General features: G+C 45.6%; 1 protein-coding gene across 2 annotated transcripts; it reads left to right on the top strand.

Annotated features, from left to right (window-relative positions):
* The first annotated feature begins 3,361 nt into the window (after positions 1-3,361).
* pxdn (peroxidasin) lies at positions 3,362-51,634 on the top strand. 2 transcript variants are annotated; one of them, XM_079286380.1, is made up of 23 exons: positions 3,362-3,555; positions 12,389-12,460; positions 13,471-13,542; positions 16,774-16,845; positions 20,784-20,855; positions 22,632-22,703; positions 23,637-23,806; positions 26,343-26,460; positions 27,046-27,215; positions 28,243-28,515; positions 28,786-29,061; positions 30,695-30,807; positions 31,083-31,239; positions 32,690-32,798; positions 34,550-34,707; positions 40,752-41,758; positions 41,960-42,456; positions 42,714-42,848; positions 43,013-43,221; positions 46,890-47,001; positions 47,200-47,332; positions 48,166-48,279; positions 49,168-51,634. In XM_079286380.1, exons 1-23 carry the CDS (start codon positions 3,371-3,373, stop codon positions 49,309-49,311), a joined length of 4,440 nt encoding a protein of 1,479 aa, XP_079142506.1. In that variant the 5' UTR covers positions 3,362-3,370; the 3' UTR covers positions 49,312-51,634. The 2 variants fall into 2 exon arrangements, with proteins under 2 accessions (XP_079142506.1, XP_079142507.1); XM_079286381.1 differs by lacking the exon at positions 16,774-16,845.
* Positions 51,635-72,089: the final 20,455 nt, after the last annotated feature.

The raw sequence follows: 72,089 nt of genomic DNA on the forward strand, positions 1-72,089 counted from the left end.
GAGTCCCACATCAAGTCCGTCACCAAAACTGCCTTTTTCCATCTCCGGAACATTGCCAGACTCCGACCGTCACTCTCGGAGTCTGTTGCTGAAACCCTGGTCCATGCATTTGTCACCTCCCGCTTGGACTACTGCAATGGTGTCCTGTTCGGGGTACCCAACAAAACCCTGGACAGGCTCCAGTATGTACAAAACTCTGCCGCCAGGGTTCTCACGCACACAAAGCCCTGGCAGCACATCACCCCCACCCTCATCAACCTCCACTGGCTCCCGGTCAAGTCCCGCATCTCATACAAGATCCTCCTCCTCACCTACAAGTCCCTCCATGCCCATGCCCCCCAGTACCTATCGGACCTCCTCCGCCCACATGCCCCTCCCCGGAACCTGCGGTCTTCAGACTCTGGCCTGCTTGCCACCACCCGCACCAAACTGCGAACCTTCGGGGACAGAGCTTTCAGTGTGGCAGCCCCCACCCTCTGGAACTCTCTCCCTGCGGTGATCCGCAACATCTCCACTCTGGACGCCTTCAAAAGGGCCCTCAAGTCCCATCTGTTCGCCAAGGCTTTCGGCCCCTAGTTTACTTGTTCTGTTTTTCTGACTGTTTGTCTAAACTGTTTTTGTCTAAACTGTTACTCTTGTAAAGCGGCCTTGGGTCCCCTGAAAGGCGCTATATAAATTAAAGTTATTATTATTATTATTATTATTATATTGACTGATTAGTTTCAAATCCACTGGAGTTGTGTAAATAAGCAAAATTTGAAAACTTGTGTCACAGTCCAAATACTAATGCCCTGACTGTAACTCTGTGCTATGTTGTTTTTTAAACAAATTGATTGTCAGTGGTTATTTGGAGATAAAACTTAGCTGAATTTCAGGAGCAGGACCACACCTCAGCCACTCGCCCACTTCCGGCCACACTCCTATAAATACCTACCCACTCTAAGCCTCGGCACACTCGCGTTTTCTGCACTCGAAGCCGGGACACCACGCACGTACGCCGCGCACCCCGCACGTACACCACGGACGCCGCCAACCGCCATCGACAGGGTCCGGGCAGCCAAACCCGCGATCTCCACCTCGCCGACCAGCTGCATCCACCCGCCAGAATCTGACAATACGAAGAGTCGGACTCACGGCCGTCCTCCTGTTACTCACATCTCGGCGGCAGAGGGAGACCCGCTACCGCCTGACGTAGACAACAGAAACGTAAATCCAGCTCGCAACCGGGACACCACGCTGGACCCACACAATTGGCCAACAACGATGCCGCTCCCTCTGCCGTCTTTGGGGGGTTTTCCACGACGGCCGACGTTTGCCGTAGACCAGCCTCGGACCTTGCAAGCAGATGCCAAGTCGTTTCCCCCCCCCATGCTATGAAATCGGACCAATAGTAGCCACAGCATCACGTGGGGCCGCGGATGGCCCAGCAGTCCTCCCTTAAACTCCTGACAACCTAGCAGTCGGTTACCCAATCATCAAATGACGCTGCGACACCCGTTCACCAAGGGCGCGTCCTCGATGCAGCTCACGTCTGGGCCACCGCAACGCCATGGCTTTCTCGTTTCCCATTCCAGGAGTTCAGCCCTCCTGCAGACACCCGTCCAACATCGGTTCGGCCATATCCAACGCCGTCTTTAGACCCACAAATCCTCACTCGTTCTTGCCGACCAGCACACAGGCTTATTTTGGGAGTTCTGTAAGGCCCGGGAGCCGCAGTGGATCCTCAGCTAAGCCTCTCCCAAACCGCATCAGGCCAAATCTCCACCAACCATTCCTCACACTCCAAACAACCGACGAAGGCTCGCTCCGGCCGAGGTGGGGGCCTAAGCTAGTGAATATGTATTATTGAAGCCCATCTAAGAGAATTCGTTGTAATACTTTCGTAAGTACGCTAGTAATGCTGGATATTTGACCGGTTTGATCTTTGATTACTGGCACTAATAAAACAGCATAGAGTCAGGAAGTACGCCAACAATCCAGAAAAACACATCAAGTAACACTGGAATGTTGTGGCTAGCATGCTTCAGATGTTCTGCTGCTATTTGGTCAAGGCCACATGCTTTGTTCACTGCCAATTTCTCAATGGCATACAACACGTCATCATCAGGTCTAATAAACACACCAGCATCATTAGGAACATCACCAATATTAAATTCATCACTCTTAACACTGTTGAAAATATTCCTATAATGTTTACTCCACAGATCTGCAATACTGTGCGAACCAGTGGCCCATCACGATGGCCGGGCATCTTATTGTTACGGCAATTGTTCTCTCCAGAAATCATAGACATGATTGCTGAAGCTTTTTGGCCATGGAGTTTGTCCTCATGGCCTGTTCATGTATTCTAATAAAGCGCACAGCATATGTAAATCTAGCATGTGCGTGTTTCTTGTGTTCACACTCCATGTCTTGCTTTTCCTGATAAAACCCAGTTATTAAAAGCTTCTTTAGCCTCTATATGGAGTTCAGACACATTCATTCCATCCTGGCCTATGATTATGCTGTGTAGCCCTTTTTTGCAGAATGATTCACTGCCATTATTTCGACAATTCATAATTGTATCATACATTATGCATAGATCATATTGTGGTTTTGACCAAAAAACTTTGTTGATGATCATCATAACTGATCAACTCAGGTCGACTCTCAACATTGAATCTCATAGAGACAGGTATGTGATCTGTGGTAGCCGCTCATACAGGATTGCATCGTCATGAGCCTCAGCTGTACAGTGATCCGTACAGTACCATGCTTCACTGCTGTATGTGTGGCTCTACTGGCAACAGCACCTTGCTGGAAAGAACCAACTTGCTATCTTGACAAAATTGCATGAGGTGTTGATCAAACAGGGAGTTATTATCTGAGATATCAGCGTTCATATCCCCCACAACAAATATACATGTATATGCACTTTCTTTGACAAAGGAACTTATAAAAGCGAGCCTATGAAGGTATTCATCCTCGTTTAGTTTACTTTCATAAGGAGTGTAAACATTTAAAATTAGAAAAACATTCATATTATGTACAACTTGAATTGGTATGCACCAGTCCACCTCTAGCCTAATCTCACTGATCAGTGGATCCTATTTCTCAGTGTCCCAGGCGCAACCACGCGAGTTATAGGACACAACTGTGATGTCTCATGTCTCACGAGCCTATCTGCATGGCAGCAGATGTTCCAGCCTCAGGCATGTTCCTTTACGACAACTGAACATCGTCAATTTCTTCCTCTCAGTTTTCCACACACTCTCTCTCGCTCTCTCTCTCCCTCTCTCCCCCTTCCTCCCTCCCTGCCTGTCTCCCTCTCCCCCCGGTGAGCCAACTCTCCGTTAGTGTGTGAGAGGCTCGGCTCGGCTCACTGCTAGCAATGGCGCTGCGGGCTGGCCAGCTCTTTTCTCCGTGTCTACTCGCGGTGTCTTTGTTACTGCTCGCCAGCGGACCGCAGTTTGCGCTTTGTTGTCCGAGTCGCTGTTTATGCTTCCGAACCACTGTGAGATGTATGCATCTAAACCTGGAAACCGTGCCGGCAGTTTCTCTTCAGACTACCATTCTGTAAGTAGCTTTTCCCCTCAAATCTAACGGGAACCCACCCACCCACCGGGCACACCGGACACACTGGACCGGACTGCAATGAATGCTTAACGCCTGTGCATTTCATTACTTCTACATTTGTGGCCTGTGGTGAAGCTATAACGGCTGATATCCTTTGCGTTCATTATTCACAGTGTTAAAACACACTTTTTGTAACTGCTTAAAGTAGTAGTGTGGGTCCTGTGGCAGTGCAGAGGTTATTACCACGTCTGGGAACCTTTCCACCCACTTGTGACACCTGCCAGTGAGTTGAGCTGCTGGCTGTAAGGGTTAATGAACGGGCTTCAGGGTCACACAGCTGCTGAAGTCGGCCTCCAGCAATGTGGAGGGCCAGGCTCCTCGCCAGAGTCCCCCGACATGAAAGAGCTCGTATGGAGAGCTATGAAGTGTAACATCTCCTTCATGGAGACATGCGTTGATGAATTCTATTGAAATCTATACAGTGAGACAATAAGTGTGAGATCAGAGCCTCAGTCCCCTTCGTCAGTCTTCATTTGCCGTGTTGACATGCTTTGGGGAAATGTGTACCGTCTTAGTGTCCTGGAAACATCCTAGTTCAAGGACCGGCTTGACCAATGGGCCAATGGCTCCTGACACACAGAGACACGATGTGGAGCAGCTCCCAAAGCTGCTTCCTCCTCTGTAGGCAGAGAAGCCATCATTGTGCTTGGATGGGTTTGGTTGCACAGGTTAAACTCCATGTTTGACTTCCCCCCTCTGAGATGAAAGGAAGGAAATACTTCTCAGTTGACAAGCACTTGTGAACGTGGTCCTGGTTGTCAGGAGCTCTCTGCTGCAGTCACCCAACTCAACAAGTTCATGTCGCTGGCCACAGATCTGTCTAATCTCCCAAATATGTGGCACCCATTGTCTTTAATTGGCTCTGCGATCTTGTTGTGCATTTGGTTCATACTGCATGGACCTATTAATAGCTTTATTCAGCCTGTGCACAGTGGGACAAAGAGCCACTCAGCCAGCCTGTAGCACAGCAGCATGAATTAGCCTCCTCTTGTTATTTGGGGTCAGCCCACAGCCTTGAAGGAGCCCATGGGGCAGCCCTGCCCAGATACCCCCAAAGGAAAGATAAAAAGCCTCCACGTCAATGAAAGGCTTGTTCAGGTCTTGTGTCGTCTAAATCAGGAGAGCATGCTGTGGTTTCCCAGAAGCCTTCATGCTACTGAGCTTTGAAGCAGCAGCCACCTGTCGCTTGACGTTTGAGCGATACTGTTGCAACAAAGGTCCTGAGGTTTGAAGAGTTTAGCAGGATGAAGTCATCGTGGTAGAGCTGCTAGAGACTCTTGACCTGTAGCTATGTGCTGCATATGTATAGGCACTGCATTCCTCCTCCAACCTGGCAGCATGCCATCTAGGAATTTCCAATGACGCTATCGTAAGAGTATGAGATGATCCACCATACAACCCTTCAGAACACGGGTAGTGTAATCTGATGGACAGGTAAAAACATAGTTTAAACATTACACATATATACTCCTACTTACTTATTTTCGACATTTTTCTTTATTGGTATATTTTTAAAGCTGTTTTCTCGCTGGCATGATTTCAAGTAGTTCTGTTGCTCATTGAATGTCCTTCATCATTATGATGCTTTAGTCGCTGACGTCCGTGTGAGATCCACATCGATTCCAGGCCCACATCTGCACCAGGGTGAACATGCTGCTTATTATCTTTGTTGTGTCTTTAGCTTCAGTACACGTGGGCGACTCACTTTAGCTCTCAGTAGACTGGGACACTCTGTATTAGGGGTGGGGGAAAAATCGATACAGCATAGTATCGCAATATTTTGCGTGGCGATGTTGTATCGATACATGGACGCCAAGTATCGATCTTTTATTGTATAAACTATTTAAAAAAAATAAAAGTCTTCTTTTTTTTTAAATCAAATCAATTACTTTTTCAGTCCACTAGATGGTGCTGAGTTATTTTCTGGTGAGGTCAGCAAAGGTCCTGGGTCAGCGTGATTGGTAGGAAGTTGGTCAAAACAAAGAGACATCTGGCCTCACAACGGGGTTAAATCTGCCAACAGCAGCCGGCTCATGGGGAGAGTGCAGCGCATCACTGTCTCTGCCCTCCACGTCCACGCATCAATAAAAATGATTGAAGTGAGATGAACAGACTGAAAACTTTATCTTATTAGATAGAACATGTTGACACAGTTTTCCTTTGGGGACATCATTTGAAGTTGAAAAAAGTAATAAATTGCAAAATATGTTATCGCAATACTCAGAAGATCGCAGTATCATGATAATATCGTATCGTGATAATATCGTATCGTGATAATATCTTAGTATCGTGATAATATCGTATCGTGACCTAAGTATCGTGATAATATCGTATCACGGGACCTCTGGTGATTCCCACCCCTACTCTGTATGCATCTACACAGTATCATGTTTAGGATGAGAGCATATGTTAGTGTCTTCTTCAGCTTCTTGAAACTCAAAACATATCTTTGTGTTTCCTGTGGGCCACGGCAGTAGAGAATTCAAAGTGTTGGCCCAGAAGTACTGCTGCATGTGGGCTTTGTGCCAACAGCTTTTCTCCATGACACTTGGAACGAGGAACATGGACGTTCTTCCCCACATTCGTTAGGTTATGTGCGGCCTAAATGGTTTTTCAGCTGTTCTCTCTCAGGACCTTCTGTTTGAGGCATGACGGTGGATTGCGTTTCCTCTCTGTAATGACACTGCTGCATATCTTCCCGGGGACTTTTACATCAGCACAATCAAATATGAAGTGTTTTTTACTGGTATTACCTCAACAGCTCAAGAAGAAGGTAATCCGTCCCAAAACCAAAATGTTGTTTCTTTACTTTATTATCATCTATAGTTGTAAGTCGTTAGTGGCTCAATAAAAACACCGTTCAAATACCCATATTTTTAGGCACACTAAAATATTCAGATTTCTTATTATTTAATATGTCTAAAGCACTTTGTAATCATTAGGGCTACATACACTTTGTTGTTATCAAAGTACAAGTACCTCAGCAGTGTACTTCAGGACAGAATAGCAGTAAATGTATCTGGTTACTTTCATCTCTGACAGAAATTTGGTAAAATGTAAACAGTGATGTAAACTGGCTGTAACTCTAATCTCAAAGTACTTTCCCCTCCAATCTGTACTCCGTTAAAGTACTTCAATACAGTTATGTACTGTTAACTTGTAGCGTTGTCACATTAAACTGCAGTTTACTGTCTCTGTGTGTTTAGCTCCGTTCGCTGTTAGCTCTGTTTTGACCCACTGGGAGCTAACGGCTAACGGCTAACTAGATCAGTGATAGTAACTATAGTAAGAGGATGAGAAGACGCGCTCCAGAGTCAGTGCTCAGTTCATGAGTCATGTGCTCAGTGATGGTTATACGTACTCCCTTTTGTCTGGGGGGAGATCTCCCTCACATGTTCTCTCTCGGCTCCTCTGTGCCTCCTCTTTGGACGACGTGCAGCATCACAGTTAGGTAGAGTAACAGATGATTTTATTTCACAAGTCAGTAGCTCTGTGTTCCATGTTCGGACATCTTGGCTGCTTGCTTGTACTCTTGAAATATATTTGTATCTTGGTTTTATGGTGCTTTAAGTGTGATGTAACAAGAACAACTACTTTCACCACTGTGACCCCGGGGCCGTTCTGCACCCGTGTGGACAGTTTGTGAATCTGTCAACGCACTAGTTTGTCCTTTGTAACTGTGTGATTCCAGCACAGGGACGTATTCCAATGGACACTGGCATTGATCAGGACTCTGTATCAGCTGATACCCAAAGCCCAGGTATCGGTAATCAGGACTGAAGTTTCTAGTGTACTGTGATGAATGAGGTTCTTCAACACAGTTACTGTACAAACTGCATACTTCACAGAAGTAGTAGGAAGTTCAAAGTTATGTTCAGTGTTCAGTGCTAGCTTTCTGTGTGTGTGTGTGTGTGTGTGTTCTGCAAGGTGATGGCTGTGATAAGCAGACACATCTGTGAGCTCTGCATGGAGAACTACCTGGTGGTCAGCGGCCATTGTTCTCTGTCTACAGGTCCTTTACCCCTCACCCGGCTCATGGCCCAAAGCAGTGGCTGGTCTCACTGAGAGGAGCGTTGGTGAGTCAGGGAGGGAAAGTGGAGTTCAATTGTGTGGAATTTGCTGCAGTCAGGCTTTGTGAGGCCCTCGGTCTCTGCAGCATTATGGAATGCACAGCCAGAAATCCCCAAAGCTTCACTCATTTGCACAGCGAGATCGGGCCCAATATAGTTGTTGACAGGACCTCCACTGGCCCCTTCCTTTGCCCATCACCAGCACTCCCTTGACAAGAAGCAAATCCATGTCGTTTTTACACAGATGTGCTCTGCAGAGAACCGTCGCAGCCATGTTTGGAGATCCTGGTTCACTGTTCCTCCAACCGAGCGAGGAGCCGGCCATGTTCTTGTTTCAGAATGACTCATGCATGCCCAAGAGTCCTTGGCAAGCCCACTTGGGCATGTGTCACAAAGCCAAACGACTCCCCTGACTAGAGGGGGAGAGAATGAGAGGAGAGGTGCACACATGGAACTCAGATGCTGGCTGAGTTGGGCAGCAGCCAGGTTCACGCGTCGTCCTGGCTCAGACAAGAATTTAGAGAAACCTCTTCTGGAACTTTTCCTTGCAGCTATAGTCACCATTTGAACAGTTGGGCATCATGACTTTAGTTTGCTTTGTTAATACACAGAACGGTTTAAACCTACCGTGGTGAATGCCGTGGTTGCAGATATTTCCTGTTGCTAGTGCTATGAGGGGTTGTTTTCTTAGCAAATGCTCTCCAGCTGTCCTCTCACGTCCAGTCATTGCTGAGCGGTAACATAACTCAGGCTGTACATCATGCCAGTGGTCTGACCGTTCAGCTACAAACATGGATGCAGGACAATCATTTGCCACACACACAAACACGGTGAATGCTGTGTCATTGTTGGTGCTGCCTGCTGTTTGTGATGCTGAGGTTTGATATTCGTCTGATCCTCACCATTATGAGCAGGAGTGTGAGGACATGTATTGCTGTGGTACAGAGGAGCTATCAGCGTGTGGTGGCTCAGCTGCTCACCTGTGCACTGGTTTCTGCAGGTTTTCCACATATTTCATATAGAGCGACGCATAATGAAATCCTCTAGATATCCTGTCTGCGTTAGTTTAGCGCTAGTTGTTCAGAGCATTATTGAACAGCCGTCGAGGCTTTAGTACCCTGTATCCTGGTAGTGAATCACTTCACTGTGAGCACATGGTTGTTATCAGTGTCACTGACGGACATGATCATTTACTTCCATCAATCCCTTTTTGATTTGACAGCTGTCTGTTGCTATGGTTACCATCACCAACTGATGGGGGTGTGTGGCCACATCCGGGCCCACCACAGGGATGTGTTCCATTTAGAATCCACTGATGGGAATCCTTTGTTGACGTATTAAGTTACACGAGGACTCACATAGAGGATTGTAGTACATGTGTCGCCCCCTGAGACCACGCCCACATGGATCTGGTTACACATGTAAATGCGGATGCAGCTGATCGTGCAGCAAAGGTGTTGTTAATAAAGTGTGTGGATGTTGATTTTGTCAGACGACATAATTCAACAATGAAATAATGATGAAGTCAGTCCTTACCAGATGTTGGCTGTGATTCATAGTTTGGTTGTCTGCCAAGTGAAAAGACGACAAAGAAGAAGAAGAGACTTAGACGCAAAGTGTTTCCACACGGTACTGCCTGTGGACGTAGTGTGACTAGAGCTGCTGCTGTGTGAAAGCTGTTGCCCAGTAAACAGTGTAATTGTCCTGTGTGAGTTACTCTGTCCCTACATCACCTCAGTGCACTCACTGCACTTCTACCTCACACACAGCGGGTCCCAAACACTGTCTAAACAGCTCATTCTAATGATCTGTGAGATGTAAGCCTTGACTTTAGTTCATGCCAAAAGGCTGCAGTGCAAACAACAGAATGTGATGATAAGATGAGGCTTTCAGTCTCTTGTACAGTAGAAAACTCTCACTAGGAGTTCATTACATCTTCATTACATCTTTTACTTCAAAATCATTTTCCTGTAGTCGCTGGGCTCCGCTCTTATCACCGCGGCAACTTGAATGATGAGCCTAAGTGTGTGTAAGTGAGACATGCTCTTTAGCTTTGCCCTCACTGTATTAATGCTGTAACTGTCGCGTTCCCATGGCTCCGTCATTACTGGGCCAGCTTTGTGATTTGTCAACACCCAGAATAGTGTGTGAGCCTCTGCTGCTTCCAGCTGCCGGCACAGTGCCATCGATACACATCCATGGGAACAAATATCATAAAAACGCTCATTTTTTGTGGACACTCAATGAACGATTTCTTGAAGACAAATGCTTTGTTTACTAAATGTGCTCCATACATACCGCTGCCTTTCAGTACAGCGTCACGAAGCAGCCTGATGGATCCTCTTGTTCCTCTGACTAAGTATAGTCCTTACTTCCTGTTTATTTGTTGTTGTTGCTGTCATGCTTGCCACAGGAGCATTTGTATTCGTGTTACTGTTATGAATTTGCATCGTAAAAGAGGAGCCTTGTTGCTGATTTTGTTGTAGATGTGGTTGTCTCTGGGCAGACCATTATTAACAGATCCACAGACAATACAATCACTCAAACACACGGCACAGTTCAGAGTCAAAAGCCACCTTTCCGTCTCACTCACTGCTAGCCTGAGAGCTCTTGTGGGATCGATCGGTGCTGATACTTCCACACACCTTCCATCTGCAGCTGGTGCTGTAAACACAGCCTGCTGCCACAGAGAACATCAACCAGTGAGACACACGTACACACGGCCAAAATAATAACCACCAACCAGGACAAATGCTTCAGTTAACAAACTCACATTGACCCTCAGCAATCACCAGTGAGAGAAGTCAGGGCAGTAGGGCTTGAAGGGGTTTGGACGTGCTGACAGTATAGAGGGCAGCACTGTGTGAGCCACTTCAAGGTAAAGCTTTGAATGAATGCTGTGAGCCTTCCATTGACTAGACTGACCCCAGCAGAGATCACAAGCAGTGCCTTCATGTATGCACTTGTGATGGCTGCTGCTTGAACCAGCACGTAGCGCTGCTCCCCTCCTCCTCACCTTATCTCTCTTAGCTGGAGGCACATAGGCAGCACAGCCCTGCCTCAGCATGTCGGGGGAGCACTCTGCACCCTGGGCCCGTTGCTTGGGAGGTGAGGGAGGTGCTGTACCTGTTCACCCAGCAGTGAAAATCCTTGCACTCGCTCACAGTCTGTGGAACGAAGTCAGCATGTGAAGAAGTGGGGCTCCCTCTGATTGCATCCACATGTGAAGGCTGTTCCAGAGCCAATGACCGAACAGTTCACCCACAATGAAGTCAGTCGATAGCAAATCATTTGGCCCTCATGTGCACAGAAATATGAGGAACCAGAAGCTCAGGAATGTATAGCTTCGTGGGTCTTACTTTGCCCAATGTGCACAAAGGGAAATAGATTAGATGCTAAATAATGGATAAATACGGCACGTAAGATAAATATGTAAACCTGGTAGGGCTGCACCGAAAGTCATATTTTTACACACAACGCTTCTATTGAGGCTTTCCAATGACTTGTATCTTTAATCAGTCGACTTTACTGGAACGTACTGGAGTTATTGGATCACAAGAGTCAGAAGCAATCCCACTTAGAACCGCTGGAGTTTAATTCTTTATGTCAGACTAATGTCAGTGTCGTCTGGTCTTTATCTGCAACTGTGCTGAAATACCAGCTTTGAACGCAATGAATAGAAGTGCAAATGTTGATTCAGAATTGGAAGGTCAACGTTCTGAGTGGAGTTTGGAAGTATTTGCCACAGCCCTAAAGCTTGGGATGGAGTTCATAGCAGGACAGGTTGTGTCCTTAAAACTGAGCAAAGACTGATCGCTACATTCTCATCACCCTGGCGTCTGGGCCGTTCTGCATAATGATTGGAGAAGGTTGTGTCTGTGTGACCCAGTCTCAGAGTATCTGCTTTGTCAGCTCGTTGGCTGACTGAATGCTGGGAGACAGTTGAGCTCTTACTGGGGGAGTTGGGAGTGTAGGAGGAAGGATGTAGTCCTCCCTTTCCTCACTGCTGCGATACATCTGCTGTGTGGTTCCTCTCTTTGCCTGGGAGTGTTTTCAGTAGACTCTTTTCTCAGGATGCCATGCTGGGTCAAATAATGCAACAGTGTAGTGTGGTAGCTGTAGCTGTGGGACAAAGCAGCCCGTACATTGGTAGGGTGTGAATGCTGTTAGGAATGATGTAAACTCTTTCTAAATGCTCCTCGTGTGAATGCCTGCTTCCACTTACACATCTCATCTTGTGAAAATACATTTAGCAAATGGCTTAGCTGAAGATCAGATGGCTTACAGCCTAAGTTCCACAAACATAACCTCAGTGTTCCACTTTCACATCGCCTGTCATGCTGTGGCTGGTAACGCCACATGGCTGAAGGAATGACTTCACCTTCACAGGGCGCTGAGTCATTCTTTGTAAGACCAAGAGGGATTAGTGCCATTATGTCAAAGCATATTGTTGTCATGACACAGCCTCTGTAGATGAGGAAGTTGAAGGAGAACGATACTGAGACCTGCTGATGGTTTTCTTCCTCTAAATCTGCCCTCATGATTAAAGCTGGACAAAGGCATTCTCCTGAAATGAGTAACGTTTCCAATCATCCTTCAGGATTATTCTGTGAGGCTCTGCTGTGGACTCCAGTTCATGCTGATGTGTATTGCCTTCCAAGTCTACAACATACTTGATAAATATGATTTCTTCTGCTCTACAGAGACCTGAGGTTCAATAAAATCAAGGATTTACAACCAGCTTCCTTCAGACGATTGAAGAACCTCAACACACTGTAAGTCTTTGTGCCTGCTCTGGTTACATGATACATGATGGTGAACTGCTGTAGGCATGTATTACCTTCTCTCTGGTATGTTTTCTAAATGATGTTTAATCATAATAACATCCTGTTGCTATGAACTCAAGAAGGCTAATACTGAAAATGAACCGAGTACATTTCCTTAAAACAACACTCGGAGCAATCGTCACTTCCCAAGGAAGTCCTGTTTGTATCACACACACACACACACACAAGTACATTCTTGCTCTGTTCTGCTTTGGTTTCACACATGTAGGTCAGCTCGTAATCTATGACGAATTTATTTTTCCACTTCCTCCCAGAGAGCTATTTATCATATGTCCAGCCTGCTAGATGGCGCGTTGCTGCTGAGGTAAAGTAGAAATGTGCACTAAATGCAGCAGTGAAAGCACTTTCATAGCATGACGCTAAAGGTGAAGATGTGTAGCTCCAGTTCTGGATCCATAGTTGATGAATACGTGCAGGCATGGAGCGAGTGCTTCATTTGGTTTCAAGGCAAGAGAAAGGCCTGTTGAGGGCTTTACATCCTGAACAGCTCTTCATGGTTTCTGGCTGCACGTCCACACACTGAACAACAACACACCCTGAAGTCTATCAGGCTTTGAGCTGCAGCCTAATATTACTGTCATACAGACAGAAATATGTCTGCAATGTCCGTTGACGGGGAGAGCCTTTTGTCTTCTCTCAAGTTAGTGAACATTTGAAGTCAGAAACTTTATTTCCTGTTGTTCGAAGAAGAAATGCATCTAATAATGCAGCACTACACAAGAAGAGGGAGCAAGTGATCACTAACCATTTCAATCATGGCGCTTTCCAACTGCAGAGCAAAGCTGAAGACAATAAGAACCTCCTCCATATGTTGACAATATGAATATTATGACTGAGGTTATACTGCATCTTGTGTTGAAGCGGCAGGCTGACAGTGAGCCCAGGACAAACCTGCTGTCCATCCTGTAACTATGAACCCTGCTTCCTGTCCTTCACAGCCTCCTCAACAACAATCATATACGAAGGATCCCCAGGGGGGCGTTTGAAGACCTGGAAAACCTCAAATATCTGTAAGTTGCCCTCGTGTCAATTCAGTTTTGCATTTGCTGTTGAAGCAGTTCAATCTACAGAAGATGAAGCATGACGAAACACGGCTCTAAAAACACATGCTCGTTGAGTGGAAGTGTGGAAGACGGCTGATGTTGCTCGACTGCTCAGTCAGTGAACATGTGTCAGCAACAGCATCAATGAGAAGTCTCCCTTTGTCTGTTCTTCTGTACTTATGTGTGTGAAAGAGTCGAGCTGGAGGCAGAGTGGAGAACAGATCGTTGAGGTGTGTGTAGCCTCGAGCTTTCTGAGGGATTGCTAGTTTGCACCCTTTGTTAGTCACTTACATTCTCATCCCACTGGCCTACGTTGTGCTGAGAGCAGGCTGGGCTCAGGTATGAGGACCTACACACAGGACTCTCTGACGTTGTGCTGAGAGCAGGCTGGGCTCAGGTATGAGGACCTACACACAGGACTCTCTGACATGGGGAAGGGTATGTTTGATTCGCTTGATATACTTTAGTTTGGTGAGCTGTATTGTACATTTTAAGACTGAAGACAACGTTATGTGATGTGCTCTCTGATTAGGCAAAGCTAGGAGTCTGCATGTTAGCTGGTGAAGTAAAAATATGAATATAGATGTAATTTATTAGCAGGAACTACTGATAAAGGCCTGTAAAGGAGTAGCGAGACATACTGTTACATCACTGTCCAGCTGACATCTTGGACAAGCACTGCCCACTTGAGACAAGATCATGAACATCAGCTCAAAGAGAGAGCAGGAAGAGGGGGCGAGTAGAAGGGATGTGGGCTTTCCTTCTGTTTCTCTCCTCAGCTCACTCACACATATCCTCACATGTCCTCTCTGTGCTGTAATAAAGTCCTGTGGCTCTTTAGTAGCTCTTTTAATTACAGTGCCCCTCTCACTCAAAAGCAGAGTTGATCTAAAGCCTTTGTGCCGAGGGTAAGTTTCCTCCACCTGGTCAGTGGTCTATAGCTGGGGGCTAGATTGTATCTCCCTCCTCACCTCCTCACCTCCTCACCTCCTCACCTCCTTTGGACCCCAGTGAGGTCCACTCCCTGTCATCTTTCACGTCGCTCTCCCTCGACCACCTCCACAACCAAGTCAAACAGAGGTCAACGGTCCTGTTCGTGGGAACTCGCCACTGTTTATTTGATCTTTCTCTAATCACTCAGTTGCATTACATCCATCTGCCATCGTCCATCAGTGTGTTATTGGAGCAACACAGATGCTGTTCACTGGCTTCAGAGTAAATGAATGTAAGCTACATACTGTCTCTTACTTTGTTTGTACGTATAGATTCTGTTTCTGTGAATGTTAATGTAGATCATTTAATGAAGTGATCAGCAGCGGTCATGGAAGAAGGTGAGGGATGTTTAAAGTCAGGATGTTAAAATGCATTCTGGCTACTTCTTGATGAGGAGTACCACTCAAGGATATCTGCCAAGTGAGGCCCCTTGAGATCTATGCCCACAACTTCCAAATCCAGTTTCCCTCCCACACACACACACACGCACGCACACACGCACGCACGCACGCACACACAGAAGATGCAGTCCACTGTTTCACATTCAATCACAGGCTCCTGCAGCAGTAAGCCGTTTACATGGTGTCACCACAATACGTCTGCTTCCTCCAGTGTTCCTAAAGTAAACTCATTAAACCTAATGGTCTGTTTGCCATAATCTGTTTGTACAGAATAGCTCTGCATGGAAATGGAGTACTAATAGTGTTGGTGTGGTCATTAGGGTTGGGTACCGAAACTCGGTGCTAATATGGCACCGGTTCCTATACGTCCGGTATCTACCGGACCGAAACGCAACGCAGATTTCGGTGCTTCCTTTCGGTGCCTGAGCCGATTGAAATACTTTTTTTACACTACTCTGATGACTCCGTCCTGGCAGCAGGACTCGGTCCTCCGCTCCTCACTCACAGTATTATTACAACGTACTTAGCGCTGTCGCTCATAAGCACAACAACACAGGCACGCGAAAGCTTCTTCAGGAGCGGTTGGCAAACGACGAATTGGCGCATTACCGCCACGAACTGGTAAAATAAAATAAGTCATGAGACGTGTCGTATTTATATTTATAGTATACTTTAAACAGTTAATATATTGTTCAATTTGAAGAAAAAAGTATCGGTTCAGGCACCGTTTAGGCACCAGTATCGTCTTCTAAGTATCGTTTTAGCACCGGTATCGAAAAAACCCAAACGATACCAAACCCTAGTGGTCATGCATCGCCTCTTAGCAGAGTAGTATGTATGAAGGCAGTGTCCTTTATCAATGCCACTTTCTTTAATAGCGACTTTTAGCTCCATTTGTTTTGACTATTTATCTGGCTACGTCTGATCAAGTTGTTTATTTTTGTATAAAGCTTCCATCGGCCATAGTAAGACACCTGATAGCGTCCACACAGAGGTTATTGCATGTTTATTGTTCCATACATTGCGTCACTGGTGAGCAGATCTGTATCTGTCGTCAGGTCCCGTCCTGAGTGGAGGGTGGAAGAGAGAACAGCTTGAAGCCATTGCTTTCCTGGTATCACATTTCTTTAACATGGATGACGGAGGGAACACATGCACACGTATTACTGCAAGTCCCTGACACAAGAGGAGACACGGAGAAGAGATTAGACACAAGGAATCTGTGATGTCATACTGATTATTTGTCCATTGATGACTGATTGTTATTTGATGCACATGTATATTTTTCCTGAGCTGTGCACATATCTAGTCTTTGATTCTATAATGTGAATGTTTGTCTATTAGCAGTCATTGACTGAATGTCATACATTCCACGAGTGGTTTATAGTCATTGAATGTTCTGCTAACAGTCTTAGTGAGTGTAGAATAGCTTTGTTTACCTATATTGACTTGATTAGTGTAATAATAATTGTAATGATCTATAAAATATTCCTTGTTACTTAAGTCAAGCACATCTGGGTGAAGATACTGTACTTGTAATGTAAAACTGTTGCAAAGATCCCCCCCCCCCCCCCCCACAGCTACATCTACCGATGTCAATGAAGCGGGCCAGTGTAGTGAGTTCTTAGATAATAGAAGTCAGTCTGCAGTAAAGACTGTATGCGTTTCATTTAAACAGCATCTAAACAATGGTTATTTGATCCGATCCTCTACTTTCTCTCACAATAACTAGGCAGAAGTCAGATGATGCTGTGTGAGTGTGTGTGTGTGTGTTACTAATGTTACTGATTATCTCTCCTTTCAGCTATTTGTACAAGAATGAAATCCAATCAATTGACAGACAAGCATTTAAGGGGCTTGCCTCTCTTGAGCAACTGTAAGTGACCAACTTCGTCTTCCACCTTTTCCTTCTGCTCGACCAGCTGCTCCTCCTCCCACCTGCTGCCCCCCCCCCCCCCCCTGAGAGATCCATGGCACCTGGTAATGTCTACATGGTCTCATGTGATTTATAAACCCCTTTACAGTTACTAAACAACAATGGCGTACAGAAGTGTCCCTACACAGTTTGGCAACAGAAGTGCAGCGGAGTCCAAAAGCTTGTCAAGCTGTGCCGGGTAATGACCACCAAAGATGGAGAATATAACCTGAATAGATTCACTTTACAGATCCGTGTCATATTAGTGAGAAGTAGAATACATCAATAGGTGACCTGATATTTAGTGGCCAGATTTATACATGTATTTGATGGAGAAACCTGTAACGCTCCACCAGAGAGCGATCACCAGCACACGTCACTCGATGCTCCCAGCTGTCTGTGCTCATGTACAGACATAGACTTATATTGAGTTTTGAAATGGACACTAAAGACAGTGCAGTGGTAGTCAACACGTTTAACAGCTCGCAGCCAGTGCTTCAGTTTAACCAGTGACCGTGTTAACTGGAGACTCTCAGCCGAATGCACCATCAGCACCAACAGCAACAGAACACGTAGGTGTCCTTTCAACAGGCTTCAATCCATTCTAAACACAGACTGACCCGTGTTTATTATCTCCCGTCCCTTTACCTAAGCTACTACAAGCAACCATGGACGCAATGGGTTGAAAGTCACCAGTTAACGCTGAAACACCTGTTTCTCCGAAGCGGTCGTGATTTTGTAGGAATTCTATAGAACTTGAGTTTGCTGTTGGAACATCAAGTCTGAGCACCAAACATGTGCAACGAGCAGACGTTTTGATGCTGGTGACAGTTTTGATGCTACTTTGACGCTCACTGACTCGTCTGGATGAAAGGAGCAAAACTCCACGTCCGTCTCCAACATGCGCACGCATAGTGTTGATGACGTCTGCTATAAAAGGGTCTATAAATGAGGGCGTGTTTCGACCGGTTCAACTGAAATGCATTGCAAGGGAACAGCTTGGGTCACTGTTTACTTGCTGTCACTCACAGACACTGCAACAGGAAATAAACTGTGAACTGTTTTAACGGAATAACATTCCAAACGTGCCCCAGTTTATTTCCTGTTGCAGTGTCTGTGAAGAACATCAGGAAGTTTCAGGAAGTAACCAGACCCAAGCTGTTGGTCCTTAGTGACAGAGATGTCACAGATGTTGACATCATGTGTTTTGGTCTGTTATGAATGCTGCATGACATGACTGTGTAGGCCTTACACAGGTGTCATGGGATCTCTGTTAGTTACTTGTCACTGCTGTGATCCCCCCCCATGCGCCCCTCTACCACTTTTCCACCGCCACCATGCATGCCGTGTGTGCACCCCCCCCCCCCCCCCCCCCCTGTATGCTGCGCTGACCCTCTCTGACCCCTTTGCATGAGTCGCATGTGTTGTGGTCAGGAACACAGATACCCCCCCCCCCCCCCCCCCAATGCAAGGCTCACAGCATGTTATCCAGCCGTGTGCTGCTGGTGGTGCTCGCAGTGTGCTGCTGGACTCAGAGCTTGTGCTTGGGAGCAAAGCTTGACTCTTCTGCTCCGTGCTGCTGTAACCTGCTCTCAGTGTTTATTTGCCAGCAGGCATCCTCTACGTTCAGTCTGTGTGATCACACCAAGCTGCTTCCTGTGAGTCTCGACTCTCAGAAACTTCTGTGCTGCTTTTAAAAAAACTAAAAAGAATACTAAAGTTGTATTGTTCTATACGTGCATGTTTGAAAAGAAAAAACACACACGAGCTACTGTTGATTGATGTTAATAATACCAATTGTGTTTTCAGAGTTGTAATGAACTTGTGTGACCACTGTGTGCAGAAATGATCCCTGTAGTCCATCGATAAGCCAGTGAGTCATTATCACAACCAGTATGGCTGACCTTTCCTTTAGCACGGAGGAGTCCATGACTTACTGCACTCCACAGGGAACAAATGGCCGATTCACCGCGTCAAACCAATCCCAACATCAGGCTCCCTGCCTGGCAGCTGTTATGAGTTTCGCTGCAGCAATGAAGGATTTTATATGTGGGTGGCAAGTTCTGAGCCAGATTGCATATACTTTAGTAGCTCTTCTTCCACTGCGCAACAGGAGCCTGAAGTCACATGCTTCTTTTTGAGGCCATATGCGCTTCCTTCATATATCAGCCACCACCACTCGTCTGTAGATGTTATCAGCATGCCAGTGGGGTTCACACAGGGACAGAGCAACCTGCATGCAAAGTAGGACATCTTCTAGTTAGGGCTGCACAATTATGGCCAAAATGATAATCGCGATTATACATCCATCATCTTGAACCGCTTATCCTGGTCAGGGTCGCAGGCGGGACTGGAGCCGATCCTAGCCGACAGCGTTCACCCGGGACAGGTCTCCACACTATCACAGGGCTGACACATAGAGACAGACAACCATTCACGCTCACACCTACGGGCCATTTAGAGTCAGCACAGGAGGCCTGAGAACCCAGAGAAGAAGCCACGCTGACATGGGGAGAACATGCAAACAGAAGGGCCGTCCAGCCCGGGACCCCAACCCAGGCCCTCTCGCTGTGAGGCAACAGTGCAGCCCTACTCACCATTGGTTTTGATCGATATTGAGATCACTAGTATCCATTCATTTTTAGGGACAAAATGTTTTTTCGCACTTTTACATTTTAATTAACAGAGCACTGCTTTCACTTCCATGTTGTCTGACATTCCTGCAAACGTACAAATTCTTTGCATCAAAATAAGACTTCCATGTGTTGAGTGCAGTTTTGTAGTATACAGTATTTTACTCTTCTACTCTTTCAGGGACGTTGATTACGGGCTGCATGCGGCAGCATGACAGCTCCACAAAAGTGAAGCCAAAAACATCTGGCTGGCCTCCTGGCAGCTGCTTGTTTTAGAAAGCGCTTGATTTCATATCCTGCAAAGTTTTCTGTAAGAGGAGCACACATTCTAATATCAATATCACGGCCCACCATGTTCACTTGGTTGTGTGAAGCCAAAATGGTGGTTGTGATTAATAGTCTGTCTGTTGTGCAGCCCAACTTCTAGTCCTCTTATCACAGATGAAAGCACAGCTCAGTGATTTGATGTTGTAACAGCTACACTGGATCACACAGAGCATTAAAGTGTCATGAAAGTACTGTCGTGGGATGCTGATTGATCCGAGAGGGAAATGAAGGACTCCAAACTCATCTTGCTGCTGTCTTCATCAAACCGCTCTGTCTGTCACTTGTACTGCGTTCTGACTCCTCCACAACACCCAAAGACATGCTGTTGGGTGTCCAGTACAGCTCGTAACAATACAACGAATCAGCAGTTGAGATTTGTATGTGTGGAGACATCTAGAGGAATATTGTATTTGAGTCTGTTTTGCTGCTCTGACTGTCTAAACAAGCAGACACGCAACTGAACCTGAAGTCACAGTTACCATTCAGTTGGATCTCATTTCCATAACCTTTTATTTGTCAGCCTGTGGTTTGATTTATCGTTTCTCAGCTCAAAGGCGTTTGGGGGCATCAATTATCTTTGCATTCCATGAGATAATGGCCGTGCTTGCGTTTCACCTGTGGGCAATCTCATTTCAAACCTACAACTTCAGCCAAAGACTGTCAGACCCTGTACATCACCCGTCTAAGATGAATGCCTGATGTACGAGTTCCTCCCGTCTGGCTGCATTCACCCAGAGCTAGATCTTTTCTGAGGCGGTTATTTTCAGTAATATGACGTGTCGGGGGTGGACAGGTGAACAGGGACGACTGGAGGACACGTCCGTGTTCTCATTTACCCCCGCCTCTTTGGGCCTACTAGGACCATGCACTTCTCTTTGGTCAGACAGGGAGCCCTAACCCACTTGCACTGTGCTTTGTCTACACTTTGTTCTTCTCCAGGTACCTGCACTTCAACAACATTGAGTCTTTGGAACCAGAATCATTCACTCACCTACCAAAGCTGGAACGACTGTAAGTTCATCCTGCCTGAGCATTCGCTTAAGATTCCTACAAAATGTACTGTACGCACTTCACACACCAACCTAGAAACAAAAGCGTTCTCAGGAGGAAGAAGCAGATTCCGAGTGAAATGCTGACATCAATCAATGGACTAATAGATCCAACAGCGCCGCTGGATTCACCAGTGCAGTTGATGGAAGCCTGAGAGCAGTAACTAACATGGTGTACTGTACAGCCAAAGGCCTCCTAGCAAGCATCTCAGGCTCCCTGTATAGTACAGAGATTAGTTTGTCGTTGCTTCAGACAATAATACGATAATGATAGCAGATTCTGGGGGTTGATTCCTGACTTATATTTCGTTCCCATGAAGCTGTGAGCTGATGCAAGTGTTCCCTACTCTGTAGTTTGTCTGTTGAACAGATAACTCAGACCTCTGTCTGTAAATGCATTGGGTTTGCATGTCTTTGCTTATTGTACTGCTTCCAGAGACTCACATGGGACGATTGGTCAGAGAGAAAGAAACCATGTGGAACTGAATGAGGTCACAACTTTAAGAGCCGTGGATTGGATTGAGGATTGAGAACACATCTTGGCCTCATTAAACAAAGCGCTGAACTAACTGCAAGCACAGATAGGAATGTCCCACTGAACATGATGTTCATCAGATCCCTGATTATATCCTGCCATTATGTTTATCGGTTATATTGTCAACTTCAATCGTCCTTAAGTACCAAGTGTAGAGTTGTCCTGTGGAATCTGAATACGGTTTAAATGTGTCAACTTCATATTCAATTCGTCAGTGATATTAATATTGCTGAGCCCGATCACACTAGTAATATCTCCGTTAACATGCTTTTATCCTTTGTCAATCAGCTGCTTCTGTAAATGATTGAAAGCTGTGGCTCTCTTGCGTACAGACTGACATAATGTCTCGTGGTCATAAAACGGATCATAAAGCTTACGGTTGAGATCGTATCAGCTGCTCTACGAGGCGCCAGACTATTTATTGTTTTTGCCGCTGTCCCAATAATCATTTCAATGGGGTCAGTACGGATCAATGGTCCGTTACAACCCTAATAATGTCTTATATGTAGTCCGTTAGCTGCCTACGAAAGCTCTGGATATAAACTTTCTTGACAACGTGCACATGTACTGTCGCCTCTGCTTCTAAAACGCTCCACCAGATGTGTAAGGGTTGAAGAAAGTCCTTAAATTCCTGTTTCATTGTCCCTGTTTATGGGACATGCCCAGTCATGCCCAGTATATCCATACTTCCCAGTCACTGGAGAGTAAGAGAAGAAGGAGGGACACCTGCCAGTCATGGCGGAATGGGGAGGGAAAGAAGCCCCAGATGCACACTCTGAGTGGCTTGTTGGGGAATATCTCCATGGTCACGGTCAAAGTGTCCAGAGAGCATATCTGTAGATCGGTTCCTACAGGTTGGGATAGAAGACGAAGAGCTGCATCAAAGATGATCTGGATTTAGTTATTTAAAGTCACAGTGCATAGGATTTAGTGGCATGAGTCTCATCTAGTGATGAGGTTGGCGATTGTAACCGACCCAATACCCCTCTGCTCACTCCTCCGTGTCGGAGAACTACGGTGGCCTTCAGGTAACGTAAAGAATGAAAGGCTTTCTAGAGCCAGTGTCTGGTTCATCTGTTCTGGGCTACTGTAGAAACATGGACACCCTTTGATATGAAGGGCTCATTCTCAGCTGATCAAAACAAAAGAGCTGTATTATGAACATTGATAAATCATTTTACAGTTTTTCTCTCTCTCACTCAGGTTTTTGCACAACAACAGAATCTCCCAGCTCGTCCCGGGAACGTTCTCTCATCTTCAGGCCATGAAGCGACTGTAAGTGGGAATCTCCCCAACAAACCCCTGAACAGCTGTGTTAGAATGCATGTCTCTATCAATTCCTGTGTCTCACTCCCATGACACTCAGTATCAACAGGGGCCTGTTGTCAGTTACATGCCATGGAACCACACTACGGTTCTCAGGCTTCCTTGGCTGCGAGGTGCTTTCTATCAGCGCAGTCCTTCCCATATTGTTAGTATTCTCTGTTAGAGTCAGCTTCAGTGGAGAATGGAAGGGACTGTGCAGGGCAGGATGTGATGACAAAAGCAAAGAAGATGCTTCATTCCCCCTGATATATGAGAATCCAGGGGTCTTACAACACGAGGCCAACTATCTCTAACACCGCTTTAAACCCCGACCTCCTCCAGCCAACAGGTAGCGAAGAACAATCAGCAGTTTGGCCCCATTGTTTTCCACCCTCTTGTGTTTACACAAATGACTTTTTCAGAATGCGTTGGATCGTAGGCCAGTGCTTAGAAAGACGAAGAGAAGCTGCAGTGGACTCATGGCAGTAGTGTTGGAGGGTATATATATATATATATATATATATATATATATGTATATATATATATATTATCACATAGACCCTGAAGGGATAAGTGTGACTAAAAATCTAATTTGTTCACAACACACTTGAATGAGGGTCACATTGTGGTAGTACTGAAAGCTGGATCAGTTGCCAGAGGAGGAGGCCAAGCAGAGAGATAGTTTCCCACGGCAGCAGCAGAGAGTCTTCCAACATGGCCCTGCTGAGCCTCATGTTTGGACTGAGCTGGGCCTGGCTATGCCAGACCAGTTTGAGTTCATTAACTGCCAGAGAGGGTTTACACAGCACCGCTTCATGCACAGCTCCACAGCTACAAGTCGTATATATGCTTTATTGATGGACTGCATCTCCTGCTGTGTGTCTGTGTTGTCTGTGTGTTCAGGCGACTGGATTCCAATGCGTTAAACTGTGACTGTGAGCTGCTGTGGCTGGCTGACCTTCTGAAGCATTACGCTGAGTCGGGCAATGCTCAAGCTGCTGCCACCTGCGACTACCCCAGCCGCCTACAGGGCAGATCGGTGGCAACGCTCACCGCAGAGGAGCTCAACTGTGGTACGGAGAACATAACCGGGGGGGGGGGTCTGAGAATAGCAGAGTCCTCATAAATCGATCGCTTTTAGGGATAATGTCAAATATAATTAAGAAGTTGTTTTCAGCTGTTCCATTGCATTGCCACCTCCCCCCTCAGGCCCAGCAGTACAAGCTGCACCATGTAAAGAAAGCACTCTGACTGGTAAACCTCCTTTAGTTTTACAATGGATGCATGTGGTTTCCATGTTTCTATTCCCATACATGCTCTCCTAACTTAAACCACAACTCAGTCCACATACAAAACCTACAGCCCTCCTGCCAGCAAATAACACAAAGCAGGTATGCGTAGTCACCCTGTCTCACCCGGACAGACACAGCTGTATCCTCTCTTTGTGTCTGAGATCTGCAGCCACCCAGCTGGTTCACTCTTCATACACCACCAGATGTGTCTCTAGTCTTGGTAGAAGTCAGTCAGGACCCCCTTTGGCCTCTGGTCTCTCCAGTATCAGTCCACCAGCAGCTGCTGAGTGTTGGGATTAGGCAGTATATGATATGTATGCACACGTGCATGGGTGGGGTGTTGTGATGGGGGCATCCACAGCCTTGTCATGTCATTGTTTTTAGTCCATTTCGTCATCTATACAGGGTGTAGTTACAGAACAAAACACTGTACAACACTGACACATAGCATGAGGGTAATTATCTGTATTGGTGGTCATTTGTATGTATTGGTACCTGCTTGACCACAACCTTGCCAGCAGAGCTTAGATCAGCTTGTTAAGTCTGGAGGGAGGGATTTAAGCTCTGTGTAGGTTTTGAAATGGGATCATTCTGTATCTTACTTACTCATATTACTAAAGACTCCCTTAATATTCTGCCCAATCTGCAGAGGGGAATGAAACCTCTACTTCCTATTCTCATTGGGCCCGAATGTTGAAATTAGAGGAGAAGTAAATCATCAACCTATACAGGCTTGAGACGACCTTTGTCTGAGTTTAAAGTGTCTCTAATTATAGTCTTACGCTTTTTATTGTTTTTATTGTATATCATGTTGAATATGTATCTCCCTCTGAGCTCATCAAATGATAACATCTCTTCACTCTCAGTGATTCGTGAGATTTCTGTAATATTGTGCTGACAGGGATGCTGATTGGGAGGGATGCTTAGCTGTTCTTGTGTTTTATATTTTTGGAAAACAAACAACATGACAAAAACAAAAAACAACGACCCACCGCAATGCAGGATAACATGTAGGATTAATAGGATGAATAAATTGATTATATGTTTTAAAGATAAACTTTTGCTGGAGTATCACTTGCAAGCTTTACAAGCCAAACGTAAGTCTGACAGGTTTAAGTGCACTGATGCTGCTTAACTGCAAGTAGAAAGGAAAGTCTGTCTGGCACATGTTGGCTTGGTGTCTGTAACAGGCGGTTAGCTCCTGCAGTAAATCCAACCGTCTAAGCTCTGCGCTTCCTCCAGCTCCCACTCAATGCTTTAGTCTGGGCCAGGCAAGGCGGGCCAGTTGGCAGCCGACTGTAACCCAACACATTTAATTCTCAGCAGCTAATTTGATGGCACCAACTTGCCCATTCCTGCTCAAACTTACCCCCTCCACTTCATCCGTCCGCATAGCAAGACGGATGAAGTTCCCCCTGTGAACGATGCACGGCGGGTGGAACAGCTGTCAAAACAGCCGCCCTTCTTCAGATGAAGTGCCCCCTCTCTGCACAAGTGGTATCTGATGAGCCTGGCTTGACTGCTCATTGGACCACGATGGAGGTTGGGTTACCGCAATTACAATCCCCAGTGTCAATGTGGAACAATATGGTGGTAAGAGAAGAGATGGGTTGATATTCCAGAAGCTGTTTATGAGTTTGCGTTTGGTTTACCTGCAGGTGTACACAGATTCACCCCCGTCCCGTGGACTGTTGGTGTTTGAAAGAGTCGTTCTGAAATTGTTCTACCATATGTAGAGTGAGTGCTGCATGTTGACTTTCTATTGGGGCATATTCCTCGCCTCAGCGTCTGTGTGTTAGTACGGACATGCTTGTAAGGTCTTGTGGAAGAACAATATGTGGCCAACGAAGATAACTCAAGACACTCAATCGTCAAGGTCTGGGTCTAACACTGGAGACAGTTTCCATGATTCCCTCAGGAGTGATTTGTACTGCAGTGACACACCCTGATCTTAACTTAAGAGAACTTCTAATAGCGCCTTCGGGCAACGCCTGCACACGCAGTGGTTAGTTGAGGTAGTTGAGGTAGACTATTCTAACCCTCAGGCTGAGGAACTGACCGTGTCAGTAATCTTTGGATGTGGCGGCTCAGGACGTATAGCCAGAGGATAGTCTCCTATTGGTCTCAACTGCTTGTGAAGATCTGCCTCGACATGATGACTGGCTTCAGACTTGGAAAGACACATTCACTCGAGGCTTGGTTCAACAGACAGACTGGGTGGCTCGCCATACAGTACAGGCACATACAAATGAATGGACATGAATTTAACCATGTCTACAATTACCTTCCCATCGTTCTATCTTTCCTTCTCCTGCAGAGGTACCTAGGATCACCTCAGAGCCCCAGGATGTCGATGTGACATCGGGGAACACGGTGTACTTCACCTGTCGGGCTGAAGGCAACCCCAAACCACAGATCATCTGGCTCAGGAACAAGTAAGGCACTCAATGTTATGGCCATGTTAAGTAACCAAAGACTCCCTTCTCTGACTGTTTTGATGCTTTTTGGTTATTCTGGTGAATGCGATATCTCAGGAATGCCTCGAGGAGGAACTGACTAGAATCCTGGTCAAAAGGTCACTGTGACCTCAGCAAACACATTCTTGATCACAAACCAAGGATTGATATGTTAATTAAGACATTTTGCTCAAATGTCAAATAGGATAAAATAATGAAGTGTTGACATTTTGTGACAGACATGGATAATAACTGATACTGGACAGGTTGGCGAAGCCATAGAACCGTGAGGCGGTAATTCTAGTTTGAATCAGAATCAGCTTCATTCAGCTAGTTTCATTTGAAAAATTGATTTGATGTGTTTAAGTCCCATAAATTGTTGACTTTTGAAATGAATTAAACAGAAGTTGCCAAGTTCTGACACTGCATTTCCCATTGTAGAAATGTTGGGATTACGCCAATAATTACGAGAGCGTGTGAGTATGTGTGTGAATAGACTGCATAATACACATACTGATTTCTGTTTAATCGGTTGTGATGTGCATCTCTGTGCGCTCCTGACAGCAATGCTCTGAACATGCGTGACGACAGTCGTCTGAACCTACTGGAAGACGGGACGCTGATGATTCAGGACACCAGGGAGACGGACCAGGGAGTCTACCAGTGCATGGCCAAAAACGTGGCCGGCGAGGTCAAGACGTCACAGGTCACGCTGCGATACTTTGGAGCCCCCTGTAAGTGTTTGCTTTTAATCTCAACCTCTGCACACCACAGGCAACCTACTAACTGCTAACGCTGCATCGCGCACGCAGAAATCTCAATTATGTCGATGTCCAGGCTAATCACTTTGGATCACGCTCACATCACACTGGCAAAAACAAGTCTTTCACAACAGAATTTGTCCAATCCAACTTAAATCTACTGCATTTGTTAACTTTTGTATTCTCATGTGTGTTGGGGTTGGAACAGACATGATGAGACTTCCTGAATGACTTCTGCTGGTCAGACTTGACAAACATGATTTGACCTCTTTGTGTTATGAGAATATAGCACGGTGTCCGCACTGTGAGGAGCACCTATGTTACCCTTAGAGTTCAAGAGGTTAAATATCTAGGATGTCTCACTGAGCAGTGAGCAAAGCCCGCTGGCTTTCATATCGAATCTATCTCCCACACACACACACACACACACACACACACACACACACACACACACACACACACACACACACACACACACACACACACACAAGTCCATTCTGTCCTCCGTCTCTCACACATCAATCACTCGCGGTGCCAATAGCTGCTGCTGGGGGAGATTAGCGCGGCTGTCTCTAGATGACCCGAGGGTCGTCACCGGGGTGACGGATGGCCCTGGCGACGACCCCTTGTTAAGGAACCGTTTCTGAGAGCAGATGTTGAGCATTTCCTGTCTCTGTGTGATTGTAAACACTCGGCCTCTAGCTGTGTACATATTTCCTGTGACTCCACTGTAATCACTGGCCAAACATGGACAGGACTCCAGCATATGTTGTGATGCACGCAGGAGGTTGCTATAGCAGCAGTCAGAGTTCCGTTGATTACAGAAATAGATGTTTGTGTATGAACGGACCCTGCAGACGCACAACCTTTTGGCTCAACATCTTTCTTTTGAACATTTATTTCGGTCATCACTAGCTTCCTAATTGTCCCCTCTCACCTAATTAATGTAACTCCATTCCCACGTTCTCCCCTCCCCCCCCCCCTCATACTTTTCCACCAGTACGGCCAAGTTTTGTGATCCAGCCCCAGAACACTGAGGTGCTGGTGGGAGAGAGTGTGACCCTGGAGTGTAGCGCCACAGGCCAACCGCAGCCCCGGGTGTCCTGGACAAAGGGCGATCGCACACCTCTGCCCAACGACGCCCGCATCACCATCACCCCCTCCGGAGGGCTTTATATCCAGAACGTGGACCAGGCGGACGGGGGACAGTACACCTGTTTTGCCTCCAATAATGTTGATACCATCCACGCTACGGCGTATATCATTGTACAAGGTAGGAATCAGAATTGACTTGTCTCTGTTAGGTGAATAGACTTGGGCATTTGGATTTAATATAAAATTGATGCAGTTGCTTTTTTTGAAACTTGTCATTGCTTGTGATATCCTCCTGCATTTGGATCTTGTGTTTTCTGCAATCTGCAACCCCTGGACGTACCACTGTATGTGTTCAGGGGTCTAACAGCTCCGCATTGTGTCCTGAGCCTGTCATGGCAAGTAAAGGCTCCTATGAAGCCACATTTCATTGTCATACGTTTGCCCACAGCGATCCCCCAGCTCACAGTCACTCCACAGGACCAGTCAATCCTGGAGGGTCACACGGTGGACTTCCCCTGTGAGGCAAGTGGTTACCCCCAGCCGGTGATTGCCTGGACACGTGGGGGCAGTCCGCTACCCCTAGACCGCCGTCACGTGGTCCTGGCCTCTGGCACTCTCCGCATCACTCGGGTGGCGGCCCACGACGAGGGCCAGTATGAGTGCCAGGCGGTCAGCCCCGTGGGGACTGTGCGCACCGCTGTGCAGCTCAGCATCCAGCAAAGAGGTGAGGGTGTAGGGTGACGCTTCAAAGTGACCATGTGTACTTGAAGCAAAAAGATCCTTCAGGTCACAGCTACACCAGGTCAGGTGCCAAGATCCACTGCAGTGGTTAACGTGGAATCAATCGGTTCTGTAAGACAGGAAAGTCAAATATTTGGTGCTGAAAGGCCCTTGTCAAACATTGCATGTTTGTGTAGGAGGAGGACGAGGGGAGTGGGAGGTAGTAAAATGTGAAGAGTGGTGCAGTACTCTCCATTCACAGGTCATTTGACATTTTCACATGCAAATCTTCTATTAAACAATGCTTATTCACATTGAAAGATATGAAAGACATATATAAGTTAGTGTGTCTTACTGCTTCTCTCTTTTGTGCAGAGTGTGTGTGTGTGTGTGTGTGTGTGTGTGTGTGTGTGTGGGGGGGGGGGGGGGGGGGGGGCTGAAATTACAGGCTTGACATAGCACAGGAAAGCATGGCAGTCTGTACTCCTGTGATGACACCATGTTTTTCCATGTAGTAATGGCTGTTAACATGGCACAAAGTACACGTTGCATAATGGCCCCACAACCATGCTGGCAGTGTATGATGGCTGCCTTCGTCTGAGAGCGCTGTGCAGAGGAATAGACAAAGCATTAGAGGAAAGCCAAAGCAGGGATTGACAAGATGTGATTGATTTCCTTTGGATGAGACAGATTCCAGTGTCCCTCTTGATAATATGAAGTGTTTTGGAGCACCCTGGTAGCTGAAATGGTTACAGCACACGCCACTTCCACATTGCCTGCAGCTGTGATGCTGTGTACTGTACACTGCAGTGAACCTTGTGTTTTAGAAAGTTCAACTTTGATTTAGAGGCAGTTAATTGGTGTCAGACTACTATGAAACTGCCTCCCTCCCCACTCTCTGTTTGTAAAACGTGTGGGATTTTCCCATGGCCAGGTGGCTCACTGCATGGGAACCCTGAAGGAATGTGAACATGGTGTGTGGGGGGCAAATATCCGCCCAACAACACCTCAGCTGCGGAAGGGTTGTATCCTGAATGTTAGGCCCTATAACACAATGACTCAGTCCAGAACAATGCTCAACACTGTGTTTGTGTTCAGTGACCGCTGACCTACTCGATCTCTGTACACAAATGGAAAACAGCTCTATCCACGTCACGTAATTGAAAAATGACTGAGTGTACGTATCTCGTCTGTGTGGTAAAGTTCATCATTTAAAAACAAGAAATGAGAGACACTGCTCACACAATATGTTGAAAGCGGGAAAAACAAAAAGGAAAACCACTTTATGAATTGCAGCATAACTATGTTCCACTATGAGCCCATTGCTCTATTGTTACCACATGATGCAACGCATTATTTCCTTTTCCACAGTCTGCCTTCATCTCCCTGTGAACTCCACACAGACTGTAAGATGTGGAACATTTGGTAGCTCTGTAATGGAGGGACGAAAAATAGCGACTGCAGTGTAACACAAACACTGAGTGTGTGTGTGTGTGTGTGTTGTGTGATACATCTCAGGGTTTCATGTCTGCTATGATGGCCTATGAAATGCAGTTGTTACATGTACAGTACTTTGAACACCGGAGCATAATCATTAACACGTGCGTATGTGTGTGTGTATGTTTTAACTCATTCAGTAACGCCTGTTTTCACAAATGCTCCAAGGGACCTGACGGTGGAGTCTGGCCAGGACGTCCAGATTCCCTGCAGCGCTCAGGGCCAGCCACAGCCTGTCCTCACCTGGAACAAGGTTAGACGATAGAGCTCCTGCTGTCACCTCGTTGGCGCAGAGGTGGAATGAGAACAGTGAGGAAAGAAGGGACTGTTGTGTGCTGACTTTATTTGTCATTATATTAGTTAAATAATGACAATGAAGTAACTCAGTCATTAATATGTTGAAGTTGTTCAAGTTTCCATCCAAAAACTAACAGCTCAGTGAATTTACATAACAGGTCCCATACACCCCTCCACATGCTCTCTCCCAAGGCCATGACCCTTTGCCCCCCCCCCCTCTCTCTCTCTCAGGATGGTGTACAGGTGACAGAGAGTGGCAAGTTCCACATCAGCCCTGAGGGGTATCTAGAGGTGAAGGACGTGGGCACTGCTGACGCTGGACGCTACGAGTGTGTCGCCCGCAATCCCATCGGCTACCAGGTTGCCAGCATGGTGCTGACTGTCACAGGTAAAGGTGTTGCTGTCTGCTCTCACTGTCTGCGTAAGGGGTGCTGCACCATATTAGAGAGTAGGTTAGTATGTTGCTCATCCATGCTGTATCAAATTTGGTCACATTTCTGATGTGAGGTGAACTATGTTTTTTTTTTAATATGAATGTATTAAGAGTAAATGCTCTAATCATTTGATAGCTTAAATCATGAGGGAGGAACTAATGGAGGTAAAAAGAAGAGAAAGTTGGAAGATCATTTGTAAGCTGTGAAACGGGTCAGCTCTTCCCTGCGTGTGTTGGTGTTTCCTGCTGAGACCTCTCAGGTCAGAGCCAGCACTCTGCTCGTCAACCGTGAACTCTGTCAATGTGCTCACTCGTTTCTGGACTCTTAGTCCTCACGTTGCAATCTCACTGTGTTCAGTGGCACACGAAGATGAGAATAGTATATTCACTGCAAATGTATGAGCTGAAGTGCAGCACCTTAAAAGCTTCAGTCGCTGATAGTAACCTAAGCTGGATTTGATTACTGGTAAATAGACTGTACTTGTATAGCACCCAATGCAACACTTCCAGTCATTATTTACCCATTCACACACGTTCACACACGTTCACACACGTTCACACACGTTCACACACGTTCACACACGTTCACACACGTTCACACACATTCACACACATTCACACACTGATGTATGCTGCCATGCGGGGTGCCAGCTGCCCATCAGGACTAACTAACCATACATAGACATTCACACACCGTAGGCTCAGCTACAGGAGCAACGAGGGGCTACGTGCCTTGCTCAAGGACACATGGACTAGTGGAGCCGGGGATCGAACCGCTTATTGAAGGACAACCCGCTCCACCCCTGAGCCACAGTCGCTGTATGTTAGAACATGAAATGCAATGGCACTGGGTTGTGTAAATAGCATCGATACTTAAAAAAAATAAACATTTAAAGGGTGCTCAATCAGAAATGAATGTATTGCCTCCACACGGCTCTCAGCATGGTGCCGGCTGAGCCTTCAGTAGCAGCTAACAGTGCTAACAGTGCTAACAGTGCTGACAGAGCTATCAGTGTTACCTGAGGGGGAAGCGGAGGGTGGGCCCTACGCTCCTGCGACAGCGTCAATGGTCAGGACGGCCTCCTCAGCTGTAACCACCGTATGAGAGCAGTGCAGAGCGGTGGTCTTTAGCTAGCCGGTGGGACACGCCCATGTGCACTCTGCACACACAGAGGCAGAGTGCCTTCAGTCTCTGCTCAGGGAGACATTACTCCACTACATCAACGCTAGTTATTTGCTGCTGTATTAATGCTCTGAATGTCGTATAGAGAATCTTTAAATGAGAAGTTTAATGGAACTTGACAGAAACATAAAAGTGGAAAAGATGTATATAGCCCCATTCACATCTTAGGTCCAAATGTATTTAATTTGTTTTATACTTGCTTCTGTTTCTGTGTGACAACAGTTCCTGCAGTCAGCCGACAGGGCGACACCTTTGTGAGCACGTCCATAGAGCAGGCCATCCGCACTGTGGACAGCGCCATTGAGTCAACAAGGAGACGCCTCTTTGATGGGTAAGTTGCTAGAAACTCACTCGGTGACTCTGAGCTCTTTACACTCAAGTCCCTGAAGTGATTGAATCAAAAAGCCATGCTGCTCATTATATGTCAGCAGTAAGGAATAGTTTCTAATGAATGCTACACAGAGGAAAAACAACATCGAGAAAATGAGCTGGTACCAGGCGAGTCCAGCACAAGCATGCAGTGAATGAGGCATCTAGCCGAGGAGCACTTTTGTTTCGTAAAGATACATTTTGGGGGTTTAATCACAAATATGTGAGCTTATCACTCACTCAGTCATGTGACTCTGATTTGTAATGTACGTTCTCTAAACAATGTCTGCACTGAAGAACATCTTGTGGCGAGGCAGTGCTTTTAATTAGACTTGTATTTAATGTATTCCATATATTTATGTCAATGTGAAATGTAAATGTCTTTAAACTGAATGCTTCTTTGATGGATTGTAACCAAGCAAAAGAGAGCAGCGCTCTGCAGCTATAGTTTGTCATTAGTCCTTTTACATTTGGACTAATTGAACTATGTAACTCTGTATAGTTACAGTCCGGAGCTACATGCCCATTGGGCCTCAGTCAGGATACGAATGGCTTTCTCACATCATCTTGGCACATGACCTGCATGTTCGAAGTCTGAGTCAGAGTGTGGCCGTTTAGAAGGGCTGCTACTGTCGCTGCTCTGTCCTGTTTCAGTGCACTGGGTTTGCAGTTTAAAGATGCAGATCAGAATGCTCCATTCTAAAACATTCAGTCAGCTGCAGTCAATACGTGTGACTGCTTGCCAACCAATCTTTATCGATCTCCTTTTCTTCTGTGCATCAACGTAAACATTTTGGGGATGATAAAGGAAATGATTGTGTCTTGAGGTCTTTGTTAATCGGTTTTTCATTCACCCCATCTCTAACATCTCTAACAGTGGTTAGAGATGCACTGTAGCTGCTTTCAATGTCGCTCATAAGTCTTTCCATCCTGTTGAATGATGTGGTTAGCAGCTGTGTTTTTCTTGTCATTGCTCACGAATGCACTCTGCCCACACATGCATGCACAACACACATATACACAGAGACACACATGAAGGGGAGAGACACACACATGAACTCACAGTGGTAACCTGGTAATTGCGATCGGGGGATTTCCAGCTCCCTTTAATGGCGATGACAGAATAAGAGGCAGCCTCCTCCTTGGCTGATGGTACCTGGGTCTTCAAACATGCTTTGGATATAACGGAGACTCCAGCATGACATGAGAGAATGAGAGCGCATCAGGAGAAAGACGAGGAGCACTTGTTCCTCTGATCGTAAAGCACGTTCGCTGTGCTGCTGCAAGTGTCAAACAGTTAAACCTTGAGTGGCGTTTGTTGACAGCAGCTGTTCATTGTAGCAACAAATTGCATCTGTGACGCCAGCTTTGCCAAATGATCAAATACTATTAGCAGCCGTTTTACCAGGGAAAAAACACCAATGTTAGTGTTGTGACTGTAGGAGGAAGATAAAAGAATTCACCACAGAAAGAATTCATGTAAAACACTAACAAATGTAAGACAAATGTATTCCACTATTCTATGATAACGTTTAAAATACACATAAATATATATATTTATATATATATATATATATATGTGTGTGTGTATATATCTGCAAAACAAACCCATTAAGAAGTCAAATACAGTTTTCATGTTTCAATCCTTCAACACGTACTCTTTGGTTCTCTCGCTCCTCCCTTACACCGTGTCTCTGTCCCTCATCCCTCCAGTCAGCCTCGTACCCCAGGAGAGTTGCTAGCGCTCTTCCGGTATCCACGGGACCCCTACACAGTGGAGCAGGCGCGTGCCGGGGAGATCTTCGAGCAGACTCTTCTGCTCATCCAGAACCACGTCAACCAGGGTCTCATGGTCGACACCAACGGCACCGGTGAGTCTTATGGCCACGTTTTCTGTGCTGCTACTAAAAAAAGGCTGTACCTTTGGTTACTTTACTGTGCAAGTGTCTGCACATGTATGAACAAGGCTGTAGCTATTTGAGTTGAATGAGACCTCAGGTTGGCTGTGTAAAATGTGTCCGTACACCAGGACTGATGAGATTTAGCCGATCTGTGTAAAGATTCTCAAAGAAAGAGACTGAAGGCACATCCTCCTCCTTCTGAGAGCTGACGGTGTAGAGAGACAGGGAACAATAAATCATCTTTGAAATATGTCAGCATCCAAATCTGTTGAACGTTACCACTGAAATATGAAGGAAGAAACCTGGCTGACGTTGGTGATCTGACAGGAGGCTAACTCCTCTTGATGTAGCTATACATGAGCTATCTTAAGACGTGACTATATACAATGTGATCTGACTTTCATGGTGAAGTTACCTTTGAACAGATGTGTAGCATATCGAAGTATAACAGGAAAAGGGAAAGTTCTGCCAGGTTCCAAGCTTGCTCAACTGTTATTGGAGCACGGAGCAAAAAGGGGCGGGACTTATGAAGAGTCAATTGAGACTTTGTAGATGAACTCTTTCTTGACTAAGTGAAATCGGTGTGTTGGGTAAGAACATTGGCAGTTCAGCCGGTTAAGTTGGTGAACATGAACCTGCTGTTTGTTTCAGGTACATCCAGCTCTGTCTCTCTGTCTCTCTGTCTCTCTGTCTCTGTCTCTGTCTCTCTGTCTCTGTCTCTCTCTGTCTCTGTCTCTCTGTCTCTGTCTCTGTATCTCTGTATCTCTGTCTCTGTCTCTCTGTCTCTGTCTCTGTATCTCTGTATCTCTGTCTCTCTCTCTGTCTCTCTGTATCTGTATCTCTGTGTCTCTGTATCTGTATCTCTGTCTCTCTGTCTCTCTGTATATCTGTCTCTCTGTCTCTCTGTCTCTCTGTATCTGTATCTCTGTGTCTCTGTATCTCTGTCTCTCTGTCTCTCTGTCTCTCTGTCTCTCTGTATCTGTATCTCTGTGTCTCTGTATCTGTATCTCTGTCTCTCTGTCTCTGTATCTGTCTCTCTGTCTCTCTGTCTCTCTGTATCTCTGTATCTGTATCTCTGTCTCTCTGTCTCTGTATCTGTCTCTCTGTCTCTGTATCTGTCTCTCTGTCTCTCTGTCTCTCTGTATCTCTGTATCTCTGTATCTCTGTATCTGTATCTGTCTCTCTGTCTCTGTCTCTCTCTCTCTGTATCTCTCTGTCTCTGTCTCTGTCTCTCTCTCTCTGTATCTCTCTGTCTCTGTCTCTGTCTCTGTATCTCTGTCTCTCTGTCTCTGAGTGGAAGGACGTGTGCGGAGCTGCAGGAGCGGAGTTTTGAGAGCGATACTTAACGTGTTTTTCGACATTTCTCTTCGTTGGGTAATGTTGGGTATGATGGTGTAGTGGGGTGTGCAGGGTTCACGGGGTTTTTTTTGCGTACTTTTATCGGGTTTTTGGGTCTTTTTTTTTGAGCGGAGTGCAGCCGGGCAGCAGGTGCTGTCGGCGTGCTAACCGCTAGCATGCGCCTGACGGAGCTAACCAGGGAACACGGCGTGAAGATACCGCCGCTGTTCGGGTGTTCGTTGGAGGAGATCAGTTTGGCAGTGGGTGAACTTGTCGGCCACAGCCACGTGAAGTCCGCAGCACGGATGAACAGCGCGGTGGTCATCTTTTTGGACAGTATTGAACTTGCGGATGTGGTGTTGACGCGCGGGATCTCCGTGGGTGAGCACTTCCTGCCCACGTATGCTCTCGCCACACCGGAGGTGAAAGTCACTGTGTCCAACGTGCCACCATTCATAACGGGCGCTGCCATCGCCAAAGAGCTGTCCAAGCATGGGAAGGTGGTGTCTCCGGTGATAAGGATGCCCTGTGGATTTCAGTCTCCGCTGTTGCGACACGTGTCGTCTCACAGGAGGCATGCTTTCATGATCCCCAGCGACAGGAGCAGAGCGGTCAACCTCAGCTTCAAGATCACTGTGGGCGATTTTGACTACGTCATATTTGCAAAGACGAACGATTTTAAATGTTACAGCTGTGGGAGAGAAGGACATCTGAGCAGAGCGTGTCCTGGGGAACACGGCTCAAACAAGGACCAGAACCAGGGAGGTACTGAGGCCAGCGGGGGCAAGCAGGATGGACAAGAGGGAACAGGTGGAGCACGGGAGGTGAGGGTGGAGGAAGCAAGTGGGACCAAGGAGGTGAGGGTTGAGGAAACAAGTGGGACCAAGGCGGTGAGGGTTGAGGAAACAAGTGGGACCAAGGAGGTGAGGGTTGAGGAAACAAGTGAGACCAAGGAGGTGAGGGTTGAGGAAACAAGTGAGACCAAGGCGGTGAGGGTTGAGGAAACAAGTGAGACCAAGGCGGTGAGGGTTGAGGAAACAAGTGGGACCAAGGAGGTGAGGGTTGAGGAAACAAGTGAGACCAAGGAGGTGAGGGTTGAGGAAACAAGTGAGACCAAGGAGGTGAGGGTTGAGGAAACAAGTGAGACCAAGGAGGTGAGGGTTGAGGAAACAAGTGGAGCACAGGAAGTGAGGGAGGAGGGGACAAGTGGGGTACAAATGGCGGAAAAGGAGAGGAAAAGTAGGGGACAAGAGGTAATGAAGGACAGGGCAAGTGAGGTCCAGCAGGTGAGGGAGAGTACTGGAGGACAGGTGGAGGCAGGTGGGGAGGTGGCCATGGAAGCAGACGAGGACCAGCTCAAGGCCCCTCAGCTGAAGAGGAAACAGAGAGGAGACAGAGGAAGCTCACAGGCCAAGAAAGTGGCAACTACAGACAGTGGAGGAGCAGCCGAGTGTGAGTCCAGGCTGGAAGAGGACCCTGAGGCCGGTTGGGAGGACTCTGAGTCCAGTCAGGAGGAGAACTCTGCTGTAAACAGTGAACCCTCTACACACGGTGCTGGCAGCTCTAGGGGCTCTGGAGGCTACAGCATGGAGGAGATAAAGGAGTTTCTGAGGAGGAGTAAGAACGTGAGAAAAGTCAGAGTGGAGGACTACCTCTCGGACAAGGAGAAGCTCTCCAGCTCTGCCAGGTCTCACATGAGGAGCAAGGACAGAGGAGGTCTCACGAAGCAGGAAGGATACAGACTAAAGAAGATAGTTCACAAAGTGAACAAAGAACTGGACAGAAGTGGGCGCTGAGTGAGAGTCAGATCTCAGCCTACAGACAATTACAGACACGTTCATGTTTGATGGACCTTATTTGTTGAACAGTTTTAAATGATAACGTATCATGTTCAGGAAAAGGTTGAACTGATTGTAGCAGTTTAGCGATGTTTTGTTTGTTCATATGACTTGAGGAAAGACAAAAAACAACAAAAAAACGTAAAATAAAGGTTTGTTAAAAAATCAAAAAAAAATCTCTGTCTCTGTCTCTGTCTCTCTGTCTCTCTGTCTCTGTCTCTCTGTCTCTGTATCTCTGTCTCTGTCTCTCTTTCTGCCGTTTGAAGTTTCCTTTGTGGATCTAACAAATATTATAGCAGATCATTTCACTACCAACCCAAAGCCAACGTCATGGGCTTATTTGACCTGAAATATTGTCTAGCAATTTGACGTGACTTTCAAGTTTTACTTCACTTTTTCTTTTGATTGTCAAATTTTATAAAAAGTTTTCTTTAGATTGTTGATGCTGGTGATAATACGAATCATGTTATTTTATCCACACAAACCAAACATGGACAACTAATGAGCTGTGTAGCAGCGACCTTTGAAAATTCAAAGACAGTTTCTTTAACCTGCTTCTTTTATTGCATCCCTACGAGGGAGCGTGTCATGTCCTTAGAGGTGTCCTGTGTCTGAAAGAAAGCCAAGTACCGCTGCTCTCTGGCAGGCTGTGAACAGCCTCTGAGGGCCCGTGGGAGTCTGCTCTCTGTTGCAGGGTGGAGCCTTCGCCTTGGCCCACTGTTGCTGTTGATTATGCTGTCTTCGTAGCATTGGGAATAATCATTGGAACAGCCTAATGCTTGGAGGAAATGATTAATAGTTGTTTGCATTTCGAAAAGTCTGACATCATCAAGACAATATGGTTTTCATCTTGTTTTCTGGGGACTGAAGTTTGTCCTGAGGTGGAAACGTTTTGCAGATTCTAGTAGTCACTGATCTGTAGTTTGTGCACTTTACTTTCTAACATTAGCGCTTGGATTACAATTCAAATGGACTTCAGTATGTATGTCAGTAAGTGAATGCATCATCTTTCATATGGTTCCATATTCAGTGCTGATTCAGAGTGTGTTGCTGAGACAGATGCAAAATGCCATTTGTAGTTTTAAAATGAGTGAAAGAATGTGTTGAGTTCATAGACCTCTCACACAGAGACGGTCTACTTTTGAACCGTCTCTGATAGAACCTTTGATATGTGCTGTGAGTCACGGTTGAGCAGACAGCGAGCTCTCAGGTCAACAGTGAGGAGCACCACTGCTACAAGCTAACGATGCAGTTGGTAACAATAGGGATTCAGAACAGTGAAGATCCGTTGATAAAGACTTGTTAGTACATGCACTGAACACTACAGGACAGTCAATACATAGGAAGAGGTTGTAACATACACTGTCCACGAAAAATCTCTTTATTGATGAAGATGTTATTTTGACTTTGTTGGAGGAAATCGATACGTTTTCATCGATACAGTATGTGGGCAGATTTAACGAGGCTGTAGGCTAGGACAGCTCTGGTCCACGGCCAACCAGTCCATTGTTGTCGCACAATATTTGTTTGGACTCATATCTTCCCCTTCAACCCTCGAGGATAAGCAGGTGTAAATGACATTTTCTTGTGAAACACACAACATTCTACTCAAGTCTCACTTTGGATTCAGTAAGAAGCTCCCATCCAGTCTCCTTAGCAAAGTCTCATGAACCAGTCATCTAATTCTCAACCACTCTATGGAGTACCATGTTTTTGTGAGCAACGCTTGGCTGCGGAGAGGCCCTCCATCTGTATGCTATTCTCTCTTAAGCGTGACCCGAGGCGTAGAGACGTAATCGTGGAGCAGTTGACGAGGAGCCCGTAAACAGTTTTATTAGCCCTACGTCACACCACACCACACTGAACCCGGCACAGGACACATTTTAAACTGCTGTGTGTTGGTGTACAGATTGTCTTCATTATGCACGTGAGTGGGGAGACCAGCAGAGTTTATTTGGATGTTTATAAGCATAAGCATCTGTCTTTGTTTGCATTCATATATGCACGGAAAATGGCTTTATGGTGCATGAAAGTACTCATTGTAATGGAGGGTTAAATTGAACAGCTCAAAGGTCAAACTGTGACACAGTCTGTGTTTTGGGGGATGGCGTCTCAGATGTAGTGCTGAGGGAAACTTTGGCTGAACAAGAACATCTTTATGAAGAAAGAAGAGAGGACTGATGGTGTGTAAACGAAGAGTTTCAGGTTGTCAAGGGGAAAATGTTCGTGTTGGAGGGGAAAGAGACATGAGCTGTGTGTAATATGAACAAAGAGAGACGGAGACGGTGTTTTCTTTACTCATGCCAACAACCAAGTGTTCATTGTTGCACTGGCCCCAAACCAAGCTGACAGTCAGCAGGAACAGACATGCTGTTTTTATTGTATCTCTTTTCATCAGAGGGCAGCACCACACAGTGTAAAGGGGGGGGGGGTTTGGTATTCAGACAGGAAGTCTCACCCAGCCCTCGTTGAGGTTGGCCTCACACACTTCACACTTGTTCTCATGCATGCACCATAACACACCACAGACCCACACACACATGCACTTTGATATGCTGCACACTGGAGCTTTCACAGAGGAGCTCTCGCATATCAAAGCAATCAGGGCAGGTTACACACTGCAGCCTGTGCCCTCGGGACAGGAGGTGCTTGCTACTCTCTGTCTGCTGTAAAAAGGAATGTAATATATGCATGTGAATAATATGTAACAGACACTAGGTTACTGTTTATCCCAAACAGTGATCCTAAAAGGCTTGGATGGTGTTGCACTCTACCTATATGAAGCATTTTAACACTTATCCAGCCTCTGCATGTGCTCTTTCTGTTGCTTTCCCGCAGCATTCCGCTACAACGACCTGGTGTCCCCTCACTTTCTGGACGTGATCGCCAACCTGTCGGGCTGCACGGCCCACCGTCGCTTTAACAACTGCTCCGACATTTGCTTCCACCAGAAGTACCGCAGCCACGACGGCACCTGCAACAACCTGCAGCACCCGATGTGGGGCGCCTCCCTCACGGCCTTCGAACGACTCCTGAAGTCGGTCTACGACAATGGCTTTAACCTGCCGAGAGGGACCACTGATCAGCAGCACAATGGCTACAGGCTACCTCTGCCGAGGTTGGTGTCCACCACCATGATCGGAACAGAGACCATCACTCCTGACGACCGCTACACTCACATGCTGATGCAGTGGGGCCAGTTCCTGGACCACGACATGGACTCGACAGTGGCGGCCCTCAGCCAGTCGCGGTTCTCCGACGGCCAGCTCTGCACTCAGGTCTGCACCAATGACCCGCCATGCTTCCCGATTCACTTCCCACCCAATGACCCACGGCAGCTACGGAGTGGTGCCCGTTGCATGTTCTTCGTCCGGTCCAGCCCCGTGTGCGGCAGCGGGATGACCTCTCTTCTCATGAACAGCGTGTACCCAAGAGAACAGATCAACCAGCTGACCTCTTACATCGATGCTTCCAACGTCTATGGCAACTCTCGCCACGAATCTGAGGAAATCCGAGATTTGGCTAGCCAAAGGGGTCTGCTCCGGCAAGGTATCATCCAGCGGACAGGGAAGCCTCTCCTGCCCTTTGCTGCTGGACCTCCCACTGAGTGTATGAGGGATGAAAACGAGAGTCCAATTCCATGTTTCTTAGCTGGAGATCACCGTGCCAATGAGCAGCTGGGTCTGACTGCCATGCACACAGTGTGGTTCAGGGAACACAACCGCATAGCTACAGAGCTACTAAGACTCAACCCCCACTGGGACGGGGACACCATCTACCACGAGGCCAGGAAGATAGTGGGGGCCCAGATGCAGCACATCACCTACAGGCACTGGTTGCCAAAGGTAACAGCTGTCATCTTAAGTCTAATGCTTCTCTGTTATGATTCTAATTAGTTTTTATCATTATTTCCATGGTTATAACAAAAAGAAAGGCATTCATTAACAGTGATTTTCTTTATTTTACTTTATTCATCCCGCAAGGAGAAATTTACTGAAGTAGAAATGATGAAGAAAGACTGTTGTGGTCCCTTCCCCGTCTCCTAGATCCTGGGTGAGGCAGGCATGAAGTTGATGGGGCCATACTCTGGTTACAACCCCAATATTAACACCGGCATCCTCAACTCTTTCGCCACTGCTGCGTTCCGCTTCGGGCACACCCTCATCAACCCAATACTCTACAGGTTAGACGAGGACTTCCAGCCCATCCCCCAGGGACACATCTCCCTGCACCGGGCCTTCTTCTCCCCGTTCCGCATCGTGAATGAGGGCGGCATTGACCCGCTGATTCGCGGGCTCTTTGGTGTCGCTGGCAAAATGAGGGTTTCCACACAGCTGGTGAATACGGAGCTGACGGAGCGGCTGTTCTCCATGGTCCACGCTGTGGCTCTGGACCTGGCTGCCATGAATATACAGAGAGGAAGGGACCATGGTATACCGCCGTACAATGATTACAGGGTCTTCTGCAACCTGACCTCGGCTCAGACCTTTGATGACCTGAGGAATGAAATTAAGAATCCTAACGTCAGAGAGAAACTGCAGAGGTAATTATACACTCAAGATGATTATTCCTATTTTTAGAAATTTTCCTACCTTTGCTTCAGACCAGCATACAACAAATGAAACCAGTTTGTCTGTAGGCTATAATCATTCATGCCTATGAACAGTTTAAAGATAGCATATAAGAGTCTGGTCTGGTTTAACTGATATTCACTTTGGAGAAGTTTGTGCTCCATAATAATTCTGGATTGTAAGATATTCACTTAGTTTAGTGTCCCTGACGATCTTTCCTGTGTGGCAGGCTGTATGGCACTCCTAAGAACATCGATCTGTTCCCTGCACTGATGGCTGAAGACCTGGTTCCTGGCAGCAGAGTGGGGCCCACCCTCATGTGTCTGCTGGCGACCCAGTTCAAACGGCTGCAGGATGGAGACAGGTACAGTAAGGTCACAACACATCTCACCTCACCAACACATTACCTCTCAGGGTATAGAACCTCTGCTGTCACAGTATTCTTTAGGAATCAGGTGTTCCTTCATCCTGTGAAAGTGAGAGAGTTAAAAACTCCCCGCTTCCCTGTCTTCTGTCTGTCTGGTTCAGGTTCTGGTATGAAAACCCGGGCGTGTTCTCTCCTGCCCAACTGACACAGCTGAAGCAGGCCTCTCTGACACGGGTGCTGTGCGACAACGGGGACAACATCACACGTGTCCAGCAGGATGTCTTCAGGGTGGCCGAGCTGCCCCACGGCTACGGCAGCTGTGACGACATCCCTCAGATTGACCTGCGCATGTGGCAGGACTGCTGTGAAGGTGAGAGCAAGTTTAAACTAGAAGACTTCGCAAGACATTTTGACAGTGTGGCTTCTACTGCCCGAAGATGTCGCAATATATGCACGCCAATATTACCGGTTGTATCATTGAGGCTCAATTGAGATATCGCTTCTCTCTTTTCTGCATTTTAGATTCATACTCTTGGATTGAATCTTGTATTTGTGTTGGACAGTCCACAAATGGCTCCCTTCATTTCTGTATTGGAGATATAGGTCTTTGCTTGAGAAGCCTTTGGAAATGATGGGAGTGTTAGCTTGTGATGGAAATACTTGAACTTAACATTTCTTAACATGAACCTCATTCTGAGCTCAATGTTAAGATAGTTACTCCAAGGGGCTTTTATTTTGAAAGGGTGGGACTGGGTGGGCGAGAGAGGGGGTGAGACTGAATCATAATGTTTGACACACGTACAGAGGTTATAAAATGACAGGCTTTGACAAGCATTCCAGTTCGAATTCAATCTGTGGGGCTTTTATTTTGAAAGGGTGTTAGAGGCTAATTAAGAGGGGGAGACTATACAGGGTTTTTCAACAAAACTACCTGTCTAATTCGCTCCAGAGCAAAATACAAAACTGGTACCGTCTGCTTTATTTGAGAAATTAGTGGTGAGATTTAACATGGAGTCTAATGGAGCAGTTGGTTGGAGTTCATGTCGCTCTGTGGCTCTTTGAGACAAATGTGTAAATCCGTTGGATTCCATAGACACATGCGTGCGACCAACACAAAATTTCCAAGCTTTTTGATCAAAATTGGTGGATAAAGAGTAACAATTGTGGGACTCGAAGCAATTTGTTTGTAAAAATCACAGAATATTTTTCGTGCTCTGTTCCACTCTGACCGTGATGTCATCACTCTAACACTTAACGAGCCGTGCAATACACACCCATTATAAAATCTAAAACAGACCCAAAATTCTCCTGAAACTTAATCTGTGACTTCATGAAAACTGTGCTAGCTATCAAAATGTCCATTTGGCTCAATAAAGTGCAGCGTTTTGTCTACGTTTTAAACTTTGAATCGTTTTTCTACGTTAATGTATGGCTAGTCAATATGGGCCCAAAGTGAAGTGTTTTTTTAGCTCTCTTCGCCGCGAAACCCCATTCAAGTACATTTTAGAATTTTTGCTCCGGTTTTCAAAATTTTTGGGAAAACCGCTGGGTGAATCTCTGAGAAAAGTCAGAGCACACCATTCCCGATCAGGGAACGTTTTGATGTACTTTTTGCGCAGGTGTTGGAAACGCTCCGGGCCGAGAAGCGCATCAAACTTTTGTACGGAAGATGGAGAATAAGAAGAATAGTCCCGCAGGATCATAGTCGGTGTGCTTTGGCACAGGCAGTTGTACTGCCTTTGAGCCACAAAGCCACACTCGATCATCACGCCGTACGTCATGGAAGCATGAAGCATTCTGGTACAACACAACGAACCTCAGACGTGTTCACTATCACCTGTTTGACTCAGTCAACAAAAGGATTCGGCATGACAAAGATAGGATTTATTGTTAAATGTTCTTGCATTGTATTGCACCTTTCTAATCTTCCAACCACGCTAAGGGCTTCACGCTGCATGTCAACATTCACACACACATTCCGACACTGATGGCAGAGGCTGCCTTACAGAGAGCCACCTGTTCATGCAGACTACGAGTAGAGGACGACACACACTATCTCTTACTAATGTTCTCAGTTATGGTGTATTGGTTTACAATAGAAGCCAGTGTAAATTCATGATTCTATATTCAGTTTTAACTTCAAAACTTCTTTTATGGCACTAGCGATTTACTAGCGATATATTAGCTGCAAATATGAATTACAGGTTCTGAAAAAAGTTTTTCCAAATCCAGTGTTAGTATGGTTTTATTCTGAAAACCATAACCTCTCACATCTTTCATCAATGTGACTAACCTTTAAAATTCAAATTCAAGCCGCACACAATCGTCGCCCTTTGTTTCCCTTTGATAACATCTTCCTCAAGGCAGCCTGGCCTCACATTAAACACTTGTTTTGTGCTGCACTGTAGAGCAGCCCCTTTGAAAGGGGAACGGTCATTCTCTGTCTGCGTGGCTCAGGTCACAGAGATGCTTGTTGCTTGACTGTGTGTGAAACTTGGAGGCCGAGATGTGGATTTAGTTTTGTTGTGAAAGTTGGAAGTCAAATGGTGTAAAATGTCGTGCCATTGCTCCTGTGCCGGATCACCACTTCAGTGAAACCCTCGTGACAAAAGCAACACTGCACTATTCACAGGCTGCTCCCGTTCACTGTGCAGGGAAGAGATTGTGTTTGGATGTTTGAACATTCCACCCGTGTGTGCAGCTGACACAGGGAAAAGGAGATGAACCAACCCCCCCCCCCCCCCCCCTGCTGTTATAATAAACCAGCATGAGGGGTTTTACTGCTTGTTTGTATCATTTATTTGAAGATGGGACTTCATTGTAAAAAAAGCAATTGGCTGGGATTAGAATATGTAACCGGGACTGAAAGCTAAGCAATGATCTTTGGTGAAAACATTAAAAGTGTTAAAGAATGAATAATTCCCGAGCCTTTAGACAGGGCTTACAGGAGCAACATGATAGTCAGAGACTGCTTTCTTTAACTCACGGTGTAAGTTCGTTCGTGACATAATGTGGCCTTTCTATCCTTTTATTCAGAATATATGTGTGTTGCATGTCGGATGAATGAATTCTTGTGTGATGGAGACGCTTGAGGAAAATGGGTTCAGTACACTGTTGTGATATAAAATAGTGCAAGTCTAGTTTTAGGTCTCAACTTTCAAAATAATATGTGTCAGTTTCATCAATCCATTGTCTCGGGAGAACAAGCTACAGCGTAACACACATGTTAATACACAGGCACGTGGTGCCTCTTAAGATCGTGACCCTCCCTCCACAGAATGTACAGGGGAAGAGCTCAACTCAGAAACAGTTTCTGTTTCTGTCTGTCTGTCAGTCAGGCTGATTCACAGCTCCATAAAGAGAGAGGACACTGCTGAGAACTTCAATGTGTGTGTGTGTGTGTGTGTGTGCGCTCATGTGTGTCTATCAGCACGAGATAGGATGTCCTGTTGTGTTTAGATGGTCTTTGTATTTTACAGACTCTGATCTGGTAAATCAAAGGGAGCAGAGCTACAGGACCTGGTCCATTCATCTGTCCTCCCTCAGGTTCATTGTGGACCGTCTCTTGTTGCTCTGTGCTGATGCTCTTCATGCCCCAGGTGTGTTCTAGGGCACAAGCAGGGTTCTGTGGCAGTGTGTGGCTCGTTTGTTCCCTTTGATCTGGGAGCAGTGATGATGAGACAATCAGCCTCAAAGTCTCACATCAGCACTTTGAAGCAGGGAGAAAGTGGCATCAGCATTTATTTATTTGTGTGTGTATGTATGGCATGCATGTGCATTGGTGGGTGGCTGTGTGTGTGTTGGTGCACAAATGGAATACAATAACCTTATTTTCCTGCACAGGTTTCCTTTATTATTGATAATGACAATAACTTAATTCAATCACACAGCTTTCCCAGCAGCTCTTCAGAAACCTATGGGTGACATCTCATAGTCTACGGGTACAGCAATGAAGATCCCTCTTCTCGTCAGTGTCACTGATGGGTTCTGCCTCAGTTGGTGAACCCCAGTGTGTTGTGTTGTGTTTAACCCCAACAGACTGCAGAACCAAGGGTCAGTTCAACGCCCTGTCGTACCACTTTAGAGGACGGCGATCAGCTGAGCACAGCTACAAAGAGGAGAGCCCTGCCAGCAGCATCCAGGAGAACAGGTAACGCAGCGGGGCGAGTGTTTAGATGGACAATGTGGCGACAGTATGTGACTGTCATGTTCCTGAAACACCGACTCTCAATCTGAATCTTTGAACTGAAGGTGTTCTGTGTGTCACATTAATTCAGCATTGGCAGGATTAACTTCAACGATTGACTTGTAAGTTTCAATGGATATGTTTGTACCTTTGTCGTTGCAGTCCGGTGGAGGAAGCTGGACAAAATATCGTAAACGTCACTGTGACCTCCAAGAAAAGCACTGAACCATCAATCAACGACTTCCAGGACTTTGTGTCCGACATGCAGAAGACGATCACAAGTTTACGAAAGCAGGTGAGTCTGATCTGTGAACGTGCTGCATTCATTCACAGAAGCAGTGCTGCAGTCTAACACATTGACACAGAGACATGTTTGACAGTAACATGTTCGCGGTACAGTTAATAGCTCCGGATGTCACCAGCCAGACTTTTTCTTCTGGTCAGCTGCAGCCCCTTAAAGTGAAAACACAGATTTGTTCCTAAAAACACACGCATGAGAGCGTGTTGGTCTCACTGGCCACCAAGTTAAACCTGTGCTTACGTCATAGGCTCCGCCTTGCATTATCAGTAGCATTGAAGCGCTAGGATTGGCCAGGCATCGATGCCAGGTACAAGCAACGGAGTTGTTCCGGTCCTAGGCCCTGACCAATGGGCTATCCTAACTCGAACTACCCGAGGTCAATGCCGAACCTCAACCGATCATCCCTGCCTCAACCAGCTATGCAGGGCGGGTCCTGTCAAGAAGTGCGGTGGGATTCATAACAACGCATATGCAACGTGGTCTGTTCAGGTTCTGTCTGTAAATACCACGAAAGCAACACATATGAAACATGTATTTATTCTGCTGTCCCCAAGTAGTAGTTGGTTGCCAATTTCTCAAAATGGTAAAGCCCTTCATGTTGAGCCCTGTTGATAGTAAAAGTCTGTTTTTAGAAGATGCTGGATTGTTGTGTTCATGATCGGGAATGTGCTGTAGATGGGAACTTAGTGTGCACATTCTCATGTATATGTGACTCAGGTTTTATAAAAATGTGTTTACAGGGAGAGCGTCATGTGGCGGTGATGTGACCACAGACAACTGCTCCTCTGAGTAAATGCTTGTGTCCTTGTGTCCTTGTGTCCTTGCAGATTAAAAGACTTGAGGCCCGTCAGAGCAAGAGCGAGTGCACTGACAGTGAGGGACGTGAGCGGACTGATGGAGACCGCTGGAAACAGGACTCCTGCACCATATGTGACTGCAGAGTATGTTCAACACAGAGATCAATATGCAATGCAAATGCTTCACACACACACACACACAGAGTTCTGAACCACTCCCTTTCCACAGGAGCTGATCAGGTTTTAGTACCTCCATGTTGGCTGTCCAGGTCCGCCCAGTTTAAATGACCCAGTTTCTCCTCCTCCTGCACCTCCTGGCACCAGTCTCCCCACAGTGTTTGTGTGTGCCGGCCACTTCTCTGCCTTTCATTCTTCATCTTTCACACTTTTTCATTGCCAACTGCTGGTAGAGGTGATTGCAGCTCCATGCCAAACCTGGCAGCCTCTGATTCGTCTTCAGCCCTCTCTTCCCCTCCCACTTACTTTTGTTGCCATCTTTCCCCTCTCGCGGTTTATTTAGCTCGCCACACATGACAGCACACCTGTCAGTTTTCTCTTTTTTACGGTTCTCTTTCCATTTTTTGGATTTTTTGTTGGAATTCAATTTGGCAGGGAGAAGCACAGGGAGGACTGTGGGAGAGAATCATCTGGTTCGACACATCATGCTGTTGCTCTGAAACAAAGCCCGTCATTGGTCTGTTCAGACATGTCGTAAAGCACTTCACGAGTTGTAGGCAGAACGGTTCACTTTCTGTGCCAAACAAGACGGCGCCGGCACAACCTCCATTGAAAGCATTTTATGCTCACATTATATCCATCTGAGAAGTGATTATATTTCTTTTTTAGACACATTTTCAGATCGTACAGACGTTTTATGTGTGTTTTTTACTTCAGCGATATATGTATGTGCAGTGGCTCTGTTCATGTTTTGTACCTCTTGTTTCTTGGTATCTGCAGCTGGCTCGATCACAAACATTCCATCCAGTCTAATCTAATCAGTGAACTGACCTGTTGCCCTTTCTCCCCCCTCAGGACACCCAGGTGACCTGCTTTGTGGAGTCTTGTCCACCAGCCGAGTGCAAGCGGCCCGTCAAGCTAAAAGGCGCCTGCTGCCCGGTGTGCCTTGAACAGGCTGATGTTAAGAAGCCGCCTGAAGCGGACACCCGCCACGAATAACCCTCAGGACCCCCCCCCCCCCCCCCCCCCCGTCAAACACACTCCAGTGGCTGAAAGTCACACACTCACTCAGACATCCAGAGAGCGGATAGGACTCATGAAGGTGTGCCGACCCACAGCCACGATAGACCCAATAGCCTCAGTTTTTGATTTGTTTCATTTTGTATTCTTTTTTGTTTATTGGGGGAGGGGGGTGATTTCATTTGTTGGATGGTTCCCCCCACCGGGGACAGCAGCTTGAGGCTCGGTTTGAAATGTGGCCGGCAGCCAGTGATCACTAAATGGATTTATTTCTGAACCGATGGGTGGACGGATGGATGAGTAGGTGGATTGTAAACTCGACAGACGGACAAAACGTCTCCTCCTTGCTCGGAGCCCTCCGAGGCTCCTGCCAGTAACACATGGCGACACGAACGCAGCGCCACATGCCGTCGACAAGCAGGAAAGGGAAGTAGATTGAAAGGCGGCAGCCCTGTTGTCTCACAAAAGTTTCTCAGGTTAGAGATGCCGAAAACTGGTGCTACCCCCCCCCCCCCCTTTATTAATGATTTTAATCACTAAATACAAACCTTAAGAATTGTCTTTTGTACGCAAAACAACCTATAAACACTCAGTATATGCCTTTTTATGATAAATCACAATTGAGAGGATGGTTTCCTTCAAACTAAAAGCCTTTTTATGAATAGATTTACTTCATCTTTTATCCAAGGTGCTTCTTATCATGTTATGGATATGTTTTTTTTCTCTCCCTTTTTATATAAAAATGCTTACATATGAAGATAATGTGAAGCCCTGGGAACATGTTTGTAATGCAAAAGAGATGTCTACTGATCACTGCTCCTCTATCCATGGACATCTTGTTCGTCGACTTCCTTCTCGTCTCTGCTGGCCTGTCCTGAACTTGAGTGAAGTGGAGCCACGTAGCCCATTGCAGGACACTCAAACCAGCTCTTGCACTGTTGTGCTCCTTTCCAAGTTTCATTTTGCTTTCAGAAAGCAGTGAGAGATGATCCATTTTTTACCACTGTAATGTTGTGAACTTTGACCCAGTATTTCCCTCGGTCTCCTAAAGCCAAATGTATGATTTAGTTCTTCCTAAGGTGCCCTAACTAGCACATGTCGATATGTGAAACTATGTATGAGTGTTGTGATGAGGTCAGGATGTAGCCGTTGGTACTGCTCACTCTACCACAGCAGTATTCTCCCCGTGGCCTGTTGTTCATGTATAGACTGAAGGACTGCTACCATAACGTGCCTCTCTGCCGTGGTGGACCTGCAGCTCTCCACTTCCAGTTTAGACGAGGACACGCTCGCATGCATTCCTTTGTCCAGCATCCACTTTGACTCCGGCTTCCCCCTCTTTAGCGGTTCTTTTTTTTCCTCGTGTGTTCAGCGGTTGGATATTTCCCCCTGCAGTGTTGACATAGGTCCCGCTCATGTTTCTTTGCCATGTTGAAGATTTCTTTTACGCTCCGACCCTCATTCCGCTGTAATGGAAGCCATATGAGAGGGGAGGCGAGGGCTGCTGTTGGGGGAGGGCTGCTCATGATTGGGATACAGTGTCAATCAAAACAAGTCTGCAGTCTTGCCCTTGTGAGATTTACTCCGCTGACCCGTCAGCCGGTCCTAAACATGTACTGTACTTAGACCACCCATTGTTCCCCATGCACCGGCTCGCTTAGTGCAGCGTGAGTCACGTCTCCGTGTTCCTGTTTTACTCCTCGTTATGGTGAAGAGGCTGCAGCTGCAGTGTTCCTTTGTTTTCTTTAAGCGGTGACGTCCTGAGAGCATCTGTCACAGAACAGAAATAATGCTCTCCGGAATGTTCCGTCCGGGATTACAGACGGATTACTGGGCCAGCAGCAGTCGCACAGGTAGATTGGTATCCTATCAAATGTTTAAATATACTGGACATATATATTCATCCAACTGTGTGTTTACAGCCATTTAAACTTTTAGTTTTCTCTCCATTACTTCCTGATTGTGGGACTTCCAACAATACCCATACGTACACATCTTATTCATGTGCGCCAAGGTGTGTACGTTTTAATAGATTAAGTATTTTCATATATTTTCCGAAACATTGTGTATGAATGAGTCTCTTTCTTATTTACAGGCTAAATGCATGTTGGCAACTGTCCCATGGTTTGCCTGTCAAAGCACTGTGCGCTCTCAGTTACCAGTCTTCATATTCATATATCTGTCGAAATCGTTCATTTCTTTAATTTTCTATTTTCTCTCTCTTTTTATTTTCACCCCCAAAAAACTCCCCAAGTGTCAATGGAATGCACTGCTCTGCCAGACTGAACATGCTTTACCCACACTGCCCCTTCACCAGTGGGCAGTGTGGGTAAAATGTACCTATCATGACATGTGTATTGTAGTTTACCAAAGAATGGTTTGCACTGTAATGTATGCCTCTCGACAGTAAGAATAAATCAATAAATAAGCCACATTTGAATTGTAGTGATGCATGTTGGTGCCTGTTCTTTTTCAGCTCAACAGATGAGATCAATGTCATCATGTCGTCAGCACACCGATGCTCCGACGATGCTCCGGTGTTTTCATTTTGCTAATAACTAAACGTTTTGCAGTTTGGTTAAGTTGACTTTCTCTGCTCATTAATATGGACACTTCATGAAGTCAATAGAGCTAATCAAGAATTGTGCACTTCTTTGTAGTTTCTGCATTTCCTTAAGAGCCTAAAGTGCCTTTTGATATTTGCATTTGCAGATTTGATCATAAGCTCGTAGTTCTCTTTTGTTTGCTGTGCTAGTGAAATAATAAATGTTTAAGTCTGTGTACTATGTGGGTAAAAAAGTTGTGCCAGGATAGTTTTGCCAAGTGACTTTTTTCATCTGTAGAAACAGGTAAAAAGAGTCCTATTGGCCGGTGATTTGATTTGATTTTGTTGTAATACTTTGTGTTGTAATACTCATTTCAGCCACAAGAGGCTGACGTGCACCACTACCCCATGTTGTGGATGGGACTGACAGCAAATACATAAATTTACAGCTAATACATACAAAAGAAGGAATGATAAATACTTTGCCAACGCACAATGTACTGTGTGTTTAGAGTGCATGGAGAAATGAAAACATGATCCTGTCAAAAACTTCAAACCGCTGAACATCAACAGGTTAGCACAGTGCTGATGAGCATGCTGACCTCAGCAGTGATCAAGTTCAGCCTCAACAGAGCCGCCAGCTGGACTGCAGAGGCTCGTTGTTCTGTAAATTCTCTGCTCAGACACGACTAGTACCAGAGACACTGACGTGTTTGAGTGAGTGGAGGCCTGAGCCTCAGACTTGCTCACGTGTTGCCTGGCACACAAACTGTTTCTTTGTGCCTCTGCTTTGTGGCACATTAGTTATCTGTAAATGAAATCAATCATAATGGAAAACATGAATAACAAATTCGCAAACGAATCTGTTGCTTTCAGGTAAATACTTCTCTGTTTCCACCCGTCTCCATCCGCTCGCTTTCTGTCCGTCTCCCTCCTCAGTCCTCTGCACTTCTCCCCGTAGATCGGCACTAGCTGCCGGACGGTGAGCGGACCGAGGCAATGGGGGGAAAAAATACAAATACACTGGACCAGGAAATGAGGTTTCCAGTGGCTGCACAGATTACAAAAGCGCCTTCGTCTTCCAGCCAGGCAACAATATTATCAACCTGACAACAAGGGTCCTACCTTTAGGTCTATTGTTGGGACATACAAGCACACACGCACACGCACACACACACACATGCACACACACACAATAGGACTCACACAATCCGTCAAGAGCAGAAGATCAAGCCTAGATCTGAATCTCCCTGCAGATCGTGGCTCTTTCGGGGGTTCGGACGGGGACGCACGAGCCGATACCTGCAGTTAGGCAATTGGCTCTCTGCGTTCAGAGGAACGTCGTTCTCATTTCCAGAGCGAGGCAGATGAAAGCGAGAGTGTCCCGCTGGGGGGTAGGGCGGGTAGGTTTCGCATCCCGGGATTCAAAGGACCGCAGCGATGGCTTGTCGCCTCCAATAGGTGGGACATGTCATGACGTTTCTCCCCCGCTGGTGTTTTCGGCACTAACACGCAAGCCTGCTGAGTTTGTGCTGCAGGTGTTTGCACAGGAAGTTGCTGTGTGTGACTGTCTCAGGGATGCATTCAACCAGCAAATTCAGCAATATAATCGTTTTACTTGAAGATCATGTGAATGGCACTATAGTGCAGTATATAGTGGAGCTTGAATGTAAAGTTTGTCTTGACTGTGGCTCGAGAGGGAACGCTCAATGATTGTCCAAACCCGCCAAACCTGAAAGGGTTCATCGTTGGAAACCAGTGGTAGTTCGTGGATGTCATACCTGAGCCATCAGTGCTGTCCTACTTCAGTTGAACCACCTCCTAACAGGCCCGGCTCCAGGCACTGATTTGCGGGGGGGGGGGGGCCTTACGTTGCTTTGGGGGGGCATGTTTTTTTTGTTTGTTTTTTTACCGCCTATGGTAGCATAGTAGGTCAACTTGTGGATTGAAAGATCAGCAGATAGCAGATTCAGCCACAACAAGACATTTAAAAAATAGGCACATCCAGCAATAACATCAACAAGTCCATAGGGCCAGGAGGCTGGATAAAACCAGATAACTCACCATTAGTAGAGCGGGAGACGACCACCGAGTGAAATCTGCATAGGACAGTGTCCCTCCATTCACTCCTGAACTTCTTTGTTCAGTCCTTCTCGAAAGCTAGCATAATCAGGTTGGCCTTTCGTTTGTGGAGCTTCGACTGTCTGTGATCTGAGAAAACATTTAAAGTGGAGAAGGAATTCTCACAGAGGGCCGTGCTTGCACCAAAAGTCAGTGCATGTTTCAGAGCAGTTATTCTGCTTGGCATTGCCTCCGGCACCCGGGGATTCTTTAGCTAAAACTCCCTAAACCGTTTCCCATTCATTTTCAATGGTAGTCCTAAACCAGTACGGATGTAATATATCTTTGGCCCAGCAGCGCTGTGGTGCCGTTTTGCGAGAGAAAGATTTTCTCCGGTGTTTGTCAGTCAGTCGGAGCCTGGAAAGAGCATCGACAGCCCGCATTTTCCGGATCTATTCGCAAAGTTAGTTGTGTTTTTTTTGTGTTATATTGTGTTGAAGTCGGACTTCTGTATGAGTTTGTTACCTTACAACGTAACGTAATCTGGAGCCGTTAACGGTTCATACCGGTTAATTCATGTCCGACTTTGATGCGTTTTTGTGACCAAAAGTATCACAAGTTAACACCAACGTGCATTCAAATAAAATGAGTTTGCGTTTACTACGTATGTCAGTGGAGGCTGAGCAGCTATGGCTATGGTGAATGTCTGTTACTTTACGGACACGTAACAAAAGAACAACAAGCTGTGACCGGACCCGGTGGTGAATCACGTTAACGTTAAATAAACACGCACGTCTCCGTTGTATCACGTCACGTATCGTCATTAATGCATGTAGTTCATAGTTATGTACATTAACTGCTCCACGTGTTTCACAGCATTAGTTACTAGTTACTTAGCAGATTAAAGATATACTAAATATAAAGTTACTCAACTCATAAATGATGATGTGTTATTACAGATTAAACTACCAGCAGTATAGTCATTAAAGTGATGAACACATGTTTTTTTGTACTTTTACTTAAGTCAGACTTTGAGTAAGTAAGATTTGAATGCAGGACTTTTACTTAAAGAGTATTTACACCATGTGGTGGTATTAATACATATTTGTTTACTGAATTACAAGATGTGTAGACTTTCTCCATCACTGTTAAAATAGTGTTGTTTATTACATTGTACAAGAAGTGCAAGAAGATATTAATTTAATGATTAATGATTCTCGTCTGTTTGCATCTCAGTGATGGATGAAGATGAAGAGCTGGAGAGAGGGATGCTGAGTATCTCTCCTTCCAAGCAACACGTGCAGAGCTGAGAGTAAACATTTGATGTCTTTCATTTCTACCACCTGAAGATTTAAAATCAGTTACAGTTCAGCCGGTTTGCTATTAATCGTGTATTCTATTCAATATATATATATATATATTTATTTATTTATTTATTTATTTATTTATTTATTTATATATATATATATATATATATATATATATATATATATATATATATATATATATATATATATATATATAAAAATATATATATATCTATATAGATATATATATATAGATATATATATATCTATATATAGATATATATATATAGATATATATATATATATATATATATATATATATATATATCTATATAGATATATATATATATATATATATATATATATATATATATATATATATATATATATATATATATATATATATATATATATATATATATATATATATATATATATATATATATATATAGATATATATAAATGAATGATATGTTTAACAGCTGTTTCTGCATCATCAAACAGCCAGACAACAGGCTCCGGGAACAGAAAACGTTTTCACCAAAAACGTTCTGCCGTCAACCATGGGACCATGACTTCTTATCCCACATGAAGCATTGAACAGTTCTGTCTCATGTTTAGGTGTTCTGCTTGTTGTCCTCGTGACTATGAATTGATACCAGTCATGATGAGGGTACGTATCACTCTGTTTTCTTATATGGATAAAAAGAAACAATATGTATGTATGAAACTGCTGTGTTACTAACACCTGAATGCATGTGTTTGAAGTGTGCCATGTTGCTTCACCTGCCTAGGTTACATCACAATGACACACACTGAATATTAACCCATTGAAAGACAAACACACGTGTATGAATGAAGTATATTCTTTATATAGTAATGTGAGAAACAGTCTGTCATTGGATACGGCTGAGAAAGGTGACGTAACGATACTAACAGTTGTGTTTCTTTGTCAAAATATAAATTACTGACAAGGTGTTTTCCATTGTAGAACCATCTGCTACACTGGCTGCACCAACTCATCTGAAGGCTTCACAAGTAGATGGTAAATACATCCAACATTTAAACACATCTGTCATATTCAATGTGCTCATATCTGTTATAAACCATTGATTGTGTTTTGTGATCCTTCTCTCCTTGCAGCCGCCGCTGTAACTGTAAGGAGACCAGTGCCTGTTCCTCAGGAGCTCACGTGTCTGCTGCCAGAAGGAGCGGGTCGTCCAGGAAAAGAGGCGACTGTCACAGTCCCTGGTGTGTTTTATTTGACCTGTATTTGCATCTTAAAAATATACTATATGTAGTGTCCATCAAAACTGTTGTTAATTCTTTAAAGTTACTGCATTCAGACAACAGGTAGGCAGCACTCTGGACAGTGTCCAGCTTGCTGAGTTTCACAGACTACAGTGTAAATGTCATGTTACATCCTTGCTTCATCCTACTGTCAATAATAATACGTGTAATATTCTCGATAGTGTCAGAGGCCCCCCTGATTTCTCCTGAGACGTCTGCAGAGCCCGCTCAACTGTCACCTGCACAGAGAGATCAAAGTTAGTATTAGAAGGTTTTTCATGTCAAAAGATTAAATCAAGACGCACCCAAAATCGTACTAATTTGCTCCGTTTATTCTTGTCTGACTAGGTGAGCCATCACCCAGGCCGTTAGCTGTCCCCACCCGTCCTCCTCCACAGCTCCCTGGCTACGAGCATGAAGTCAGCCAGTGGACCTGTTCACAGCAGCAGAGGATCTGGATGAAGACCGAGCTGGAATCCATGGGTCTCTGGCCAGGCTCCTTTCCTGTGCGCAACCTCATGAAGATGGTGTCATTGTGGCGTCTCCCTCCCCAGCCAGAATGAATCCACAGCATCTCTGATCTTCCTCCTCCAAAGTACTTTCAGCTGGAACTGGATGCTACAAGGAAAAGGGTGGAGGACAGAGGACAGCAGAAGAGGAAGAGGACTGAATCCCAGCCCACAGGTCGCAAGTGTCGATTCTGTCAGATGGATCTGAAGCAGGATCCGAACAGTCCTCACATCCACACGGGGTTCCCTGGAGTAACAGGGAAGTACATTTACTGCCCTGGTAAAGTATTTTCCTTTTACAAAGACCAGGGCATGAGAAGCAGACGACCTGCTTTTTATGAGACAGAAAAAAAGAGATGGGAGGTTGAAAAGGGAAAGTAAGAGAAAAGGGGAGTGTTTTGTCATTATTATATTTGTTTAACATATTTGTGTTGTGTATTTGTGACCTTGCATTATTGGCTCTGTGTTCAATAGTCACTGTCCCTGTTGTGTTTAATAAATATATTTCATTCACTAATGTTCACATGTCTCATTAATACGTGAATCATGATAGTCAACAGTAAAAACTACAATATAATAAGTTTATAGCCAAAAATAAGTCAAGTACTTGATAATCTATCTGCCACTACAATCTAATGATAATCAGTAAAAGGTAAAGCTGGATAAACATTTCTTGATTTATGAATAACTCTTTGTCATTGATGAGTGGCTTTGCCCCAGTGAGACTCGAATCTGCATCCAGGAGCTGAAACCAGCGACATGAAATGCTGCAATTTCATTGGCTGTCAGCGTATGCCAACTATACACGGCACAGCAAGAGGGACCTGGGTTCAATCCCCGATCCCGGGTGGTCCTTCTGTGTGGAGTTTGCACGTTCTCCCCGTTGCAGCGTGGGTTGGAGGAGTGAAGAGAAAATTTCGAAGAGTTTTTTTAGGATTGGAAGCAGAGGTTAGGATTTTAGAGCAGAAGAAAGCAGATTTAGCAGTAGATAGAGGAAAAAGTGGAAAGAAGAGCTTGGAAGTTAAGAAGATCCTCCGGGAGTTTGCCTTTTCTCCATTTACGCTCAGCCTCTTAGGCTCCGTCTGTCAGTACGCACTGAGTCCGACAGCCATGGGGCAGGTGGGGTTGGCCATGCAGGCCTGGAGGTGAAGGGACAGAGGTTGTCCAAAGAAGAGGAAAGAGTGCCAAGGAGAAGATCAGCAGCAGTATCAGGGGATAGGAGAGAAGGATTCTGGGTCAGGGAGAGCAGAGGTAACAGAAGAGGAAAGATCAGCGGGGAGAGGGAGCGGAGATGACTACGGGTAGAAACCATGTGTGTAGGTGGAGGAAGTAAGGGGGAGAGGGAGTAAGACATGAAATAATAGTTAGAGAGCTGGAGGGGAGTGACGGAGAGCTTAGCAGTAGAACAGTGTCTCGTGAAGATAAGATCCAGCTGGTTGCCGGCTTTGTGGGTGGGAAGAGAAGAGGAGGGATAAAGGTCAAAGGAGGAGAGGAAGGAAAGAAGAGGTTCTAACTTCTCAGTCTGGATGTTGAAGTCGCCGAGCAGGATGAGCCATCGTCGTGGAAGTGCCAGAGTAATGGTTCTAGCTCTTCCAGGAACTCAGGGCCTGGTGGGCGATACACAACAGCAATGGTGAGCTTGACTGGATAAGTGACAGTAACGGCATGAAATTTGAAAGAGGACGGGGAGAACTGTGGAACAGAGACAAGAGAATATTTCCATTTTGGGGAAATTAGCAGGCCAGTACCAGCACCTCGCAGTTCTGGGAGTGTGAGAGAAAGTACACGTCTGACAGAGCTGCGGGTGTGGTGGTGTTTTCTGGTGTGATCCAGGTCTCAGTTAGAGCAAGAAAGCTGAGGGACAGCAAGGAAGCGTAGCCTGAGATGAACTCAGCTTTCGGCACTGCCGACTGACAATTCCAAAGCCCCCCCCGCCACCACTCGCTCAACATGAGCTGAGCGAGTGGGATAGATGAGGTTAGTGGGGTCACGGCACCTGGAAGTGACCCAATGTCTACGTGACCACCGGGCAGAAGAACGGACAGAAATAGGATGCAAACACGTGGTAGACAAATAGAAATGCCGTAAGTACGTCTTTTAGAATTTCACTCTTACATTCCTGTTGTTCCCTTCATCTGACAGACACTCTGTCCGTACTATTGCAGCTCTAAGAAAGTGTAAATTTACTGTCAAAGTCAACTTCACCCCGTTAAACCACATTCCATTAGTTTAAAGCAGCTCTGTACAGAGTTCAGAGCACATCTATGATTGAAGGATAGCCTCCACACGGCTCTCAGAATCAGCTTTATTGGCCATGTGTGTTTACGCATACATGGAATTTGTCTCCGGTTTCCACTCCGCTCTCAATGTACAAACTATTTACAATAAAAATATATGTATAAAGAATCAAAAAGGGCAGCAAAAAAAGTAGAACGGATGTAGGTATAAATATTTAGCTGTAATACAAATATATATACACATATACATACATACATATACATATACATATATACATACATACCCACCAACCTATAGACAATGGCATGAGTTGTAAGTGGTGGTAATAGTGTAGTATAACCTATTTATTGTTCATGAGAGCGATGGCCAGTGGAAAGAAGCGTGGTCAACGTGGTGTTGCCAAAAAGTCGCCAGTTAACATGCATGACAAACTGAAACACCGGGATATCAAACGTTTGTGGCTCTAAACACCTCGAGGTGAAGTCACAGCTCCTCGGTCAACTCTCGTTGTTAATCGTTAAACTACAACTCACAGACTTGACCTCATAGTTATCAAGCTCTTCACTTCGTCCGTCTCCAGAGCGCTCCCACGGGACTGAACCTCTGTCTCTGCCGGTGAACGCGTACGAAGGAAATATTTAAAAAAGGTCGCGTGTTAAGTTAAGGGGAAGATTGCTAGTTTTAGCGATATGTGCACGCTGAGAAGCTAAACTGTCGACATTTTGAAAGGGACAGTGACGGAATGCCAACCTGGGATTGAACCACCCTGCTGACACTAGCTTGGCTATAACGTCATGTAATGTGAGCATTTAGGTAACAGCTACTACAGCACACGCACCAGGAGCAGAGACAGTCCTCAGAGATCACGTTTTGTATCTTGAATATATGAAAGGAGTTTCCCTTTGGTTTGGGCTGTCAATCGGCTTACAGCTGGAGAGGTGTATCATGTTGGGTGAATTACCCCCAATACAAATCTTTGTGTACATGTTTTGATTTAGCTGTGTATTCAAATCATCCAATTCTCTCTTGGAGGTTGTTGTTTTTAGGGTAATTCAATGCGCTTTTCACTTTCCTCAAACCAGTACAATTCCCAACCTCTGGGAATCGTGTCCGGGATATCTTTCACTTCGGATGATATGGATGTTTTGCAGACAGATATTTCTTTTTGGGTGCGCAGCCGGTGTGTGTGTGTGTGTAGGTGTGTGTGTGTGTGTGTGTGTGTGTGTGTGTGTGTATGTGTATGCGTGTGAAACATACTTCCCTTCAGTGTGGCAGGTTGGCCTCCTCCCCATTAACTAGCCCATTGCAGGTCTAGAGGACTGCTGATTAGGGGTCCTGGCAGCGAGGGGATTATCATGCTGGGTCAGACTGTACCCTGCTGGTGTCCGCCGAGGAATGCAGGCGAATCAACCAGCCAGCCCATCAGTTAGCCGCTCACGCACTGAGTCAGTCAACCGCCAGCGAGGCCCTCAGCCTGTCCTCACATGAGATTAGCTTGGCTGTTTGGCACGTTCCTCTCTACTCACTGAACGTTCCTCTCTACTCACCGCACGTTCCTCTCTACTCACCGCACGTTCCCCTCTACTCACCGCACGTTCCTCTCTACTCACCGCACGTTCCTCTCTACTCACCGCACGTTCCCCTCTACTCACTGCCCATCTCTCTCTCTCTAATCTCTCTCTCCCTGACCTGTTTTGTCCATATTTCAGCGACGCGGCCCATTCTGTTTCGGCAATTACAGTTAATAGACCTGGGAAAGGAGTTTGGTATTTTCATACGGGGGAGAGAGGTCAGATGTGTTGGGCGCCGAGTTACAGCCGTAAATCGAATTACAGTAACTTAAAACATTTGGAGTTGGAAACTACAAAAGCTGAGAAGCAGACGAAAGAAGAAACTCAGGCATGGAAGTGCTGAACTACACAGTGAAACGCTCTCTCTCACACACACACACACGACCTATACTGTTAATGCCTGAACCATATGAGCTGAATGCACATGTGTACAGGGGCAAAAAATATCAATCGTAGCAATGCGCATATGGTATTTAAAAAAACTCCAAAATCAGGGGAAAGTTTGTGTACTGTATTGCTGCAGCTGCAAACGAGGTCGAGTGAACCGAGACAGTAAGTTGTGAACAGAAAACCAAAAATATTAGCAAATAGACACGAGAAGTGTTAATTATCTCCTCCAGGCGTCAGTACAAGATGAGTGTGTGTGTGTGCGTGCGTGTGCGTGCCCACAGCTCATCGCTCATACTGCTGAACCCACCAGCCTAATAAATTATAAAAAAAACTCTTAGATGCTTGTTTAAAAAAGGAGATGCACTTTTGACTTCTGGTGACTAGCAGTTCTCTTGAATGGCGATGTTGAATACACTTATTGTCGCTTTGGATAAAAGCTTCTGCTAAATGACTGTAATGTAATGTCAAGTTAGACTCTATTCCAGGTTATTGCACTTTTAGCCTCATTTCCAATTACACTGTTAGGTGGTTTGTTAGGTGTCCTATGTAGCATAACACCCTCAGACCACACTTATGTAGTTCCCGCTCCATTGGCTTTCCCATTAACAGTCCACACGGGGGATATAACCTCAAGCACTCACTCGCACTACAGTATGTTCTTGTGCGGAAATGTGCTGAACCCTCAAATGTCGAGCATACATGTAGCATTTCCAAACAGGCCAATCCACCACTGCAGTATGTTTGTTGCCAAGTCTGGTATAACTATGTTCACATTAAAAACATTCTTCTCTGATGCTTTTCCTCATCAGAACTAAGGTGAGTCTGGACAAGTCAAATAATTAGACGATTTGCTATTGTTCTCCAACATCTGGCAAAGGCATTGTTATCCACAAACAAAGGTACTCACAATGAGATGAACAAAAACACATTGAGCACAGTATTCCCTGCCTGGGCTGAATTAGTAAGTATGAAGGACCAGGACAATATACCAGGCTGCTGTAATAAAGCCCTCTAAGGAGAGTGAATCACAAGCTAATTGCAGTAAAGGAGTGACTTCATTATCAAATACCAGATGTTTAAATGAACATATTCAAGTGTGGTTGAAGAAAATACTCCTCATAGAAGAGTAAATATACCCTCAAAGGAGAAGCCCTCTTAGTCACTGTGCGCCAAAGATGGCGCACAGTGCTACCTTGTTATAGCATGTTCCTAACGTGTGGGACTAGAGAGGGTTATCAGGAATGAGCCCAAGGCTAAAGTCTCTAAATCATCACAGTGAAATGGTCTTTTACAAAGTTTCTCTGAAGAGAAATGGATGGTCATGATTCTTGAACAGAGGGGACTGGTTTAAATCAGAGACGCTGCTAGTACATGTGAGAATATTGTCATGTACCCCAAGATTACGACCAAAGGGACAATGCAGTGCCCCCATTTCTAAAAGTATTTCTATCATGGAGAACTTTAAAGCTGCACAAATCGATATTTTGATATTAACAAAGGATGAAATGACTGTGTGAAGTCAAAGGCTCTTATCGACAAACCCACAAAAAATTGTTACCAACTGTTTCTTTCCCAATACAGATACCTGAACTTGCATATGACACCAACAACTGATCCAATCCCAGTGCGTTAACAAGTAAAACATATTTTTTCAAAGGAACAGTGTCCTCCAAAATAAAAAAACTGATTTTTTCTCTGAGCTGTATATCATGACCCCGTTACTCAAGATAACCTACAAACCTTGTTGTCTTCTACCAAACTCCACCTGTCAACCGTATCACCGTGCAGAAGCATTCATCTACTCATGGACGAGAGGCTCTTGCCCGTGACAGTGTGAGACGTAAACATTAATGGCGTCCTCCTCAGCTATGTTGGAACGTTAGCTAGCTCGGTGGAGCTAGGTGATGCTCACTTTCTGCGTGGTGATACGGTCATCCACACTAAGCAACTCACAACAACACAATCTGGATTGACAAATGGCACTACAGGCGAGATAAAAAATAAATAATTTAGGGCTGAACTGTCCCTTAAACAGTTGTATACACTGTATGAATGTGATATGATTGCTATCATTGTTGTTTGGCTCAGGTTGAACATGAACAAATGCATGCAGAGAAAGAATGCCATAAAAATGTCATAGAAATTCTTTCTGTGCAGTAGGAAGCTTGAAGCAGAAATCTCCCTGCAGCCTGCCGAAGCCTCGCATCCTTCTGTTTAAACCCTAACAAATTGCCGGGAACGTTGGGAACGCCAGGAATGCCGGGAACGCCGGGAACGTCATGGATTCAGCATTGGACCAAATCGATTCTGCCCCCCTAGCTGCGCGTTCTCGTCAGGAGAAGTCTCTACAGGCGAGCGCCAGCGTGAGATTCTGCAGCCAAAGAGCTGATCCCAGATCAGCTTGACCTCACAATCAGACAGCAGACTAGCGGGAAAGGGAAGCAGTACATGCGAAGCTTCACTACTCGCTGTACCAGACAGGCAGTGATGTATAGTAACGAAGTAGAAATACCTCGTTACTGTACTTAATTCGTTTTTTTGGGTATCTGTACTTTACTTTACTACTTATATTTCTGTTTACTTTTACTTTTACTTCACTACATTTTGCAAAGAAAACTGATACTTTTACTCCGGTACATTTCCCCTGAAACCTTCGTTACTCGCTACAAAATCAAATCTATCTTCAGAAACAAAATGAATCCTGAGAGCAGCGTCGGGGACTGTGTTGGAACACAGACTGCACGCAAGCAGGTTTGGTGAATCAGTGGTCCTAGCAGCAAGTTAAATCATTGGTTAATCACGTTAATGCACAATTGCAAACAAGTGCTCTCAAAGCCGCGGTGTTTTGATTCCCAGGATGCTACATGCTATAAGCTAGCGGGCGACTACATGAGTAGAATTCCACTCTACAATGATAGAAGCAGAAATGGAAGCACCTGCTACTCCCGCAACAAACGACGGTGGTGACGAAGACCAACACCCGTGGATCGCTCACGAGTTAGTGAGCTGAGGAAGTGTTGACAGGATTGACGGGAGCCGAGAGAGCGCAGCATTAGCGTTAGCATTAGCGTTAGCATTAGTGAAATCCTTCGCAGCTGTGTGCAAGCTGTCTATAACGCTGAACACACCTCTACCTGCCTCAGCGGCCTGTGAAAGGCTATTTAGCATCGCAGGACTAGTCTTCAGCCCAAGAAGAGCGAGACTGAATTCTCGCAATTTTGAAAACCAACTTCTTTTGAAGATGAACAGGACATGTTTCAGTTTCAAGTAATGACTGTGTTGCTGCTTTAGTATTGATCATGTTTTGATATTTGAGTCATGTTGTGGATGATCAGATGGAGTTATGATGGTAGCAGTCGCCGAATTGCAGATTCAGCTTGAGCAAAACCTTTGTCTATTGTGTTCAAATCAGCCCATAGGAGTTTACAAGGCAGGTGTCCTTTCTCTAAACACTGACCTGATGCATCAAGTGGATATGTTTTGCTGAACATAATATGATGCATTTGCCCTCTACATCCTCTAGTCCAGGGGTCTCAAACTCATCTTCACTCCGGGCCACATCAGCATCACGGTCGGCCTCAAAGGGCCGGTTGTAAATGTAAGACTGTGTAAATGTAACTACTCCTAACATATTGGTAAATAACTGTCTCTGCATTGTTGTTTATTCAAGTGTAAAAATATTGTACATGCAGTTATATTAATGTAAACATATATTTCAGCACATTTCTGTTATTATAACTTAAATCCTTTTAATTTAGGGTTAAGAAACCCACATTATTCTATCAAAGATCAAACTGTTAAAGAAAATAGCAAAGACAAATATCAAACAAGTTATTACAATAACTTTGTTCAATGCTAAAAATCCTTTCAAGGGTGCGTTTGCACAATCCGACATGAAGTATTTCATGTGTTTTAAAGCCACGTTTAAAGTAGTCTTCAATGTACTCACAATACATTTCCATTTCAAATGTACAGTAACCAGCCAAAGAGCTGCTATGATTAATGTCATCATTATGACTTTAATCTCATCATTATGACTTTCTATCATAGTTATGACTTTCTATCTCATAACTTCGACTTTCTATCTCATAATTTCGACTATGGGGATATTTTTATTATCAAGTCTAACTTTAAAAAACAAAACAAAAAAAAAACGATTTTTTACTTCTTTTTTTTTTGTGCAGGCGGATTCGCGGGCCACATAAAATGACGTGGCGGGCCGGATACGGCCCGCGGGCCGGGAGTTTGAGACCCCTGCTCTAGTCTGAATGAGCATACTTATAAACGCACTGTTACAACTCCTTCATTGTGTCATATTGCTTGTCGGAGAATTATGATGATAAGTTCATAGTAGATGCAAAAGTATACTTATGTACAATATATTATGTTGAACATTGTTGCTCCTGGATGGATCACAGCCAACCCAATTATGTTCAACACAGCTCCATGTCCTTGGTCATGGTGCCACAGCACTTAAAAGAATAAACTTCATAATTCTCAACATTCTGACCCTTTGCTTTTTTATTAACAGCATTTACTTGTACTTTTACTTTCAATGAACAGGTTGTGATGTTCATTTAATATCAGAAAATTACTTTTGTACTTCAGTACTTTTGTACTGAAGTACAATAAATATCAGATACTTTAAGACTTTTACTCAAGTAGTATTCAAATAGGTGACTTTTTACTTTTACTGGAGTAGTTTTCCAGTAAGGTATCTTTACTTTTACTCAAGTATGGCTTTTGAGTACTTTATACATCACTGCAGACAGGTTTGGCTAGCTGGATGACGTCATGCTAATAAGTAATAACGTATTTAGCTTTTTAAAACAACGGGGACGGATCCAGCACGGACAGTAACGGGAGTGAGGGATGAGGAGGTAAGGAAACATGAGAACACCAGGGTAGGGAGTGAGGGATGAGGAGGTAAGGAAACATGAGAACACCAGGACACACATGAGAACTCTGTCAAGCTACATATTAGACAAAGTGAACATCTTTTCTTCTACATAGCTGTCCTCAGTCTCATCTGCTTAACTTGGTCATGGAGGCATCAACATGTAATCGAGATGTTAAATTAACAGTGAAAACTCATCATAGCTTAATTTAACATCAGTATTCATAATTACACTTCATGTTTACTTCTCCTGATCTTTACCTCCTATAACAAGGTCCATAGGGGCATCTCAATAAATGAACATGTTATATTATATATATATATATATACATCTATCTATCTATATATATATATATATATATATATATATATATATATATATGTATGTGTGTGTTTTATATTATACTGAATATTATTATATGATATATATTATACTGAATTTATATGTATTATACTGAATTCCCTGTGAGGGTGACAAAAATAAGATGTCCTGATGTGTTTATCAAAGTGTTATTTACTGCTTTTTTTCGTGTTGGAATGAATGTTAAATCTTTAACTGCAAAGTAGTAATGCGTGTTTGCTACCTTCATTTGTTTGCATTAAATCATACTGGGATGTTTCCTGAAATTGATAGGATGGCCCGACAAATCTTCCACCAGCCGCCACTGGGTACACATCTTGTCATAGGGGTCATTTTTGACCTGGTAGTTATAAAATCATTTTCATACCACAGAAACCATAAAAAACACACCACAACAACACACACGCACACACACACACACACACACACAAGAAATTGAGATTTCTCGCGAATATGCAGCATCTCCCCTCCACGACCCCACACCTGGCTGAAGTTCACAGACAAAACACGAACAAGATCAGAGAGAATAAACATTTCCTGAAAGCATTGTTTACTAATGGGGAATGCAGTCAGAGGCTATAGAGGTGCTGCAGATGACAGGACCCCCAGACAACTGGAAAAGGATGGATGAGATTGGCCTGCGTGCCTACGTCGGCCTGCTAATCTTAGCAGGTGTGTATAGGTCCCGAGGCGAGGCTGCATCTAGTCTTTGGGATGCAGAGAGTGGAAGGGCGATTTTCCGTGCAATGATGTCACTGAAAGTCTTTCATATTTTCTCAAAAACGATACGATTTGATAATCGTGAGTCAAGACCTGCAAGGCGTGTGACAGACTTGCAGAATAAGGGAGGTCTGAGAGAAGTGGATTCCAGATTAAACAGTCTTTCTGCACTGTGAAGAGGAAAAACTTAGATATTCACAAAGTTTGTGATGAATGACAAACAAATGGCGTTGGCGTTCCCAACGTTTGGCATTCCCAACGGTCGGCGTTCGGAACGTTCGGAACGTTCAGAACGGCGAATGTTCGCAATTATTTAGTGTATTTTCAAAGTACGATCGTCACTGTACAATCGTCACAAAAGTACATTTGTTTTTGTCAAAATGCGTCGGTGGTGTATGGGCAAAGCCTCGCGAAAAAGTATTGATAAAAAGGTTTGGAAGTGTTCGAAGATACGCCCCAGGAAACCAGTTGTTTCAGTTCAGCCTAAACCAAAACGTTTCCTGGACACTGATGAGGTATGACTTGATAAATAAATGACTGAATGTCTTTCAAGCTGTTAGGCGCAAATAGCAGAGTGCGTAGCGTGTCTGCCTAATGCCGTGTTCACACCGGTCGCGTTGATTTTTTGACTCGCGTCGAGATTACATACAAAGTCTATGCACAGACGCGATGAGACTGGCGCGCCGCGATTTTGCGATGGCGCGGCGCGTTGGACGCGTTATTGCAGTGCGGTGGACGCGGTGGACGCGTTGGACGCCGCAAAATCGCTAACGCGCGAGTTGAAATTTTTCAACTTCAGCGACATAATCGCGTGACGCTGTGGCGCGATGGCCTATCAGCGTTTCGTCTTTTTCGTCTAGTTTGTCTAGTCTGCCGCTGTGTTCGTCATGCCCGACGGACTTATATCGCAAAACACAACAATACAGCCGTGAGTTTCTTCTTGGAAAAAGTACAACTTTCTTCAACTTGGAAGCCAAACTCTCCGTGGATCTTAGCAGCCTGGGACTTCTCTGCTCCCCCCATTGTGTCAACCCCCACCCGGTAAGGAGACAGCGCAAGCGGTGCGAGAGGAAGCAAAAGCGGGGAAAGCGTGGAGGTATCCGGGCTAGGCTAACGGCTAGCCCACACAAGCCGGCAATTCCAACATTACTCATGGCAAATGTCCGTTCACTGGACAACAAGATGGACAATATACGGCTACTCAGAACCAAGCGTGAGGTGAGGGACTGCTGTGTTTACGTGTTCACGGAAACATGGCTCCACCACAACATCCCGGACTCCGCTATTCAACTGGACAAGCTAACATGCTACCGAGCAGACAGAGACATAGTTAGCGTGGGAAAGTCCCGCGGCGGCGGTGTGTGTGTTTACATCAGTGATGCTTGGTGTCGAGACGCTATTGTTGTTAACCAACACTGTTCCCCGCTGGTGGAGTTTATGGTTTTAAAGTGCCGTCCTTTTTACCTGCCGAGGGAGTTTTCAGCCATTCTACTGGTGGCTGTTTATATACCTCCGAGCCCCAACAACAAGGACAGAGAGGAGGCACTCAGTGAACTTTACAGAGCCATCAGTGAGCAACAGACAGCACACCCAGACGGCATTCTCATCGTTGCTGGAGACTTCAACCATGCTAACCTAAAAACTGTTCTGCCTAAAATATACCAGCATGTTGATTTTCCAACCAGGGAAAACAACAAATTAGACCTAGTCTACACATCGATCAAGGGAGCGTACAAGGCGTCCCCCCTCCCCCACATTGGCCTCTCCGACCACCTCACTGTCTTGCTGAAACCGGCCTACAGAGCAAGGGTAAAGGTTACCAAACCGGTTTCAAAACAGGTACGGGTGTGGCCAGAGGACAGTACTGCTGCACTTCAGGACTGCTTTGGTACTACAGACTGGGACATGTTCAAGCAGGCAGCCACCTACAACCATCACATTAACATTCAAGAATACACAGAGACAGTCACAGGTTACATCACCAAGTGCATTGATGATGTAACTACCACCAGAGCCATCACCATCCGAGCCAACCAGAAGCCATGGCTGACAGGGGAGGTCCGCACACTGCTCAAGGCTCGCGACACCGCCTTCAGAGCTGGAGACCCAGCTGGGCTGGGAGCAGCCAGGGCTGACCTGTGCCGTGGCATCAGGAAAGCTAAACGACTGTACACCAGGAAAATCACAGGACATTTCAAAGACAGCAGGGACTCACGGAGCCTGTGGCAGGGCATTAGGACCATAACGGACTACAAACTACCGCCACAGACCTGTGACAGTCACACCTCCCTGCTTAACAACCTCAATGGCTTCTTTGCACGCTTCGAAGCACAGAACAACACACCTGCGCAGAAAACCACCCCCCCCACCGACGACCAGGCTCTGTGCCTGTCCCCAGCCAGTGTGAGGAGCACACTGCTGAGGATTAATACCCGCAAGGCTGCGGGACCTGACAACATTCCTGGTCGTGTGCTGAGGGACTGCGCAGAGGAGCTCACGGATGTCCTCACCGACATCTTTAACACCTCCCTGAGCCAGGCTGTTGTTCCCACGTGCTTCAAGGAAACCACCATCATTCCTGTGCCGAAGAAGTCATCTCCAGCCTGCTTCAACGACTACCGCCCCGTCGCATTGACTTCTACCATCATGAAGTGTTTCGAAAGGCTGGTCATGAAGCAGATCAAATCCACCCTTCCTCCCTCCCTGGACCCGTTTCAGTTTGCTTACCGAACTAAACGGTCCACAGAGGATGCAATCTCCTCCGCTCTACACCCAGCCCTCACACACCTGGACACTAAGAACTCCTACGTCAGAATGCTGTTCATAGATTTCAGCTCAGCATTCAATACAATCATCCCCCAGCAGCTTGTGTGTAAACTTACAGACCTGGGCCTCAGCCCCTCTCTCTGCAACTGGTTGTTGGACTTCCTCACAGAGAGACCACAAGCTGTTCGGGTCAACAACAACACTTCGAACACACTAACACTGAGTACGGGGGCCCCCCAAGGTTGTGTGCTCAGCCCCCTTCTCTTCACCCTGCTGACCCATGACTGTAAACCCAACTACAGCTCCAACCACATCGTGAAGTTCGCTGACGACACTACCGTGGTAGGTCTCATCAGCCACAACGATGAGACTAACTACAGGAAGGAAGTGAACCAGCTGGTCCGTTGGTGCCAAAATAACAATCTCTTCCTCAATGTGGGGAAAACAAAGGAGATTGTTGTTGACTTCAGGAGAACCCACTCCCAACCCCCCCTCCCTCTGACCATCAATGGTGCTGCTGTGGAACAGGTGAGCAGCACCAAATTCCTGGGTGTGACAATCACAGATGACCTCACCTGGAACAGCAACACCACTGCACTGGCAAAGAAGGCCCAGCAACGCCTGTACTTCATCAGGAAGCTCAAGCGAGCAGGACCCCCCCCCCCCATCATGCTCTCATTCTACCGAGGCGCCACTGAGAGCATCCTCAGCAGCTGCATCACGCTGTGGTTCGGAAGCTGCACCGCCTCCAACCGCAAGAGCCTGCAGCGCATTGTGAACTCTGCCCAGAGGATCATCGGAGTCTCACTCCCTACACTACAGGACATTTACAACACCCGCCTCACCCGCAAAGCACTCGGCATTGCGGGTGACCCCACCCACCCCTCCAACAGCCTCTTCAGCCTCCTGCCTTCAGGGAGAAGGTTCCGCAGTCTCCGTTCGAGCTCTACCCGGCTGAGGAACAGCTTCTTCCACCAGGCGGTCAGGATGCTGAACTCTCTCCCTCCCTCTCTCCTCTCGCTCCCCCTCTCTCCCCCCCTGCCATCTCTCCCCTGACCTCTCTACCCTCCCCCTCACCCACCTTTCCCCACTGCCTCAAATGGAACATACCAGGACATCTACTCCCCCTCACACCCCTTCCCTCATCCAGCACCAGTCACTTTTTCTATTTATTTATTTTAATTTTTTATTCTCTGCTGCTACGAACAAATACCCCCCTCACACACCCTTCCCTCATCCAGCACCAGTCACTTTTTATTCTCTGCTGCTACTTGTTAATCCTTTATCTAGGCCCTTATGTTCTTAACTTTATTCTATTTTATTCTATTATATGTTATATGTTCATGTCTATATTACACTGTGGGACTGCGAGAAACGGCATTTCGAATTTTCTGTATGCATAACACATGTGGAAACTTTGACAATAAAGTGAACTTTGAACTTTGAACTTTGAGTTGCTCCCCCTGTCATCACTGGCTTCCTGCCGGTGTTGAATCAGGAAATAAATCCTGTAGCCGTCTGTGTTCACCCAGAGCTCTACGATACCTCATATCAACAGAGACCGGACCAAACTATGTGTATACATGTGTGTGTGTAAACCATACGGTACAAACAATGAATAGACGCTGCTGTATTTACGTCTACGTGACGTTATTGAGTGCTGGTGGAGCTGCTACGATGTTAGCATAGCCTAGCACCGATCCATCAGAGCTCCATTGAGAAGACAAGTAACCTACAAATCGGCATCATTACGTAGTTATTTCGGAGTCCCTTTTTGTCGGAGAAGACAAGTACAAATCGGCATAATTACGTAGTTATTTCGGAGTCCCTTTTTGTCGGTTTATTGCCGTTGAATCACAGCCAAATCAGTTTATTTTGTGTTCCTACAGCTGTAGTAAACAGCGACCGGTGGCTTGCTAGACACAGTGAATACAGCTCGATACAATCCACGGAGCTCCTCTGAACAATATTATGAACCAGACATGACGGCGTTTGGCATTCCGATGTTTGAGGGACTTCCACAACACGTACAAAGCAGCAATTGTCCTTATTCCTTTCACGGTTGACAGCGGAAATAAATGGCGGCCAGATGGAGGCTTCCA

This window comes from Melanostigma gelatinosum, assembly GCF_949748355.1.
Source record: "Melanostigma gelatinosum genome assembly, chromosome: 16".
NCBI classification, from domain to species: Eukaryota; Metazoa; Chordata; class Actinopteri; order Perciformes; family Zoarcidae; genus Melanostigma; species Melanostigma gelatinosum.

Coding starts and splice junctions, on each gene's coding strand:
- pxdn (XM_079286380.1), top strand. CDS start 3,371: ATGGCGCTGCGGGCTGGCCAGCTCTTTTCTCCGTGTCTACTCGCGGTG. Junction 28,516..28,785: donor GGCGTATATCATTGTACAAG/GTAGGAATCAGA, acceptor GTTTGCCCACAG/CGATCCCCCAGCTCACAGTC. Junction 42,457..42,713: donor GTCAGAGAGAAACTGCAGAG/GTAATTATACAC, acceptor CCTGTGTGGCAG/GCTGTATGGCACTCCTAAGA.